The sequence below is a fragment of the Ochotona princeps genome, chromosome X (genome assembly GCF_030435755.1).
Source record: "Ochotona princeps isolate mOchPri1 chromosome X, mOchPri1.hap1, whole genome shotgun sequence".
In the NCBI taxonomy this organism is placed as follows: Eukaryota; Metazoa; Chordata; class Mammalia; order Lagomorpha; family Ochotonidae; genus Ochotona; species Ochotona princeps.
Genome location: NC_080865.1, coordinates 106,952,121 through 107,023,391, shown reverse-complemented (window position 1 = coordinate 107,023,391; position 71,271 = coordinate 106,952,121). Strand labels below are relative to the sequence as shown.

At 50.5% G+C, this 71,271-nt stretch overlaps 2 protein-coding genes and 2 pseudogenes across 2 annotated transcripts in view; 1 reads left to right on the top strand and 3 right to left on the bottom strand.

The window, feature by feature from the left end:
- Positions 1-13, bottom strand: part of LOC131478507 (EKC/KEOPS complex subunit LAGE3-like) — a 1,495-nt gene extending 1,482 nt beyond the window's left edge. The window contains exon 1 of the mRNA XM_058658509.1: positions 1-13. This exon is cut by the window's left edge and continues 336 nt beyond it. The gene's annotated coding sequence lies outside the window, so the exon portion shown is untranslated.
- A 25,320-nt stretch (positions 14-25,333) lies between these two features.
- Positions 25,334-26,116, bottom strand: LOC101536718 (olfactory receptor 1F1-like; annotated as a pseudogene).
- A 25,022-nt stretch (positions 26,117-51,138) lies between these two features.
- LOC101516152 (olfactory receptor 13H1-like) lies at positions 51,139-52,355 on the bottom strand (annotated as a pseudogene).
- A 14,956-nt stretch (positions 52,356-67,311) lies between these two features.
- Positions 67,312-68,250, top strand: LOC101516395 (olfactory receptor 10Q1-like). Its single transcript, XM_004598911.2, has one exon. The coding sequence runs from the start codon at positions 67,312-67,314 to the stop codon at positions 68,248-68,250; it is 939 nt and encodes a 312-aa protein (XP_004598968.2).
- The last annotated feature ends 3,021 nt before the right edge of the window (positions 68,251-71,271 follow it).

The window sequence follows — 71,271 nt, the reverse complement described above, 5'->3', positions numbered from 1 at the left end:
CCCACAATGCCAAAGGGGTGCTCCCCGCGCTTGCGCACACTGGTTCCCAGCAGATACACACCGTGTGCTGAGCACGCGCTGCCACCCAGACGCCCCAAGAAATCGCATCAGCCCTGTGGTGCACCTGGCTCCTCGCAAAGTCCTGCCACTGGGAACTGAGTCATTTTCCGCCAAATCTGCCACAAGGGTATGCTGCTGCCAGCATCACCTGTCACTGACGGCTACCGCAGCTATGGAGCTGGCCGGAGTTTGCGTCAGAACCCACGCCTCACTCCTACTTCCTGGAGGACAGGAAGAGGGGTTGTAGATCCGATACGTCATCAGGGCCCTGGAGCCCTGGCGGACCAATGCTGCGCTTGGGCCGACATTTCCTCTCCTAAAAAGCACGGGAGCACCACCCACTCCGGTGTCCGCGTCAGCAGGGGTATAAAAGCCTTCAGCACGCTTTGTGTGGGTTTTCGTCTCCGTGGTTCCCCACGTCTCTCTGCCTTTTGGTTGCGTGGAGAAAAGACCTGGGAACGGACTTTCCCCCAATAAAGGACTCTTGTCAACACCTGGCTTTTTTCTTTCCCTGGTGCTCAGCGAGCCTTAGTCACCTGCTTTCCCACCTCTTGCGTGTCCTGGTCCCCAGGCCTGAGGTTCATGTGCTCACAGGATCTGTCAGTGCTGACACAGAAACTCACATTGCTGAGCCTTTCAGAGACCAGGAAGGTAGCACGTCTCACCTCAACCGGCTGTCCAAATCATGTGCTAGTACATGGAACTGGCCACATCTACACCACCCCCAGAATGGCTGGGGCCCTCGTCTGTGCAACTGGGCACGCAGAGGGATCTGTTCTGAGTCTCTAACCTGCTAGCCAGCCCCGCTCCCTTTTGTCCTCAGCCAGCATCCCAGCGGACTAGGTGAAGGGGACGCAAGCACGTTCATTCTGGAGCCCTTCCTGATCCCATCTGTAAGGGATTGCTGTCGATTTCCACGGCCTCTTAGCTTCCCATGTGGCAGTACCAACAGATGCCGCATCTCCCCAGTTTTGAGGGCCTCAGACACACTGGGCGTTGCCACATTGTGTAGCAGCACCTCCTTCTGCTGTACGTGATCAGGACCCTCCAGCCCAGGTAATACAATTGAGACCCTTTGTGCTGGGGACCCAGCGGTACCAGCAGTCCCAACTACCCAGAGAAATGACTCAAACCCACCTCAGTAGGGAGGCTGTATGGTGACTTTAGGGCATCCATGCAGCGTATCGCTGGCACAGACCACGCAGGGTATTGCTGGCGTAGACCACAGCAGGCTGGGGGCAGCTGCACCTGTGGGAACAGCCTCTATTCTGGAGAGCTAAACGTGCCTCCCCCTGCATAAGAGAAACATCCAGTACACCCGGCACCGACTGGTCCCCCTGGAGTGATGGGGTTGCACATCAGTGGTCGTACCCGGGTCAGCCTTGGTGAGGTGAAGGCCACATTGCGTCGTGCTTCCCGGGGTGCTTCGCCACTGGGTTATGCTGCCCTTAAAGCTGCCCAGGATGGCAGGAGAGAGCTCAAGGGAAAGCAACAAGGGAGGGGTGTCTCCTGAGGCGGGAGGAGAGCACAGCAGGTACCACTGCCTTCTCCTTGAGTTGCTCCATCCCACTTGGGGCTGCTCGCAGTGTGGCAGAGTGCCAAGGAAGGCAGGGCAGAGACATTAGTTCCTGGGGTGCAGAGAGGGAGGAGGAAGCCCACAGGGTGCCCAGGGAGCCTAGGCAGCAGGAGGATCAGCCCTGTTGTAGAGAGAGATTGAGTGGGTGCTGGTCCACGGGCCGCCCATGTGGGCATTGGTAATGTGTCTCTGCATCCATGCACAGGCCTGTCCACTGGAGGAATCCAGGAAAACAAAGGTCAGCGCACCCCGTCTCCAAGGAGGGTACAAAAAAAGCAGGGCAGGGCCCCGTGGCTGGGAGGGCTCTTCCCCAAGGAAGCCTGTCACGGAGAAAAGTCACCCAAGAGGGCCCAGCCCTGGGGCTGAGACCCAACACGCCTCGTGCTCTGACTTGTCCCAGCATGTATTTCCATTGTGCAGGACGGGCCTGCAGGTAGCAGCCTGGAGCACATGCCACGCGGCCACCTTGATCTAGGCCTCGGCATGGGCTGAGGAGCCAGACCAGGCCTGTGTCCTTCGCTGGTAGCCTGCTTGAGTCCTTCCTTTCTGTTTTTTTTTTTTTTTTTTTTTTTTTAAGATTGATCTGTTTTTATTGGAAAGGCAGATGTACAGAGAGAAGGAGAGACAGAAAGATCTTCTGCCTGCTGGTTCACTCCCCAAGTGACCGTGACCGCCCGAACTGAGCGACCTGAAGCCAGGAGCTTCTCAAATCTACCATGGGTATAGGGTCCCAAGACTTTAGCCCATCCTCTACTGCTTTCCCAGACTGTAAGCATGGGACCAGCTGGATGGGAAGTGGAGCAGCTGGGACATGAACCAGCGTCCATATGGGATCACGGGCGTGTAAGGTGAGGATTTAGCCACTGAGCCATTGTGCCAGGTCTGAGTCCTTTCTATTGATTCTGTAGGCCAGCTTACCTCAAATAGCATCCTTGAAGCACTGCAGCAATGACTGAGACACGGTGTCAAAGGTACCACACCCACACACACTCACACATCCTGGAACACCAGCAACAACCTGAAGATGAGATGCATGGTACGTGCCTTCAGAATACTGGGAACAGTGGGGCTTCCCACAACCTCACAAATGGCATGCACAGCCATCCCACATAACTTCCTACTCAGACTTCAGATTTGAAGCTGGCTACAACACCACTGTCGCAGCAGCCATGGGACAGTTTACTCCTGCTGCCTTTCCTAGGTGCTAACGGTTAGATTGTCACTCTGGCACGCAGCAAATGCACTTTTCAACCAACACAACGTACCTCTGACCTCAGATTTATTTTTTTCTTTCCAATCCAGTCTTACTTTGGCTGCATGTTTTTAAACAAAAAAATTGTTTTTAAATTTATTTGAAAGGCAGAGTTGAGAGAGAGAGAGAGAGAGAGAGAGAGAGAGAGAGAGAGAGAGAGAAGAGGCTGAGACCTTTCATCTACTGTTTCACTCCCCATCTGGCCAATCTGAAGCTGAAAGCTAAGAGCCAGGAGCCTCCTCCAGGTCTCCCACATGAGTGCACATGGGTACACAGGCCCAGGCACTTGGGCCGTCCTCCCCTGCTTTTCCAGGCGCATTAGCAGGGAGCTGGATCAGAAGCGGTGCAGCCTGGAGGCTTGGCAGCTGCTGGGCCACAATGCCGGGCCCCTCTGACTGTATTTACACGTAAGCAAGGAGTGCGTGAGTTTCACTTTTATGGTTGGAAGTGGGTATATCAGAGTGCCGATCTAACATTTCTTCTTTTGACTGATCCATACAAATTGTGTTTATTCATGCATTAACATGTGATATTTTGATACTATACACATTGTGCAGTCAAGCTAAGCCTAAACATCCCACACTTGATCTTAGCCAAAAGGCCGAGAAGCGATAAGCCTAAACATCCTAATATCCTCAAACATTTATCATTTCTTTATGTTGAAAATAATCTACTGTAACTTTTCTCAGAGAAACATAAATGGCTTGTTAAAATTTTATGTGATCACGTTCCTGTCTATCAAGAAGCACATGTTAACCCGTCCTTCCTGGTCCCTCCTTTCCCCTGCTGACCCCAGCGTCTGGCAACAACCACTCTACTCTCCATTTCTGTGAGATTGCCTTTGTGAGACACCACACAGCTGTGAGATCAAGTACTGTTTGTCTTTCTGCACCTGGCCTCCTTCTCTTAACTTAATGAGATCCACTTGCATTCATGTTGTGGCAGATGGCAAGATGCCATCCTTTTGTTGTGGCTGGGTAGTATTCCACTGTGTGTTTGTACCATCATTTCTTTTTTACCCATCCATTGGTGGGTGGACACTTAGGTTGTCTTTCGTTATTTGACTGTTGAGTGAAGGACTGCCATAGACATGGGAGTGCAGATGTCGTTGGGGAGCCAATCAGAACTCGTTTCCCACACACTGGGGTTGCTCATCATATGGTGATCTCGTTTTAGGTGTCCTGAGGAATCCCTGTACTGTTTTCTATAATCAATGTTTCTGATTCTTGTGCAAGAGCTCTGGTTTTCCCATGGTCTTCCCAGCGCTTTGTTTCTTGCTAATGGCCTAATTGAAGTGAAGTGATACCACATCATCATTTTGTTGTGTGTTTCCCTGATGATCAATCATGTTCAACACTGTTCCCTGATGGCCATTTGCGTGTCATTTTGGAGAACTGTCTTTCTAGATGTACTGTCTTTTTTAGTTGGATGATTTGGAGTCTTTCTTTCTTTCTTTCTTTCTTTGCCATTGAGCTGTTTGAATTCCCTGTGTTCCAGATATTAATCCCTGTCAGATATGGCTTGTGAATATTGCCTCCTGTTTTGGAGGCTGTATCTTCACTTTATTGACTGTTTCTTTGTGCAGGAGCTTTTCAGTTTGAGAGAATCTCTTTTTGTCTGCTTTTGTTTTGCTGTTTCCTATGCTTGTTGGATCTGATTAAAAGAAAAGCCCTTGCCCAATGCAGCATCCTGAGATTATTTCCCTATGGTTTCTCCTAGTAGTCTCATCGCTTCAGGCCTTACAGTTAGATCTTTGATTCATTTTGAATTGACTTTTGCCCATGGTTTGGAATAGAGGTCTGTTTTCATTCTTCTACCCACGGACAGCCAATTTCCCCAGCATTTGTTAGCAAGACTGTCATCCTTTCTCCTACGCATGTTGCTAGCCCCTCTGTCAAAGATCAGTTGGCTGTAAAGTGTGGGCCTGTATTCTGCTCCATTGGTCTCTGTTTCTGTTTTCATGCCAATACGGTGCTGTCCTAATTGATGGCACTCCCAGTCTCAAGTCTGAAAGTATGGTGCCTTTTGCTTTATCCTTTCTTGCTGAGTATTGCTTTGGTCGTTGCACTCTTTTGCAATTTCATACAGATTTAAGTAATGGTCTGCCTGGTTTTGTGGAAAATGTCATTTGCTTTTTGAGAAACATTGCACCAATTTGCACATCACAGTATGTATGTACTAACAACACGGACTCTTGCCATTCTTGCAGACAGGCTTTGTTTCCACTTTTGGGGGTCATCTTCAATTTCTTTCATCTGTTTGTTGTAGTTTTCACGTAGATTTCTTCCATTCTTCCTTTGGAGAGATGTGTTTGTAGGGTATTTTTCGTCCTTGGAAATAGGATAGCCTCCTTGATTTTTTTTTTGGATGTTTTTTTTTTTTTGAAAGATTTATTTATTTTATTACAAAGTCAGATATGCAGAGAGGAGGAGAGACAGAGAGGAAGATCTTCCGTCTGATGATTCACTCCCCAAGTGAGCGCAATGGCCGGTGCTGCGCCGATCCGAAGCCGGGAACCAGGAACCTCTTCCGGGTCTCCCACGCGGGTGCAGGGTCCCAAAGCTTTGGGCCGTCCTCAACTGCTTTCCCAGGCCACAAGCAGGGAGCTGGATGGGAAGTGGAGCTGCCGGGACTAGAACCGGTGCCCATACGGGATCCCGGCGCGTTCAAGGTGAGGACTTTAGTCACTAGGCCACGCCGCTGGGCCCGGATGGTTTGCTTTTAGTGTATAAGCAATGCCACTACTAATGTTTGGATATTGACTTTGTGTCTTACCACTTTGCTGAATTTGCTTATTAATTCTGGGAGTTTCTATGTATATAAGATCATGTGCTGTTGGAGCAGTGACAGTGTAATGTGGGGGTTTTATTTTATTCTTGCTTTTCTTCTCTTGTTTTTGTTCTTCTTGTTCTTGTTCTTCTCCTCCTCCTCCTCCTCCTCCTTCCCCTTCTTCTTTTTAAAGATTTATGCACTTTATTCAAAGGACAGAGCCACAGAGAGGAAGAGGCAGAGAGGGTATGGGGTGGGGTGGGGAGGACCTTCCATCTACTGGTTTAATCCCTAAATGGCTGCAATAGCCAGGGCTGGGCCAGGCCGAAGCCAGGAGCCAAGAACTTCCTCAAGGTCTCCCCTGTTGGTGCAAGGTCCCAGGTTATTGGGCCATTTTCTGTTGCTTTCCCAGGCACATTATCAGGGAGGTGGGTGGGAAACGAAGCAGCCAGAACTCAAAATGTTATTCATCGGCCCAAAGCCTTGGGACCCTGCACCCTCATGGGAGACCCAGAAGAGCTCCTGGCTCCTGGCTTCTGGCTTCGGATCAGCACAGCACCGGCCATTATGGTCACTTGGGGAGTGAATCATTGGATGGAAGTTATTTCTCTCTGTCTCTCTTCCTCTCTATATATTGTCCAATAAAAAAATAAATGGATCTTTAAAAAAATGTTGACCATACGTGATGTGGGCACTGCACTCAGTGACTTAATGTGCTATGCTACAGAGCTCTTACTTACTATTCTAATTCCGTGAAGTATAGGTTGCTAATTTGAGATCACCCTGCTTCTAAAAATTGGTTGAGACCAGTTTTGTGTGGCCTAGTCTGTGATCTATCTTGAAGAATGCTGCCTTTGGTGTTAAATAGGATGCATATTTTGTGGATGTTGGATGCATTGGTTTCCAGGCATCCATTTGGCCTAGTGTGCAATTTGATTGCTATTTCTTTGTTGGTGTTCTGTCTGGATCGTCTATTCACTGCTGAAAGTGGAAGCTTAAAGTTCCTTACGCTTATTACCCTGGAGTCTATCTCTCTGTTTAGCTTTGCTAGTATGTTCATGATACAATTATGCCCAAATATTGGGTGCATGTATACCGACTTGTTAATTCTTTTTTTCCTTTTTAAAAAAATTATTATATTTTAAAGATTGATTTATTTTTATTGCAAAGTCAGATATACAGAGAGGAGGAGAGACAGATAGGAAGATCTTCTGTCCACTGATTCACTCCCCAAGTGACCGCAGTGGCCAGAGCTGAGCCGATCTGAAGCCAGGAGCCAGGAGCTTCTTCCAGGTCTCTCATGTGGGTGCAGGTTCCGAAGGCTTTGGGCCATCCTTGACTGCTTTCTCAGGCCAGAAGCAGGGAGCTGGATGGGAAGTAGGCCTGCGGTGCTCGTATGCGATCCTGGCATGTTCAAGGCAAGGACTTTAGCTGCTAGGCCACTGCGCCAGGCCCTGACTTGTTAATTTTTCTTGCCAAACTGAACCCTTATCATTGTATGATGCTCTTCTTTGTCTCCTTTGTGCTTCCTTTGCATTTTAAAAGCTATTATATCTAGTATGGCTACTCCTAATTCCTTTTGGATCTCATTGGCATTGAGTATCCTATCCCAGCCTTTCACTTTTAGAGAGTGTGAGCATGTGTGTGTGTGTGTGTGTGTGTGTGTGTGTGTGTGTGTGTCCTTACGGCTGAAGCGAGTTTCTTGTAAGCATCATATTGTGGGTTCTGCTTTTTTCTGCTTTTGAATCCAGGGTCAGGCATTGTGTTGCAGTGGGTAAAGCTGCCACCTGTGACAGTGGAATCCCACATAGCTGTCTGGCTTGTTCTACTTCCAATCCAGCTCCCTGCTTAATGGCCTGGAAAAAGCAACAGAGAATGGCTCAACTGCTTGGGCTGCTGTTACCTGTGTGGGAGATGCAGAATCTCCTGGCACCTCATTGCAGCCTAACTCAGCCCTAGCCTTTGTGGCCATTCGGGGAGTGGACCTGCAGATGGAAGATCTCTCTCTCTCTTTCTCCCTCTCCCTCTCTCTTCTTCAACTCTGACTTTCAAATAAATAAGTCTTTTAAAGTAAATTTAAAATGGAAAAATCCATTTGGTCTATCTACATGTTGAAATCGGAGAAGTTAATCCATCTGCACTGAAGGTAATTATTGACAGGTAAGATATACTGCTGGCATGGTGATACTCAATAACTAGAGTTACTGTAGATCCTTTCCTCCTGTCTCCCTCTCTCAGCACCTTCTGTGGTGGCTAAGTAATTTTTTATTTGTTTTTTATTGAAAAGGCAGAGTTATAAAGAAGAGACAAAGAGAGAAGGATCTTTCATCTGCTGGTTCACTCCCCAAATGGCTGCAACTTCTGAAGCCAGGAGTCAGGACTTCCTCCACGTCTCCCCTGTGGGTGCAGAGACCCAAGTACTTCTCCGCTGCCTTCCCAGGCCGTTATCAGGGAGTGGGATCAGAAGCAGAGCAGCTAGGACTCAAACGGGCACCCAACTGACACCACAGTTGAACTCCTAAACTGACCAGCCATGGTGCCAGCTCCACGTATTAAATTTTTTTGATGTCCTGCTTTACGTCTTTCCAGGTTGCCTCTCTTTGAACATATCAATGCAATTTATTATTTTAAAACTGTTTTGTGGAGTCAGTAGTGGCTCTCTGGTTATGCTTCCTATGCATTTGGCCCTCTCAAGCCTCTCTTAACTCTCCTAACACTGTCCCATGTCACTGCAATGTTTCTTTGCTCCTCTTGAGTCTGCTTTCCTTTTTTTTCTCCTGCCCAATTTTTTTATTTTTATGTTTTGTGTCTCTTATTTTTAAATAGCTCATCTTCAAGCCCACTAATTCTGTATGTTGTTTGAGTTATTCTGCTACCGATGCCTTCTATTATATTTTTTATGTCATTTGGTGTACTTTTCAGCTCAAGAATTTCTGCTGAGTCTTTTCCTCAAAGTACTTCTGTCCTTCCATCTGTCTAAGCCTCTCTGAAACACTACTAAATCACTTCTCTGTGCTCCATGATGTTTGTTGATTTTCCTTAAAATAGGTGTTTTGGATATTCATTTGGGCATTTGAAATTTTGAATCCCTAGTTGGTTGGCTTTTGGCACCTTCTTTGTGATGGTAACCATGGTTATAGAAAGTGGGTGGACACCACAGTGACCTCAGAGATTTGGCATGCCCCGAAGGCAGCCAAGGCCACATACGGGCCAATGAGGGACAAAGGCCAACATTCCCTGTCCTATCAGAGCCCAATCAGGGCTGGTGCCAGCACCCACATCATAGGGGGTATAAAACCTTTGTCTCGGCTACCCATCTTGTCTTCCCCACTTGCAGTCCTCTCCTCTCCTGTTCATTCCTCCACTGCATGGGAAAGGCCCAGGAACAGATTTCTGTTTGCATAATAAAGGTCTGGCTGGTATTTTCTTTCTCGGGTGGTCAAAAGATCTAACAGTTAGGTGCCGAAACCCGGGAGGTGCGTTGTAGATCCACTCCCACCTGTGGAGCCTGGGTCTCCCCCGTCCTTTCCTAGCCGCTGACCTCCTGGAATATTTGCTAGCCCCAGACTGATAGCCGTTAGCCAGGTAAGCCTATCTGCCTAGCCCCTTTTGTACTGAAAGTCCTCCTCGCTGTGTGGTTGTTTGGTCCAGGGAAATCGTGCACGTCGGACTGTGTTTTGAGCTCCTAGTGTCTAGGGAGACGTCTCATTCACTGACTATTTGCTCATTGGGCAAATCATTAGGGGCATGCTGACAGGGCCCCCAGTGTCTAGAAAGATGTTGCATTCATTGGCCTGCCCTTCATGGGGAACTGGGTTCCCTTCCTAGTTCGCCTCTCGAGGTAAGGACACTTTGCTTGAGACTGGACTAGCCACAGGAGGATTGAGACAGAATGGGCAACTCACAGTCTCAGACCTATATTCCCCAGACTGCAGTGGGATGTCTATTGGCTAATTTCAAAGGCATGGGACTAGGCCAAGACTTAGTCCAGAAACGTCTTGGTCCCCAGACAATGATTCTAAATGACCTGCGGAGGACATGTTTAATTTTAATATGCTCACGAAATTGGACAATTTCTGTCACTGCAATGGCAAGTGGTCCAGGATGTCTTACTGCAGACATTTTGGGACCTCTGTTCCTACCCTAAGCTTTGCTCTTTCTATTCTGTGTCCCAAGTTCTCCTGGCTCAGGCCAAGCCTCTCCCCACCCACTGTGTACTTCTCAGACCCAAGAATTTCAGTGTTAATCTCTCTGATTCTCTCCCCCTTCCTCAGCAACAGTCACTATCGCTTTTCCTGTCCTCCTCCTTCTTTCTGTGATAAACCAGTCTGCCCAATGCTGCAGTTTTCTTTTTCTCAAGGACATTATAACTTTTTGTTCCTTCTCTCTTTATATCAAACTCCCTCCCCCCACAGGTCAGAAGAAGAGGGGTAAAAAAATAACTAAACAGGACAATAGCATTTTAAGATACACATGTTATTGTAACATCTCCTTTTAAATGGATTTTAACTAATTTATGACTAAGTTTTCTAGTTACCTTCAGCAGAATCTAGATCTGATTCTATTAAGTATACTACGTCTTATCTGCAACTATTTTCATATTAAGATAATCTTGTGTTCTCTGCCTTTCATTAGACTCTCATTGCATAAGATCAGCAGTTATGTACTTATTTTAAAGGTGTTTGAGTAATCACTTTATGTCAATAATTAATCTGATTTACATTGTGTCATGTAAGAAGATTCTATTTCAACTGAATATTTTAAGGCTTATTGGCATCCCTGATAGGCATTCAAAAAAAAAAAAATCCAAAGGTTTCAAATTTTGGCATTTTGACATTCGCAGTAAGGCCTCCTGCAAATGTCAAAAGATTTCTCTCTCTTTTTGTAGAAACAACAATTAATTAGACTATTTGGACTATATTAAAAATACTGTCAAGGTGCCAAGTGATGCAAAATTTTATTATGTTGGAGTACTCTAGTTACACTGGTCTGATAATCTTTTATGTTGTCTGTCATGGTTGTTATCTCAATTTAAAAGGATTTAAAAGTTACATCTTTTTTGTACAATCCTATATGTGCTTCCTAAAAATGAACAAATGCCTCTTGCCAGTCATACATGTTATGTTTCCAGCCGTATCTGTTTAAATACTGTTTAAAATCTGTTTACTCTTATTGACAAAGTTATTCCTGTTTTTATCATTGTTTTCTCTAATGTGCAATGTAAGTTAATCATAAGCCTGTTCTCTTATCTCAACTTTATAGCAGGCATCCATGTCATCCTCAAATCCTCATTAACTTCTGAGGAATGGACTCGCATCCTACAGGTGGTCAGAGACCATACGGACCAGCAACGCCTGGCTGACCAATCTCACTTGCCAGGAGCAGATACAGTCCCACAGATATCCCCCAATTGAGACTATCAGGACAGCCAATGAGGCCATCACTATGTAACTCGCATGATCCAACAGGAATACAAATGGCGTCTAATAAGGTGGTTCATTATGACAGGTTACTTGATATTATACAGGAACCAGATGAGAATCCTGCCATGTTCCTGAGCAGCTGACGGGGGCATTAGTTAAATAAACTAAGGTGGACCCTGAGCCTCCCCTGGGCATCACGGTACTGGCAACTCATCTTATTTCCCAATCAGCCCCAGATATCCAGAAGAAACTTAGAAGGATAGAGGAGGGCCCCCACACCCCTATGTGAGATCTGGTAAAAATGGCCTTGAAGGTATACAACACCTGTGAAAATACTAAGATGCAAAAGAAGGCAGCCCTCCAATTTTAAGGTCTGGCAACTTCCCTGTGGCTGGCAGGTCAGGGGGGGGCCTTCACCGCAGGGCACCACTTGCTTTTGAGGTGGCAAAGAGGGCCACTGGTCTCATCAATGTCCAGAGTCTCACAGGCCTGGGAAACCATGCCCTGCATGTGGACAGAGAAGCCACTGGAAACGTAACTCCCTGATGGCTGGCCCAACTTCAGTGTCTCCATGTGGGAATTTGGCCAACCAGATGGCTCCCTCTCTTGATCTTCTAGGCCTAGCTGAGGAGGACTAGAGGTGCCATAGGAGGAGGACTCGAGGACCCCCATCACCCTTGCTGAGCCCAGGGTAATGCTCCAGGTAGCAAGAAAGTCTATCAATTTCTTGGTGAACACAGGGGTTGCTTATTCTGTTTTACCTGACCACTCTGATCAAACATTCCCTTCGCAGATCTCAATTATGGGTATTGATAGAGCCCCCTCTAGACCCCCACGGACTGGTTGCCTATCGTACTTGCTCAGGGGATACCTTTTACTTACTCATTTCTGATCGTACTGTCATGCCCTAATCCATTCCTGGGTCATGACATCTTATCCACTCTGGGTGCCTCCCTCACCCTGTTCAGATCACAACCATTACTGGCATCATTTCTTCTGGTACTAGACTCTGGTCAGCAGGCTGGACTATGGCCTGTTCCTCCCTCCAGTGTGGATCCTAAGGTATGGGATATTTCTACACCTGTGGTGGCTACTTACATGAACCTGTTTTAATACTCTTGAAGCCAGAAACTTCATATCCTTCAAGGCCTCAGTCCCCTATTTCAATAGCACACCATTGAGGCCTCAAGCCCATTATTGACCATCTCCTGGGTCAAGGACTTCTCATCCTCACCAACTCCCCCAGCAACACACCCATCCTTTCAGTGAGAAAGCCATCAGGGGCTTATCGCTTGGTCCAGCATCTTCACCTCATCAACACTTCAGTGTTTTCCCTCCATTCGGTATTCCCCAAGCCGTGTACTCTCCCCCAGGTGCCTCTGGATACTACTCATTTTGCCATATTAGATCTCAAGGATGCTTTCTTTACCATACCCCTTCATAAGGACGCATACCACCTGTTTGCCTTTACCTGGGAGGAGCCAGCATCCAGCCATTCGCAACAGCTTACATGGACTGTATAGACTGTCCTCCCACAGGGGTTTAGAGACAGTCATCTTTTTGGCCAGGCATTAGCCAAAGAGCTCTTAAAGTTTTACGAGGACAAGCCCACCTTATTACATTATGTAGATGATCTTTTCCTATGCAGCTCTTCTTTGGAGGCCTCACGCACCTCCACGGCAGCTTTGCTCAATTTCCTGGGCAGCAAGGGCTACAGGGCCTCTCTGACCAAGGTCCAACTCTTGTCCCCACGGGTAACTTACCTGGAGATTCTCCTTCAACCAGAACAAAAGTCACTTACAGGAGACAAAACCCAGACCCTTAAGGAACTCCAACCACCAACAGATGCAGACTGCATACTGTCGTTTTTAGGACTGGTGAGATTTTTTCAGACACTGAATGCCTAATTTTGCAGTTTTGGCCAGACCGTCTATCAGGCCACCAAAAACATTCCCAAAGGGCCTCTGACAGCACCAGAGGAGACAGAACAGGCCTTTATTCACCTACGAGACCTACTGATTTCATCCCCTGCTTTATCCCTCTCAGACCCCCGATGACCCTTCCACCTCTTTACAGATGAGAGATGGGGAGATGCCATCAGTCTACTGGCACAACCACTGGGTCCAACCCACCAGCGGGTAGCCTACCTGTCCAAACAACTGAACCTCAAGCTAAGGGGTGGCCAGCCTGTTTGCGTCCTAGTGGCTGCAGCCTTTCTCACAAAGAAAGCTCTGAAGTTGACCTTACAATCACCCATCACTGTGTTTTCAGCCCATAATCTCAAGGACCTTCTGAGAGCAAAAACTCTGCCATTGCTCAGCCCCTCTCGAATCCAGGAAATTCATTTGCTCTTCATTAAGAATCCAGACATCACAGAGTCCATCACCACCACTCAACCTGGCTTCCCTCCTCCCCACCCCAGCAGGATCTCAAACCTCGCACTCCTGCCCCCGGGTGATCGACTTTTACCTGTCTCCTGGAGATGGACTGCAAGATCAGCCTCTCCCCTCACCTGACCTCACTCTCTTCGTGGAAGACAGCTCAACATGTGGGGCTGACAGACACTGCCATGCAGCCTACGCAGTAGTGACCTCAGACGCAGTCCTTAGAGCACAAGGCCTCCCAAGGGTACTGCCTCTCAAAAGGCAGAACTCTGCACTTATCAGAGCATTGACACTGGCTCAGGGAAAATGGGTCAATATTTACACTGACTCCAAATATACTTTTTTTTTTTTTTATCACACATTCGCATTTTGCCAGCTGGCAGGAGAGAGGTTTCTTTTCTTTTTTTTAAAGATTTATTCATTTTATTACAGCCAGATATACACAGAGGAGGAGAGACAGAGAGGAAGATCTTCCGTCCGATGATTCACTCCCCAAGTGAGCCGCAACGGGCCAATGCTGCGCCGATCCGAAGCCGGGAACCAGGAACCTCTTCCGGGTCCCCCATGCGGGTGCAGTGTCCCAAAGCTTTGGGCCGTCCTCCACTGCTTTCCCAGGCCACAAGCAGGGAGCTGGATGGGAAGTGGAGCTGCTGGGATTAGAACCCGTGCCCATATGGGATCCCGGCGCTTTCAAGGCGAGGACTTTAGCCGCTAGGCCACGCCGCCGGGCCCTAGAGAGGTTTCTTTTCTACCAAAGGAAGCCCATTGTTAATGCCTCTGGTATAACTAAAATTCTCCAACCTTTTTCTCTCCCAAAACAGGTGACGGTCATTCATTGCAAGGGACACCAGTCCTCAACAGACCCAGTGGCGAGGGCTAACAACAAGGCAGATCACACTGCAAGATGATTGGCCACCCAGGCAGCTGCTGCCCTGTGATGTTCCTCTCCACCTCTCTTAAACCTCCCTATTCTCCACAGGAATGACAAGACCTGCTCACTGTAAGGGGTCAGCAACACCCAGATGGGTGGATCTTCATGGAGGACAAGATAGCCTTGTCTTCCCACACAGCAGTACCCTTACTTACAAATAGTCACAATTCTTTAAATGTGGGACCTAATTCATTACTCAGGTTCCTCACACCTCTGTTTTCCTGCCCCGATATAAGGAAACTGCTCCAGCAGATTCATGCTTCCTGTCCCACCTGCCCCATGGTTTCCTCACGGGGGCTCTCAAAACAAGAGTGCCTACTCATCAACTCAGAAGATACCAACCAGGAACAGACTGACAAATAGATTTTACTCACATGCCCACTCACAAAGAGTTCCATGGTTTACTCACCATGGTTGACATTTTTTCAGGTTGGGTAGAAGCGTTTCTCATGACTAAGGAAACCTCAGCACTAGTAACAGAGATCTTACTCAAACATATCATTCCTCGATTTAGTCTACCCTTGTCCCTCCAATTTGATAAGGGCCCGGCCTTTGTTTCACAGACCACTCAACAAGTGTGTGAGGCATTACACACTACCATCCTCAATCTTCAGGAAAGGTGGAGAGAGCTAATGGGATCATCAAGGACCACCTCACAAAGCTGTCCTTGCTCAAGACTCTCTGCCTGGACTCACTCCAGCCCCAGTGGACCAGACCTCATACAGTGATTGTCACCACACCCAGTGAGGTCAAATTTCTTGGCCACACCTCCCAATACCATCTCTCACATCTCAAACCTTTTTGATCTATCACTTCATCTCAGTGGGAGATTGAACAGACAGGGCTACGACATTAATTTTTAAATGCCAAGATGCCTCCCCTGACTCCAGTCCTACTGATAATCCCCACTCATATCATGGCTTATTCTGATATCCACTCTACTGATAATTATGGGTTCCTTACCTACTATTGCCCCTTGTTTCCTAAGGTTTATCTGAGAAAAAATTCGCAAAGCCTAATGGGTCACTTTCAACCTGATGTCACTGCACACCTACATTCCAGTACCCGAGGAGCCACTTCTGGACTTCACTTAGGGACAACACCCTTCTCCAGCAGGAAGCAGCCAGAATGACTTCATCACCCCTTTTCCTAATACGAAGAGGCACGAATGATGGTTACCGCAGTTATAGAAAGTGGGTGGACACCACAGTGACCTCAGAGATTTGGCATGCCCCGAAAGCAGCCAAGGCCACATACGGGCCAATGAGGGACAAAGGCCAACATTCCCTGTCCTATCAGAGCCCAATCAGGGCTGGTGCCAGCACCCAATCATAGGGGGTATAAAACCTTTGTCTCGGCTACCCATCTTGTCTTCCCCACTTGCAGTCCTCTCCTCTCCTGTTCATTCCTCCACTGCATGGGAAAGGCCCAGGAACAGATTTCTGTTTGCATAATAAAGGTCTGGCTGGTATTTTCTTTCTCCGGTCGACAGATCTAACACTTTAATTTCACCAGATTTTAGTGATAAATGCTGAATTAGATGTGTCCCATCATAACAGGTCTGCTCACCTGAGTGTGGATGTTCTGTGTCTGGCCACTAGCCTGAGAATAGAGGCCATTGGACTTCAATGAAGTGCTGAGCTCCAGGGAAATGTCCTGACCTCACATTCCTGCCCTAGTTCCCCAAACGGGACTCTTGCTTCCTGACTACCAAAGATTGGAGGAGCAGTATTTGAGTTGATCCCTTGGCCACCTGGCTAAGGAGAGCCCAAAGGATTGGTCTTGCGGGTACTGGCCTGGGAATATAGATCACAGGGCTCTGTCAGATACTGTGTTTCCCCATAGCAGGCTGAGTCTGAGTTTCAAATCTGCCGTCTTTACTTCATTGTCACTTCCACCTCTGAGGTGGGAGTGACTGTCTCTCTCCACAATGTGCTAAGAGTGATGGCACAACTTTTCCCTCCTGCTTTCTTCAATGTGTGTCTCTTCTTACTAAAATCAAACCAGACACTCTGGTCTCTCACCTGGCTTCCTCAGCTCCGTTAAAGATGATGACTTGGTACATGAATAGTTGTTTAATTGTGTGTCTCTGTGGGGACCTCGATCTTAACTTAGTTACCATTTTGTGCTGCCCACCCTCCCACCACATATGTCCCATCTTCTCACTTTCTTTATGGTGCTGTTTACACAGCAACTATTTTATATTTTTCCCTATCTAGTTTATAGTTTGTCATTTGTGCCTTCTGGGTGTTTCCTATAGAGAGCTTGGTGGGGGTGGGTGGTGTGGATATTAGCATTGTAGAACGTAGAGGCTCCCTCTGTGGTTTCTTTCCTGAAATGAGCTAGCTCACTAGGAAGCTTAAAAAATGCTTCTAATGCTGCCTGTGGCTCTGTCACCAAAAATGATTCTGATTGTCATTTTTATCACACCCTGTAGCACAGCCTAAGGATTAATTCCACTGCTACCCGAAGGAAGTTTTTAACACTGGTGGTACCAAAGTGAGGCTCTCTATAAGGGGGATCTTGTATATACATTAGCAGAGTTCAGAGCTCCTCTCCAAGTCTCTCTTATTCTCTCTCTCTGTTACACACACACACACACACACACACACACACACACACACCTTGAGGCTGCTTGATGACATACAAATAGTGAAAGGGCTTTAGGAACATTGCTGGGGAGAAGAGAGACAATGTAGATCTGCCCAGAAGCTTTGAAACAACCTCATCAGCTTGGAAGAGTTTTGGATAAGACACACCGTAACTAGGTAATGATGGAGGGTGGGAGAGATGAATGGACTGCTGTAAAATGTGGGCATGGGCAAAGGCTTTGGGGAGAACCCTGCTGCCTGAAATGTGACCCACCACAATTGAATCAGAGGCAACGATTCTTGAGAGCTCATTTGGAAGGCCCACAGGAAGAGTTGGGCAAGTGCTCCCCTCTTCTTCTAACTTGGGGAGTTAGGCCTCCCTTGTATATTCCTATCTCACCCATCAAACATGTCAGAGTGATACATTATGATGCCTGAGTCACCCAAGACTCTCACTGGTTCAGGGGGCATACCAATCAGAGTGGAGGGTGGGTGTTGGCTCTTCATTTTTCATAGGAGAGTACATATAGAGAGGTCAGAAGCCTAAGGACAGATCACTGTTGGTTTACAGGTGGCCACCCTGCAGGAGGATGAGGCCCTGCAGCCAGAAGCAACTCTCACAGAGGAAGAACCGTTGACCACAATTGCTGTCCCATCAACATTCAGCACCATGGAGGGCATGAGTCTGAGGATTCCTCTTGATCCCAGCATCAAAATCATCAAGATGGTCAGACAACACTTCCTGTGACCCCCTACATCACCTTGACTCCATCCCGCCCCCTTCCCTGAAACTGTCCTTTTGGTCTGTGCTTGGCAGAAAGCCCCTCCTCAGCCGTACCTCTTTTTATGAACACCGTGCTTGCTGGGTACCTCCATCTCCCTTGCACTGCCCACTGCCCCTAAATTAACATTGCTTTTGTTTTCCCTCTGCCTCTCAATGGTTGAATAAGATCATCAAGTTAAAAATTGTCCTGAGATACAGTCCAAGACCCAAAACAACCCGAAATTCTCAAATATTACTCTTCTACTGCCTGGAGCTAAAGAAGAAGCAGGGGGAGGGGACACTCTAGGTCCAAGAACTACAAGACCTGAGGGATTGCATCTCTCCAAGCAATTCCCTGTGTGTGCAAACCTTGCAGAAATGCAGCTGGCCTGTGTCTTGATGCACAGATCTGGAGATGTTGGCTCCATAGACTCCACCTAACACCCATGATGACAATAAAGAAAGCAGGCTCTAAAGAGATGTGTCTTTTTGTTTGTAAGCTCATGGCTGGTGGTGAGGAATAAGGGGAGATGGTGTGGGAAGAGGGAGGAAGGTGGATCTTGTAGGGCTGGGAATAAGTCTCCAAACCACAGTCAGGCAGACCTGGGCGAGATGGAGTGGGTCAGGCTAGACAAAGAGGCTGCATCTCTCTCCATGCTAATCTACCAGCAAGCAGGAAAAGGGTTGGGTGCTTCTGGGGGCATGTGGAGGGGGAGGCAAGGCTGGGAAAGGGATACCGTGGAGACACTGGGGTTGAGCTTGCTAGAACCCAGATGGGAGATGAGACACATGATGTTGAATGGCAGCATGTAGTAAAGCGGCTAACACCAGAATGACAAGGGAAGATACAAAGGATGGACAGGGCGTTGGGGAAGTGTCAGGAAAGACAGGAAAGAAGAAGAAGGAGGATGAAGATGAGGACGAAGAAGAAGAAAGAAGAAAGAAGAAGATGAAGAAGAAGAAGATGAAGAAGAAGAGGAAGAGGAGGAGGAGGAGGAAGAGGAGGAGGAGGAGGAGGAGGAGGAGGAACAAATAAGAGAGACAGGCAGGGAGGAAGGAAACATGCCACAGCACCTACCTGGGCTGCACCTTGGCTAGGGGGATGTCATTTGCCAGGAGAAGAAAGCAGAGTCCTCCATCTACCCCAATAGCTGTACAGACCTGCAGCCCCAACAACATGAGATTCCCATAGTGGGCCAAATGCTTGGGTCACTGCCACCCACTGGGGGAACCCAGATGGAGTCCCAGGCTAGTGGTTTCTCCCAGCCTGGGATGCCATGACCCTGTAAGGAGAGGGCCAGCAGATTGCAGATTACTCTCTCTGTGTGTCTCCCATCTCTCTTCTGTGGTAAAAGTAAAAATAAACTTAAAAAAGAAAAAGAAGGGTCTGAGTTAAATTACAGCAGTCAAGGAGGACTGGAATCCATTTGAAGACAGAACACACACACGGACAGTCACATTCCTGCAGATAAACATACATGCACACTGGTTTCCTAGGATACCTCACACGTTCAGAACCTGGGCTCCCAGTAGACAACACATGCATGAAACTTCTATCCCAAGGGGCAATACACCCATGAGTGCTGGTTTCCCAGGAGACAACACACACATAAAACCTGATCTCCCTGGACACAACACACACATAAAACCTGGTCTCCCTGGACACACCACACACATAAAACCTGGTCTCCATGGACACAACACACACATGGACCCTGGTCTCCCAGGGGATAACACACACATAAAACCCAGTTTCCCTGGACACAACACACACATAGAAGCTGATTGCCCCGGACACAACACACACATGCACTCTTGTCTGCTGGGAGAAAACACACACATAAAACCTGGTTTCCCTGGACACAACACACACATAGATCTCAGGGGTTCTGTCCTACAGGGCCCGAGACCACAAAGGGGTGAGGTGACAGTGCTCTTCTGCAGCAGAAACACCGGAGACAAACCAATGGTGCAGGATGTCCACTTATTTGAGAGAAGTCACAAGATTATATAGGAGAAGGCGGCAGGCAGAAGGGCGGTCCTGACAGTACTTCCAGCCAATGACATTGTGACTGGCTAACAGATATGTCTATCTCTCTGGACCCTCCAATGAAGTTAAAGGTCAGGAAGCAGAGAAAGCACAGGAAGCTGTGTCCCAGGACAAACTCGTTACCTGCTGAAAAGCAGGATAAATGTAACATTTGACTTCCCAGAGTTGTTTATAGAGGAAGTCCTAGCACAGCTCGTTAAAGGACCACAGAACAGAGACTGGGGTGCAGTCCATCCCTCTTGTTTCATGCCCAGTGAACAGACCATGTTGGAGCCTCAGCTAGCCAAGAGCACAGTGTACCATGTGCCTATGACCTCCCACATGGGCTAGGCACACAGAGATCCAGGGGTGATCTCTCATACATAGAATCCGGTCTCCCTGGACAAAACACGCACATGGATTCTGGTCTCCCTGGACAACGCAGATGACCCTTGTTCTCCCAGGAGAGAAAATGGAAGGAACCACATCTCTCAGGGTAAAACACGCTGATGGACCCTGGTCTCCCAGGAGTCCAACACACATGGACCCTGGTTGTCTAGGAGACAACAGGGATGAACTCTGGTCTCCCAGGAGACAATGCATGGAGGAATTCTGGTCTTTTAGCAGAAGGACACACATGGACTGTGATCTCTTAGGAGACAACACACGCATGGACCTTGGTCTCCCAGTAGTTACCACAAATGTATAACCTGATTGCCCAGGAAATAATATGCATCCACCATGACGTCCAGGGAGACAAGGCATGAAGGGGCTCAAGGTCCCCTAAAAAACAACACATACATTGACCTTGTTTCCCAGGAGTCAACACACACATGAACCATGGTTGCCCAGGAGACAGCACGCATGAATCTTGGTCTCCCAGGAGACAACATGCACATATACACCCTGCTCTTGCAGGGGACAACACATGCATGGACCCCTCCCCTCCAAAGAATAAACACGCACAGGGACCCTGAGAACAAACACAAGGACCCTGGAGTCCTAGGAGGCAACACATGTAGAAACATTGGCCTCCCAGGAAGCAACGCACACAGGAACCCTGCCTGCCTTCTCAGAGAAACACACATATATGAATCCTGGTCTTCCAGGAAACAGGACACACAGGAAGACAAGAGATGTATGATCCTGGTAATTCAGGAAACAATACAAATGGACTCTGGTCTCCCAGGACAAAACACATGATGAACCCTGATTTTCCAGATGAGGACAGGGTGCATGTGTGTTCTGTGTCCTGGAAGACAGGAGTCTATGTGTGGACCGTTACCTGGAAATGAATGGAATCTGCATGTGTGAATTCTCTAATGTTCTTCTAATGCTACATCCGTGTGTTGTCCCATGGTAGGACAGAGTGCATGTATGCATTGTATCCTGGGAGGCCAGTGTCCAAGCGTGTGCCTATGCCACTGTCTGGAGGACCACAGTCTCTGCCTGTGCTGTTTCCTGGGAGGCCCGTGCCTATGTGTCATTTGTTTCTTGGGGAAGCCAGCTCTATGTGTATGTGTTTCCTGGGAAACCAGGGTCTGCAGGTGTTTTTACACTGGAAAGCCTAGGTCCGTGTGTGCTGTTTCCTGAAAGGTCAGGGCCTATGGGTGTGCTATTCCCGGGAGGTCAGGGTCTGTATGTCACCTTGCTTGAGAGCTGCTACTTTCCCTGCTTCAACTTGGATGTCCCTGCTGAAGGAAGCAACCCAATGGTCAGCGCACCTGGCCAAACCTCGGGCAGGCCTCTTAGCGCTGTGTCTTGGCCAGCAACCGGCCCCATCTGTGCATCTGTACAGACAGCTCGGGCATTTCCTGTGGTCTGCTTGTCTTTTCTGGGCTGAGACTGCAGCAACTCCCCCTTCCAAGGAAGCTGCCACTAGGGGTAAAGAGCTCGGGAACCATTTGGGCTAAAGAACCAGGGCACCTATGCCTTTGTGGTACCCTAAATATGAGTCCAGGCCTGAGCTTCTGCACACGCAACAGGCAACAATCCATCAATACAACAATCCATCAGGACGCTCCTGTCTCCACCCGAGTCTCAGACAGCAGTGACTGTGCTCAAGGCACTAATTTTGCACTTCAGAATACAGTATTCATTGCTGGGCTCTTGATCCAGACAAGCAATGGAACATGACCCTGTGTAGCAGACCTCAGGCGGCCATCTCCAAAGAGCAGCATCACGTGTCCTGCAGCTTGAAATGCACTCAGATGAATCAAGACGCGTTTCAATGAAAGAAGACACACGAGCCAAAGGTCAGGGATGAATTGTAAGAGTCTAACCCTGTTTCTCATGTTAGGCTATGGGCGGCTCTTGGGCCCCACTCTTCCTGGCTCTGCTTCTTCCCCACATCTGGGAAAGCTGATAAGGAGCTCTGGCAGGAAGCGGAACGCATGAAAGCCGCAGCCCAGGAATGAGAAACTTCACCTCATCCCCACCACCTCACCACCCGACGACCCCTAAGGCACTCAGCTCCCCTGGCTCTCTGAGACCATTCTTGGGCCCTGCATGGGCACCAGCCCAGCTTCTCCCTGGAAAGTCTTAGCGTTGAGTAATAAACCTGTCCTTCCCTCTTGGACATCAGACTCGGGGTTTACACCGCCTGAGGTGGGAGAGGGCTCCTCCCACTTGTGTGGAGTGACTGCAGCAGCAAGCTCAGTCACTCCACGGAGGCCTAAGAAATGGAAAGAGGCTCAGGGGTGTGGTGCTGTACCAGGGCGACAGTGTCTTGGGAATTGAAGACAGGTCACCTGTGGGACCCACGTCATTGTAAGCCCTGGGCACAAGAAGCTGTCAGCCATGCCATTGGAGCTCACGTTCTCATGGCTATGGCAGGGGGTGAGTGTGAAAGTAGCGGCGAGGAAGCTGGCACAACCGGTGTTTGTGGAGAAATCTCTGAGGAGTTGGCATGTGGGCTAAGAGAACTGTGAGAGGCAATGAGTAGCGCAGAGATCCTGAGGGGAAGAACTTCAGGTAGAAGGAGCAGCAAGTAGCAAAGCCATGCACGAGGTGAGAAAGAGAACAGAACCTCCAGAAGCAGCAAGAATACCCATGTGGTTACAGGGACAGAGTAGGGAAGGATGGCTGAGTCTCAACAAGGTGGCATGGATGGGATCGTGTGGGATTGCCAAGAAATGCATGCTTGTATCATGGAGGTGGAAACCAGAGTTGCAAAGCAGGCAAAGGAACATTGGTGTGGATTCAAACCCAGCTCTGAGCAGCCTTCCCGCAGTCATAAGGAGGTCATAAGGAGGTCACTCCAGGGATGGGGCAGTGGTTAAGCCACCCCTGAGGACACCCACAGCCCATGTCAGAGTGTCCAGGTTCGAGCCCCAGCACTGCCCTGCACTTTAACTTCCAGGTAAATGTTCACCGTTGGAGACAGTAGCTTTGGCTCGCCTTCTTGGGTCCCTGCCACGGCAGTGGGAGACTTGGATTGGGTTTTTGGCTCCCAGATTCAGCCTGGCCTGGCCCCAGCTGTTGTGGGTATTTGGGGAACAAATCAACAGGGTAGGAGATCTCTCTCTGCCTTTCAAAGAAACTAGGTAAATAGATACAGAAGAAAAAAAATCATGTTTTTGTGTGAGCCTGTCAGTCCGTGGAGGCTGTGACAGTTCTCATGCACCACTCTGCTGGGTGCTTTTGTGCTGAACACACATGATAATGCTGCTAACGCACATGGTGCTTTGCGCCACAGCTCACTTTGGCCTTAGGTCTTTGCAAGTAGTCTGACAGTGCAAGGCCGGGCCAAGGCATCAAGTGCAAGTACTGGCAGCAGAAGTCTGAAGTGTTACCAAAAACAGAGCGATTCTGAGGTGACCACCAGGGGGCAGGCTAAAGTGGCTCAGAAGAAGCTAGGCAGATAACTGCTTTTGTTGCCTGGCAAGGGCACCCTCTAGCAGCTCTCATGTCTAACAGGCACCGCCAAGAGACGAGTGGATAAGAGGACACCATAATGCATGCTCTTAACCATGGCACTACAGAGGTTACTATTTAACACTGTCTTGGAATCTAAGCAGCTGCCACAACATCCTTACGTAGGCTAAATAAAACCAGGATTCAAAATGCTTTCTTTGTTGCTGGTGAATGATTTTCTCATTCTTTGAAAACAGCCAGCAAAAAAACAGGGCACCTGAAATGGTGCTCACCCAGGAACGCATGAGCTAGGACATGCTACAGAAGTCTGAGTGCGAACTTCATCTACCCAACACAAAACAGGTTCATCATACTAAAAAAACAATCTCCTTGTAAGGGAGACAGAGTCATCCGACACAACTGAGATTGCTGCGGGCCTGGGCATGCTTGCTCTCCACTGGAGCTTCATTTTCAGGAGAAAATGGGTGCTCCACCTGTTGCTTAACACACACACACACACACACACACACACACCCTGAGCAATTAAATATATTGAAGATTTTCTTACATTTTGTTAAGAGGGGATGGATTTATGCCCTGTGCTGTGCGCTGTGCGGGGAGCGAGGGTGGTGGGCTGGGCTGGGCTGGGCTGGGCTGGGCCGGGCTGGGCCAGCTGGGAAGTAGGGGTTCTGCTTGGCACGGAGAGCACCGTCCTCTCCCCGAGAGCCCAAGCCCAGGGGCCCCTCCTCCCGCAGATCCTCACCGCGCTGGACCGAGACGCCTTGTGTCGCAAGCACAGGCTGCGCCACAAGCTGGAGCACATCATCAGCCTCGTGTCTGGCGACAGCTAAGAACGACCGACGTGGTGCCGAGGGGGCTTGTCTCGGGGACCGTCCTGCAGGCATGTGGGGTGGGTGCTCCCTGCACCGTTCCCAGGCTGAGTCCCAGGTCAGGTGTCGTTGGGGAGGCCACCATGAGCTGTTAGTTGCCTCACAGTCAAGACAGGATTGTGGTAAAATTGAGTGACCTCAGAGGAAGACTGGCTCCCCGGTTCCCACAGGAGCCTTCTCCAGGGCTAGTCCCAATGGGAGGGAAAAGAGCTGGTCTGTTACTTCTGCGCCTCACAGATCCAGCTTGCGGCTGTTCTTGCAGGTAAAGCAGTTTCAGGAGCCTGAGAAAAAGTCCCAGGGTGTGAACTGTTAGAAGAGAATGTTAGAGCACTGCCCGTCAACCTGTTCTTCCTTCACCAACCTTGGCCGCAAAGCCTGTTTGCTGGCTCACCCAGGATAGTTGGTGGCGGGGAGGACAGACGGCAGCAGCACATGCCCCACAGGATTGTGTGGGTGTGGACAGAGCAGACAGCCATCAAGGCCCACGGGGCAGGCAGGATCCAGCAGGCAGGGCCTGGGGAAGGACAGAGTGAGCTGGAAGCTGGCTCTCCACAAAGGCACACAAGCCACTTCTCTCCCCGAGCCTTGGCCCCTAGAGTCACTCAGGGCATGTTGGCTGAAAGAGAGGAAGCAGGTGAGGCCAGCAGAGGCCAGGCTGTCCCAGACACCTGTGAGATATGCCTGGTGGCTGGTCCCTGCTCACATGAAGCAGGCAGCAGGCGGTTCATTCAGGTGGAGGCTGCTGTCACCAAGAGGAGCCCCATCCCCAGCCAAGGAGCCTTGTGAGGGCCCCCTTCACGTACTTGTTCCTTAGTGCCCTAGGCTGTAGATGAAGGGATTGAGCATGGGGGCCACCACTGAGTACAACACCGTGGCCACAGCATCCTCAGTGGTGTAGCAGGAGGAAGGGCACAGGTAGACCCCAAATAGGGTCCTGTAGAACAGGGACACCACTGTGAGGTGGGAACTGCTTGTGCAGCAGGCTTTCCACTTACCCTGGGGACAGTGCAGTCTCAGAATGGCAGAGAAAATGTGCATGTGCGAGAGAGAAATGGAGAGGAAGGGTGGGACAAAAGGGACGCTTCTTCAGGTGTGAACAACCTCCTCGCTGGTGTGGATGTCTGAGCAGGACAGCCTCAACAAGGCATAGAGCTCGCAGAAGAGGTGGTGAATTCTGACACTTGCACTGAAGGACAGCGTGTCCATGAGGAGGGCGTGGACCAAGGGATAGATGTTCATGCTAAGCAGAGCCACAGACACTGAGGAGATGCGCAGTTGCAGGTTTATGTTGGTGGCATAGTGCAGAGGGTGACACATAGCTACAAATCAATTATAGGCCATGATGGCCAGTAGCACACTGCCCAGTTCTAGAAACAAAATGAGAAAATACATCTGAGCTAGGCACCTGGCATAGGAGATGGACTGGCTGTGGGTCTGGGTGTTCAGCAGCATCTTGGGTATCGTGACAGAAGTGGAGCAGATGCCAACACAAGATAGAATGGCTGTGAAGAGGTATATGGGCATGTGGAAGAAGAGAGATGAGCTGAAGGCCATGATGATGAGCAGATTCCCCAGCACAGCGACCAGGTACATGGAAAGGGAACAAGCTGAAGAGGATGGGCTGCTGCCCAGGCACCCCTGATAGTCCCAGCAGGAGGAATTTGGAGGTGCCGGTCACGTTGCCTCTCACCTTGGCTTCTGACATCTACAAAATACACATTGCAAAGACCTCTATCAACCAGACGTGAGGCAATGTTGGGGAACATGCCTGGCCCCTCCTCATTGTGTGAAAGGATACTTTATGATGTTGATGGAAGGACCTCCAACAAGACAGTAGGGATGGTTGTTGGAAGTGGGTAGCACTCCCACCTGCATGGCTGGGCTCTGTCGCAGCTCTCCTATGGCTGACCTCGGTTAAGCGCTCCTCTTGCTTCCCCAAGAGAAGAAAAAAAAAAACAGGCAGAGAAGGCACATACGGCTGAAAGGGAAGGCTGGGGCATGGGGAGTGCATGGAAGCAGTTACATCTTGCCCTCAGTGAGGAACATGTTGGGTCTTTTCTATGTCATTCATACAGAGGTCTAGGTGGTGATCATCAGGTGTGTGTGTGTGTGTGTGTATGTGTGTGTGTATGTGTTCACTCTTAGCTGAGTGTGTGTGTGTTCACTCTTGTTTAAATCTCTTTTTCTACTATTTTAGTTGATGTTTACATAGTCAATCAAGGTGGGAAGGATCTAGGGTTAGGGAGCAGTGGGTGTGATCATTGTTTCCAAGCTTTCTATTTCTTCTTCCCATTTCTGGGGGTAGGGGAGAGATAAGGGGATAGGCCATACCCAACCTCCCAACCACCCCAGTACCCAAGGATGTTCCCCCAAAATCAACCCAGGGTCATTCACAACAGCACATGTTCTGAAGGTTCTGCCCAGGCGGATGCGACAGCTTGAAATGCTGTCAATCTTGCCAATCTATGGATGAGGACTTCCTTCCAATGTCCACTGGCTGAAGCCATAGACCTTATAGTCTCCAATGGCCCAGATATTTGCTGTCATCGTTTGGCTGGGGTAGTTGTCCATATGTTCTGTTCTTCATTCTCTGCTGTGGTACCAGATGTCCTCTGCAGGCCCCGATGGGTGTCCTCTATGAGCACCATGGTCTGCCGCCCCAGCACTCCATCTTCTACACTGAGGAGGACCAGTTCTCACAGGTGGGCTCATGGACCTGGGCAAGGCGACGAGGGTCAAGCCAGACTCCCAACCCTGGGGCTCACAAACTGGACACCCTGCCCCTGCAGGTGGGCCCAAGGACGTGGGCCAGGTGACCCAGGCCCCACTGGACACCCCCACCCCTGGGGCTCTCAGAGCCAGCACCTACTGTGTAGGCAGGCCTAAGGCCCTGGGCCAGAAGACCCAGACCCTTCTGAACCCTCCACCCCTTGGTCTCACAGATGCAGCACCCACCACACAGGGAGACCAAGGGCCTGGGCCAGGCAGTCCAGGCTCCACCAGACCCCCAGCCCCGTGGCTCATGGACCCGACACCTTGCACCATGCAGGTAGGCCCTAGGACCTGGGCCAGCTGATCCCGGCCACACCAGGCCACCCACCCCTGGGGCTCACGGATTCAGCACCCATCTTTTAAAATTTTATATATATATATATATATATTTCTATATATTATATATATATATGTTTATATATATTATATATATGTATATATATATATTATATATATATATATATATATATATATATATATATATATATATATATATAATTAATTACATTGCATTATGTGACACAGTTTCATAGGCTCTGGGATTTCCCCCAACCCCTCCCTGTGCCCTCCCGCCATGGTGGATTCCTCCACCTTGTTGCTGTATTACATTTCAATTCAGTCAAGATTCTTTCATTGCAAGTGTATACCAAGTATAGCATCCAGCATCTTATTGTCCAGATACATTCAACAGTTTCTTGGGGAGACCATCTCTGGTCTGAAGGCAGAGCTGGCAGGATATCATCCCGATCAATTTAAAGCCACAACATAGCATCAACAACAATTTACAACATTATGGAATCAATTGACATGGTATTGAGTAATCAATATGTTAAAAAAATGCAAGTTCTTAACCACATCCTGTGACTACTTCATTGACATTTCAATTTCATACACCTTAAAATGGCTATAAGGTACTATTCAGCTGTCTTGTGTCTATTTTCATTTTAGCATTTAGCAGTTTATAGTGTTGAAACGTAATATTGCTGAACTTGACAGATTTTAGGAAAGTCAAAACTGGCTTATAACTCTAACAAGGCATATGTCAGCAGTTGAGGTGCAGAACAGTTTTAGGAGGGGTGTGCAGAGAAATCTTCAGTACCTTAATGAGGAGTAACTAATCTTTGTGTTCTACCTAGTAAGGTATGTGTGAGTTCACACTGACCGTTTCCTGTCTGGTTCTAAGCTTTCCTTATTGTTCTCTGTCTATCTATTCTAATGTGTGTGTGTTTAGGGGTGGGGACTCTGGAGCTACTCTGATGGTCATTGCAAGAGAGGGTGGGGACCCAAAGTTAGAACTAAGTAAGGACCAGAGAAAGCTCCTCTCCCTAGTCCCGAAGGAAGTTTACTGTTCTTCTGTTTCTGCGGACCGCTCAGGGTTCCTGGCTGTTGTTCCGATGACCTTGGATCTTGCAAGGAAGGATTTGGGCTTCTTCCATCCCATGTGGTAGATCCAAATGGGGGTGGGTGACCTCAGAGTTCTCGGCCTCTGAAGGCACTTTGATTCCCCATAGTCTCCTTGGCAAGTTGGGATGTAGTCCTTGGCGCCTGTACTGATAGTCCTTGGTGAGGATCTGCGAGTCTCCAGGGTTGGAATACAAGCCTCCTCCTGTCCCCCTGCTCCACTCTGGGGTGCCCCATGCTCTGTCAGCACCCATCTTGCAGGCAGGTCAAAGGGCCCCTCCATATCTGGGGCTCACAGACCCAGCACCCACTGCCCCCATACTGGCATGGCTCATCTCACTTCAGCATCACCAGCAGGTACTTCAGAATCACCAGCAGGTACTTCAGCCTAGTTTCATTCAATCTGCACCCAGTTTCAGCTTGTGCTAGTTGGTGCTTCAGCCTAGCTTTGCCCAGTCAGCCCCACATCCCTGCTCCAGTGTGAACCGGCTGGTGTTGCGGCCTGATCTGGCCCCTTCTGCACCCCATCCTGGTTCTTGAATCTGCCAGTGGATGTTATGAACCGGCCTGGCCTATCCCAGACCTGAGCCACATGTATACCAGCAGGTACTGTGTGATCTGGCCTGGTTTGGGCTGCTCCTTGCATTGGTTCTTGCACTTACCTCCAAGGACTGCAACCTGACAAAGGAGTTTCCCAAGCTCCTCTATCTGGTCTCCTCCCAGTGGCAGATTTTGTGCACACTGGTGGGTCCTTGGCCCAGATTGACTTTGTCCACCTTTTGACCTGGCAGGAATGGTGTCCCTGCCCAATTAGCCCATACTCTTTATGGTTACTATTGGGTATTACAGCCCAGCCACACCTGGTCCATGCCCAGACATAGCTCTCATCCAGTTCAGTGGGAGCCAAAACCTAACCCAGCCTATCCCATACCCACCCTGGCTCTCACAAGCACCAGTGGGTGCTAGAGTCTAGCCCAGTCTGGCACACCCCAGACTCAGTCCATACCCATGCCAAAGGAGATTGCAGCCATGTCCAGCCTAGCCCAATGCTCCGGTTCTGGCTCTCGCACTCAGCAGTGGGAGCCACCACCCAGCTGTGGTGTCCCCTTAGATCCCCAGTCAGGCCTGTTCCCAGCCATACATCTTATGGGTGCTAATGAAGATTGCTGTTCCACATGGGTGAGCCCACATACTCCCCCACAGCTTCTGTCCCCAGACCTGATTCACTCATGTATTTGTTGGTTTCATGGCCCAGCCTCATAGCACCCATTCCTTTTTCTGACACTAGCTGGTGGGTTCGATGTTGTAGCCCTCCAAGTAGAGTGGCCTTGTCCATGAATGTCCCAAAGAAGTCATTCCTCACCTGGACACGAACCTCAGGTCCCACCTGTGTTATCCTCCAGACACCCTGTAACCCCACGCCCCCAAGTCCCCAGAGTGCACCGCTAGGTGGCCTGAGGGCTTCACCAGGCACAGTTGGCACCCAGGCCACCCAGCCCGAGTTCCCCCAGCTGCAGCCATACAGCCGGGGGAGTAAAGCACTCTTGCTTCCAGCTCAGATTTGGGGTCTGCCCTCAGCATGGTCATGGTGGACAGAGCCAAGATCCTGGGTCTGGAGCTTGGACCCCCACTTGAGATCTGCCCACAGCATGGCAGCCATGGCCAGAGAAAATTCTCCAGCCTCAAGCCTAGACTAGCTCAAGATCTGCCCACCGCATGACAGCAGTGGGTGAAGCTAGTATCTCAAGCCTCAAGTCTGACTTTGAGTTCCCCTGACTACAGCCACAAAGCTGGGGGAGTAACACACCCATACCTCCAGCTCAGACTTACTTGAGATTCGCCCACCTGTGTTCAGTCTCAGAGACATACTCATTCCCATCCATGTGTATTCACAGAAACACATCTGGAAGAATGTTCACCACAAGGGGGAACTAATGTGCTTATTTCTGCAGTGTGAGACCTTAATTTGCACATCTTTTTGGTACTAAACATGCATTGTATTTCTAATCTTGCTACATGGACGCTGATAGGTCTATCAAAGGATTTCTGTGCTGGACAAGTCTGAGACACTAGCACACCCAAAGCCTTGTCATATCCAAATCATTGTCTATTGTCTACGTCTTTGTCTCACCATCCCCAGTTCACAACATGAGGTCCACAAAGGCTACATGATCATGAGGTGTGATTGCACTACCTGGAGAGATGCACGCTCACAAATGTGAGACTCAGGTGAAATGGAAACCTCAGTAAGATCTGGCTTAAAAACAAAAACAAAAACAAAAAAACAGTGACCTGAGGGCCCAGTGTGGTAGCCTAGCGGCCAAAGTCCTCGCCTTGCACACGCTGGAATCCCATATGGGCGCCAGTTCTAATCCCGGCAGCTCCACTTCCCATCCAGCTCCCTGCTTGTGGCCTGGGAAAGCAGTGGAGGACGGCCCAAAGCCTTGGGACACTGCACCCACGTGGGAGACCCGGAAGAGGTTCCTGGCTCCTAGAATTAGATCGGCTCAGTTCCGGCCGTTGCAGCCATTTGAGGAGTGAATCATTGGACGGAAGATCTTCCTCTCTGTCTCTCCTCCTCCCTGTATATCTGGCTTTCCTATAAATAAGTAAACAAACAAACAGTGCCCTGAAAGGGATAGCAAATGAAAGAGTAAAAGACTAGTGTTCCTGGAAGAAATTTTACCAGAGGCCACGGATCTCCACTCAATGTTAAATCACATTCATCCTTCACTACAGGGGCTATTAAGATTCTTTCTTTTTTTTAATTACAAAGTCAGATATACTGAGAGGAGGAGAGATAGAGAGGAAGTGGAGCTGCCGGGATTAGAACCAGCGGCCATATGGGATCTAGGCGAGGACCTTAGCCACTAGGCCACGCTGCCGAGCCCCAGAAAGATGCTCTCAATCCAGTAGACTGAAGTATGAAAAAGTGCCCTCAGATGTCCACAAGGGAAGGAAGAGCATCTGGCCGGGTCACCATTGAGCCGCACAGCCTCACCGAGCCAGCAGATGCTGAAACTAAAACCAGGTGGCAATGGCACACAGGTAATCGAGTAATGAAGCAAAAACTCTGGAATTCAGGTCAATCTAGTCCCTCAGTATCTTAAAGGCACAATGTATCACACAGCAGTATGAGAAGGGCTAAAATAATTATTCCTACAGGAGTAGTGAAGCTTACTGAATAGTGGGAGGAGAAAAACATGGATGCTAATGTGCAGCTTGTAAAATCTGGCATCCTTTCCTAATTTTTAAAGTTCTTGATGAGACTGGAACTGCATCCTCATCTCAAAGCACCAGTGTCGGGAAGCCTTTTCCCAAGTGAGGTTCCCCTGCCCTGATCCATCTCGCCCCATTCCAACTCTGTGTGTCCTCAGTAGCTCATGATGCAAGTCAGATCCCTTCTCAAAGCATCCTCCACCCTCTGCCTTAATGGCGGTCTTGTCTGTGGCCCCGAGGACACTGGCTTCTCACAGCTGTTTCCAGGGAAAATTCATCTGTCCTTCCAGAATGGAAGGCGGGGTCTGTGGCCTGTCCTTCCTGCTGCTGCTACTTGCCAACCCAACGTCTCATGTTCTCTTTACACCAATTATTTATTTTTATTAACTTGAAAAGCAAACACACAGAGAGACTTTATCTTTTTAGTGTATTTTTAATTGGAAAGGCAGATTTACAGAGACAGAGAGGAAGATCTTCTGTCCGATGGTTCACTCCCCAAGTGACCACAACGGCCGGTGCTGCGCCGACCAGGAGCCAGGAGCCTCTTCCAGGTCTCCCACACGGGTGCAGCATCCCAAGGCTTTGGTCCATGCCCTACTGTTTTCCCAGGCCACAAGCAGGGAGCTGGATGGGAAGTGGAGCAGCCAGGATTAAAACCAGTGCCCATATGGGATCCTGGCAGATGCAAGGTGAGGACTTAGCCAATTGAGTCATTGCACTGGGCCCAAAATCTTTCATGTGGTGTTTCATTCCCCAAATGCCCAGAACTGCCATGGCTGGACCTGGCCAAGGCCAGGAGCTAGGAACTTAAGGCAGGTCTCCCAGAAGAGTAGCATGGACGCACATCCTTGTGCCATGACTTGCAGACTATGCATGAGCCAGAAGCTGCAATGGAAAGTGGAGCCATATCTCAAACCCAGGCATTCTGATAAGGGAGGTGGGTGTCTCAAGAGACATATTACCTTCTGTGTAAAGTACCCACCTCTTGCCCACCCTTTACAAAGCCTTAGGAATTTAAAAATAATAGAAAACAAAGCTCCAAGGGTCCTTCTCTCCACAGAAATGCACAAAAGCGAAGAAAAACTGTCCAGATAAACTTGATCAGGATTCGCAAGAACAAAGATTGTCAGCACCGAATCAAGAGGAGGGTGACTGAAACACGGCAAGTGAACTCGCTGGGGTTTGACTCAGCCTTGCCCCGCAGCCTGCCGTCCCCAGCAAACTGGAAGTCGGCAGCCCACAATTCAAGTGTGGTTCTAGGTTCAGCAGGGAGGAGAAAGACTTTGCTCTCAAGATATTGTATTGGTGAGTTCGTACCTGTCTCAGATTCCCTGAGAACTGACACGAGGCCTCAACCTTTGCTTCACCCAATCCAGAACTGCCAAGGGGCCAGAAAGCAGCCCAGCGGAGGACCCTCTTTGCAAGCAGTGGAACAGTAACTCAAACAGTGGAGAAGTAGCTGCAATTTGAGGCAAAAGATAACAGCTAGGGAAAATAATAGACATGCTAGAAGGTAGGGGAGAAGATCTGGAAGAGAGTTACTTTTGAGAAAAGGGACTTTAAAAGCTCCTGCTAAATTGAAGTGTCTCAGAAGCTGCTCACATGCCCAGGAAATATTTGAGAATGCTTCTAGCTTTCCCCTCAAACTGCACTGTAGGCTGAGCAAAAGGAGAACAGTGGAAGCTGAGAGCTGGGCCCGGCGGCGTGGCCTAGCGGCTGAAGTCCTCGCCTTGAATGCGCCAGGATCCCATGTGGGCGCCGGTTCTAATCCCGGTGACCTTGCTTCTTATCCAGCTCCCTGCTTGTGGCCTGGGAAAGCAGCTGAGGACGGCCCAAAGTTTTGGGACCCTGCACCTGCATGGGAGACCTGGAAAAAGTTCCTGGCTCCTGGCTTCAGATTGGAGCAGCTCTGGCCATTGTGGTCACTTGGGGAGTGAACCATCAGACGGAAGATCTTCCTCTCTGTCTGTCCTCCTCTCTGTATATCTGACTTTGCAATAAAAATAAATAAGTCTTTAAAAAAAAACAAAAAGAAAACTGAGACTTGAGGCATGCCAAGAGGCCCCCAGCATACAGTGAATTTGCCAAGATGATCATTTGCTCCCCATTTGGGAGGCGCAGGGGAGAGGGAGGGGTCAAGACCCTTATTTCTGTTTGCCTTATTTTTTAAAATTATTTTTTATTATATTTTGGACAATCTTTACATAGTTATTTAGGGTAAAAAAGGTTCAAGGGCTATAGGAAAGTGGGTAAGACTATTATTTCCATATTGTGTCCTTCATGTATCTGAGGTAAAGGGGGATATTGAGGGAGAAGCCCCACCCAGCCTCCCACCCACCCCAGGTCCCTGATGTGGGGCATGCTCCGAGGGTCTTGCTCAAGTGGTTTTGATAGTTCACCAGTTATGAATCACTGCCAGTCTTGCCACTCCAAGCACAATGAGGTGGCTGCAGAATCCACTTATTGACATAGTCCTTTGTAGAGTCTCCATTTGGCCAGTATTTCGCTGCCAACATATAGCTGAAATGGTTGATTGACCTGTTCTGTCTTCTGTCTTTTCTTGGTTAGGATTCTGAGTCCAGCATTTCGATTGGGGAGATCTCCAAAGAAGCTTTTTTTTTTTTAAAGTAGTCAACTATATTTTATTGCATTTTATTTACTAAGTGATTGTACTTACTCAAAAAATTAATAATGTTACTATTTCCTCATGTATAATCTAGGTTATTGATAAGATGAAGATACTAGTGAGAGCTATGCCATGCTAATAAACACATAAATGCAAGAAAAACTCTTTTTTATGTTCTGTTTCACTCTTTTTTTTAATTATTGATCACATTGCATTATGTGACAGTTTTATAGGTACTGGGATTCCCCCCCACCCCTCCCCAAACCGCCCCAATGGTGGACTCCTCCACCTTGTTGCATTACCACAGTCCAAATTCAGTTGAGATTCTTTCATTGCAAGCATCTACCAAGCATTAAGTCCAGCATCTTATTGTCCAGATAAGTTCAACGGTTTCTTGGGAAGACCATCTCTGGTCTGAAGGCAGAGCTGGCAGAGTGTCATCCCGATCAATTAAAAGCCCCGACATAACATCAGTAACAATTTATAACGTTATGGAATTAGTTGACATGGTATTGAGTAACCAATATGTTAAAAGAGAAAATAAAAAGAATGCAAGTTCTGAACCACATCCTGTGACTTCTACATTGACATTTCAATTATTAGTTTAGATACAACCGGGTGCTAGACACCTTAAAATGGCTATAGACTACTATTCAGCTGTCTCGTGTCTATTTTCATTTTAATATTTAGCAGTTTATAGCATTGAAGCATGATTTTGCTGAACCTGGCTGTTTTTCGGGTGGTCTAACTCTATAACTCTAACAAGACATATGTCAACAGTTTAGGTGAACAGTTTTAGGAGGAGTGTGCAGAGAAATCTTCAATACCCCAGTGAGGAGTGACTAATCTTCGCATACCACTCAGTGAGTTTTAAGTACATCTCCACTGACCGTTTCCTGTCTGGTTCTAAGCTTTCCTTGTTGTTCTCTATCTATTTTCGTTTTTTTGTTTGTTTGTTTTGAGGGGTTTCCGGAGCGATCCTGATGGTCATTACCAGAGAGGGTGGGGATCCAAAGTCGGAACCAGGCAAGGACCAGAGAAAGCTCCTCTCCCTAGTCCCGAAGGAAGTTTACTGTTCTTCTGTTTCTGCGGACCGCTCAGGGTTCCTGGCTGTTGTTCCGATGACCTTGGATCTTGCAAGGAAGGATTTGGGCTTCTTCCATCCCATGTGGTAGATCCAAATGGGGGTGGGTGACCTCAGAGTTCTCGGCCTCTGAAGGCACTCCATTTCCCCGTGGTCTCCTTGGCAAGTTGGGATGTAGTCCTCGGTGCTCATATTGATAGTCCTTGGTGAGGAACTGGGAGTCTTCAGGGTTGGAATACAAGCCTCCTCCTGTCTTCCTGCTCCACTCTGGGGTCCCCCCTTGCTCTATGCATATGACCACCGGTTAAGAGGTTGTTAGGATTGCTCCTGATTCCCCCCATATGCCTTTGTAGTTTTGCTATTGTCTAATTCCGATTCGAGTCTGTTGTCTATGAGTTACCAGTTATGATTCTAATAGGTTATACTTCCCGTCTTCCTCACACCTTCTAGGGTGAAGTAAGATTTCTCTGCTCTCCCTCCCCATTGCCGAGTAGCATAGGGCCTTACAAGTATATTAAGTTTTACAATTCTTTGATGTAGATCATAAGCAATCTGACTCATATCGATTGTTGGTTCAATGGTTACTTACTTCACAATATCTTATTGCGTGAGATACAGGCTGTCCCTCCCAGTCTGCTCCCATTCCTGGCTCATGCAAACCAGTAGGTGTAATAGCCTAGCCCCGTGTGACCTGCACTCCAGCCTGACTCCTGCACATGCCAGTAGGCTAAGTTTGGCCTGGACCTGCGCAGTCCAGCCCCCTCCAGAACCAACTCACACAATTGCCAACGGGTGGAGTTGCCTTCCCAGCCCAAGCAACACCCAGGCCTGAATCACATGCTCACCAGCAGGAGCTATGGCCCACCAGGGGAGTTTCCCAAGTTCCCCCACCAGTCTCACTCCCAGATCCAGATCTCACATGTCCCAACAGGTACTAGGCCCTTACCCGGCATAGTCTGCCCCCTCCTTCCCAGTCTTTGTATGAGCTGGTAAATGTTGGAGCCTGGCCCACCTCACACCCTATCCTTGGGTGTACCTGTGGGTGCTGCAGCCTGGAACAGCCCAGCCTGTCCCCAACCCCAGTACCCATGAGTGTTGGATGGTTCCATGGTCAAGCCTAGCTCAGCCTGTCACCACCTCCAGTTCTTGAGCAAACCAACAGATGTTGTAATCCAACAGGGGTGAGCCTACTTATCCCCCCACAGACTCCGCCCCCAGACCTAGTTCTCTCATGTGCTGCTCAGTGTCATGGCCCAGCTTAACATTACCCATCTTTGGGCCCAGTGGCATGGCCTAGAGGCTAAAGTCCTCGCCTTGAACGCACCGGGATCCCATATGGGCGCCGGTTCTAATCCCGGCAGCTCCACTTTCCATCCAGCTCCCTGCTTGTGGCCTGGGAAAGCAGTTGAGGACGGCCCAAAGCTTTGGGACCCTGCACCCATGTAGGAGACCTGGAAGAGGTTCCTGGTTCCCGGCATCGGATCGGTGCAGCACCGGCCCGTTGCGGCTCACTTGGGGAGTGAATCATCGGACGGAAGATCTTCCTCTCTGTCTCTCCTCCTCTCTGTATATCCGGCTTTCCAATAATAATAATAATAATAAAAAGTGTGCCTGGTAATTCCACTGTTTATACCTCTTCAGCTACTGCTGATTTTCTTTTCTTGGAGTGGATGGTCCACCTTGACTTGCTGCTTCACGTGCCTCATATCTTTTCACTGGAAACTGGGAATTTTGAGTCTCATAAATGGTAGTTCTGGAACTTAGATTCTTTCCCCTCTTCAAGGTTCCTTTGTTGCTTGCTGTGGGTTGCAGTTGCTGCTTGATTTGGTGCCTTTTCTAAGCTGTTCTTTTTTTTTTTATTAAGTTTATTCATAAATTACATTGTGTTGTAATTTCGTAGGAACTGGGATTCTCCCCACACCTCCCCGCACCCTCCCCACATGGTGGGTTCCTCCACCTTGTTGCTTAATCATAGTTCATTCTAAGCTGTTCTTAAACACCATGTTCTACGTGTGTCCTCCATGTAGTCTCTTGTCTTGCAGCTAAAAGTTTGGCAGGAATTTCCTGAAACACTCAAGGCCAAGGAAGAGTAAGTAAAGAAAAATAAGGCAGGGTCTCAGGACGGGGCGTCTCATGCCTGGATCCCAGATGCCAGCCACCACGTGCACATGGTGAGCTGTCCCCGGGCCTGCCTGGGCTCCAGGGGCCACTCCCTTCGGGGTGAGTACACCAAGGGGGGAGGTCTCCGTGACTGGGCAGGTCCGGGGCCCACCCGCTGCCCTCATTGGGCAGTGAATGGGATTGAGGAGGGGCACGACCTTGGGCCTGGGAGTTTAAACTTCCAGCAGCCAGGAGGTTACTGGTGGGTCTCAGGACGGGGCGTCTCATGCGTGGATCCCAGACGCCAGCCACCACGTGCACATGGTGAGCTGTCCCTGGGCAGCCAGTGTGCCATTTGTGCCAGGCTTTGCCTGTTGGCTGCCCAGCCAGGCAGCCATGGGGTTTTGGTTCATTGAATCGCTGCTTAGGTAGCTCCAGGTTTAACCCACTGAGCTTCTAGGACATGAATCAATCGTAAAGATTCCCAATGACAGTAACTCTTCCTTTGAAAAACTTGTAATCACTGAACAATGCTGACCACCAAATACCAGTCCATTCAAAAGCTAAGGCTCGGGGCTTGTCCAGCAGAATCATATCCTATTACCCGACATGATGATGGATCAGGAGAAGGGTCACGTTAAGCAAGGCCATGACATTAACTAGCACTCGAGAACCATACCCGAGGGTAGATTCTGTGAGGGATGTATGGGCCAAACCCTGTGGAAATTCTAGCCCCACTGGTTAGTTCGAGGGTTGGGGTGGTGATGGACTAAGCTAGGTGGTACCAGGGAGCCTGCCATCACTCACAGGTAAAGGAACCTGCAACAGTCTGGACTGGTCAAGGCAGCAGCACCCAAATGTGCATCCTGAATAGGGTGTGGGGTAGACTGGGCTGCAATGTTCATCACCAGCTCATACAAGGCCAAATGGAAGGCCAGCCTTCTCCAGAACCTGGTCTAAACCCAATGGCATGTATAAAAACTGTGTCCAGGAGTGGATTAAGTGGAGCATCTTGGGAAACTCCTTTGGTGAGTCATAGCTCCCGCTGGTGAATATGTGGTCCAGACTTGGGGGTCCGACAAGCTGGGTAAAGTAGCTCCAACAGCTGGGTAATGTGCCAGTTGGTAATGGAACAGGGTGGACCGGGCAGGATTGAGCAAACCTTAGCCCACAAGCAAAACTAGAGACCAGGATGGAGCACAGCTCATGCAGAGCTAGGCTCTTGCACCTACTGGTGTACATGAGCCAGGAACGCTAAGCCACAGTGTCTAAGGCAGAGGTCGGGACAGGTGAGGGGTTGTGCCAAGCTGAGTCAGAGCAACCACTGGCATGCGCGTGATCTACAGCTGGGAACAGGCCCAGCTGGGGAGCTAAGGAAACACCCTAACTGGGTTGAGGTTCCCACCAAGGGGTGCGTAGCCTGGAATGGAGGCTGCGTTCTGATCAGGAAACAGTTGTAGCCTCCCTTGGCATAAGTGTGGACTGGGATTGGATGCACTGAGCCGGGTTAGACTCCAACACCCTCTGGTGTCCTGGAGGACCAGGGTAGATGTGGGATGGACTAGGCAAGGTCTCAATCCCTACTGAGCCATATGTGAGCTGTATGTGGATGTGGACGAGCCATGGCTGGGCTGCAACATCCAACAGCAAGGACCAGTTTGGGTTGAAGGCCAGTCAGGAAAAGCCACTGTTCCTGTTAGGACAGGAGGTGAACTGAGTAGGGCTGGCCCATGGACCCACTGGTATGTGCAAAATCTGGCATTGGGAGAGGTTCTGATGGAGGAGCCTGGGCAACTCCTCTGGTAGGACACAGACCCAGCAGGTAAGCACAAGAAACATGATAGGAAACAGCCCAGAACAGGCCATGGAAAGTTACTCACTGGCATACATTTGGCATGGGTCGGGGGCAGACCAGGCTGAATCAGTTCTCGTCATCCACTGGCTAATCCAAGCACCAGAACAGTGTGGGTCGAGCCGGGTTCAGTAACAACAAAAACTAGTGCACAATATGGGATGCCAAGGTGAATTTGCCTGTACCGGATGTGACCACAGCGCCCAACCAGCATGTGAGAACCAGGAAGGGAGGGGGTGGAGCTGGCAGCAGAATAAGGGGTGATTCCCTTGCTGGACAGCTACTCCCACTGGAGAGTGTGAGCTGGGATGGGAGCAGAGCAGACTGGGCAGGGCTACAACACTTGTGCGCCTCATGTGGACCAGATCAGGGAAAAGCCAGGCTGGGCTGATTATTCCTATTGGTGCAAACAAAATTAGAGTGGGTGAGGGTTGTTTGGTCTTAGCCACAGTATCAGCTGGCAGAAGCTGGCACTGGGGTCTAATTCTGTCAAGTTAAACCACAGAACTACCTGGAGAATGCATAATCCGGGAGTGGGAGAGGTCTGGGAGGGAAATAGTGGGCTCCTCCCTCTTGGGTTACCAGTTTCACTGGAGGGCACGAAAACTAGGACAGGGGCTGGGGTGGCTAGACAGACACCCAACAGCATCTGTGTGGGCTGCATAGTGGAGCTGGTTAGATGGAACTAAGCTTTAATACCCACTGACATGTACGAGAGCAGAATGGGGTGTGGGACAGACTGGACTACTGCTACACATACTGGCAAACCAGAGTAGGGGACGGGCCTGGTGGGGGTTATTGTGGGTCTCTCCAACTAGGCTGCAGCTCCCACTGGTTGATGTGAGGGCCGAGTGTGTGCTGGGCAGAACCAGGCTGGACTGCAACACACATTGGTTCCAGTGGAAGTCCGGGCTGAAAACAGAACCAACCCAGCAATTGCAACCACCAGCTGATCAGGGTGATGGACAGTGCCGGGCCCTGTACTTACTAGTACATACAAGAATCTGGTCTTGGAACACCTCAGACAAAGTGTCTTTGGAGATCTCCCCAATCGAAATGCTGGACTCAGAATCCTAACCAAGAAAAGACAGAAGACAGAACAGGTCAATCAACCATCTCAGCTATATGTTGGCAGCGAAATACTGGCCAAATGGAGACTCTACAAAGGACTATGTCAATAAGTGGATTCTGTAGCCACCTCATTGTGCTTGGAGTGGCAAGACTGGCAGTGATTCATAACTGGTGAACTATCAAAACCACTTGAGCAAGAACCTCGGAGCATGCCCTACATCCAGGACCTGGGGTGGGTGGAAAACTGGGTGGGGCTTCTCCCTTAATACCCCTCTTTAAACATGAAGGACGCAATACGGAAATAATAGTCTTACCCACTTTCCTATAGCCCTTGAAATTTTTTAGCCCTAAATAACTATGTAAAGATTGTCCAAAATATAATAATAAAAAAAGACAACAAAAGAAAAAAGATAATGGAACAGGGCCTGAGAGACGTGAGACCTGTGGGACATTGTTGAGGATACCAACATACATGTTGTGAGAGTCTCAGAAGACAAAGGGAGAGCCAAAGCACCGCAGAGACTGGGGTGGAACCCTTGGCACAGTGGTTTAGGTGCTACTTGAGGTGCCACATGTGTATTCAAGCACCTAGGTTCCTTCATGGAATACCTAGATTGAGTTCTCAGTTCCTGGATGCCTGAAGATGGACAGCCATCATGAATGACACACCGGCTATCTTGGTCAGGAAACTTGTAACCAGCCACATGCTTCCACTCATGCAGATGGACATGGGTGTCCTTCATCCTGGGAAGGCAGCAGTTCTAGGGCAGAAGCTAGAGGAGACCTGCCACAGTGTGCACGACTTCAGTGGATGACGTCTGCTGTTTGGATTCTCCACCCTTTTGGAGATGACAACCAGCACTGGCATAAGATATGGTTCTCTGGACGATACCACAGAAAAGGAAGTCAGATGCAGACTGGTGAGGCATGGCCTGTGCGGGAAGGAAGGGATCCCAAGGAAGGAGGGGATGGAAGGCAAGGACAGAACCAAGAAAGGCAGGGGCTTGTGGAGGTCACTGCTGGTGCTGGCCAAACCCAAGCTGCAGGTTGGGGGAGATAAGTGGGAGGAAGGCTTCTGTCATGACTTCCTCTGTGGTGGCCAGATGGATTTTCCATGGGTTGGGGGTGGAGTGGATACTGAGGAATGAGAGCACTTTGCAAAGAATTTTTGTGGCAAAGAGCAAGGACGGTGCCCTGATGGAGGAGAGGTGAGAAAGCTTCCGCACAGCAGTAGTAGCAGCAGCAGAGGCAGCATGGCTAAAGGAGGGATCTGGTGTGTAGTGTGTATGTCCTGTACAGTAGGTCAGACAGACACAAGACTCTCAGACAAGATGGTTGTGTTACCAGGGCCAGTCTGCTCCATCATGTCTGTCCATCCTCACACCCACTCTGAATCCCTGACATCCAGGCTTCAGCCCACGCCTTCTGGAGTCAGCACACCTAGGAACATCGGGTCTGGGTGCCATGGTGCAGTCAAGACTTGTGACCTGGCCAACTGGAGCACCAGACCATGGGATCCGGGGTAGGAGGATGGTCCTGGTTGTGGCCCCTTCAACCATCCTGTCTGGGCACCTCCCAGATTCACAGCCAGCTGTGGCTGTCCTCTACCCCTCCATGTGTATTTTATATAACTGGTCCCCAAGTCTTGTTGCTGTCATGGGTGCTAGATACCAAGTGCTGGCACACCTGCCTGGCCAGGGTTCCCTCTCCAGGATTATTTGAAGGTACAGCTTGACGGGCTGCCTGTAAGTGGACCCCCAAAACACCCAGATGTTACTGACATTGACCCAGCCTGCTCAGCAGCTCATGACGTGCACTGGGTTTCACTGCTTGGTGCCAAGCTGGCCCTGTCTCCCAGTGCCAGGCAAGTGGTTTTGCTCATCTCCTGTTCCTGGTGCAGATTAAAGCCCCTGCTTGAGCTCATGCCCAGGTCCAGGCCATGAATCTCCTATCCTTGTCGCCTTTGACCTAACTGTAAGTCTCACTCCTGCACCATCTCGGGGATGGTGCTCTTGTCATCCTCAGACACACCATGTCCCTCTCTAACTTGTTGACCCCCTGTTAGGATGCACAGCAGCCCACTTCCCTGTATCTTGTCCAAGGACAGGGGTTTCTGTACATTTGAAGATGCCCTGTGAGCTGCTGGCATGTGGTGTTCTGCACGGTCCAGGGTTACCAAGACCATGAACTTTTGCCCCAACCACTCAGACAACCACGACACTACATTTGTGTGTGCCAAATGTCGAGTATCAAGTCACCCTCATCAACCCACCTTCATGCTTACTGTACAACTGGAGGTCACAGCTTTGACCATGGTCAAGCTGTGTCTGCCTGCTCTCACATGCCTCCAGGTTCTGCCCCTTTCTGGGCCAGTTGACCTGCTACCTGCACATGTCTCATCTGGACTCCTGTCCCTGCCCCTAGCTCCCTGGCACCCTCCCTCCCAGCCAGCTCCTGCCCAAGGTGTGGCAGAGTTCTTTCAGTGGCCCAATGGGCAAAGGCAAAAGAATCGGGGAAGGCAATCTGCCTGGATCCAGATCTTGCTGATCAGGTCTGCACGCAGCCTACACATCTGGCTTCAGCTCTACCTGTAAGAACCAGCTGACAATACACCCACCTCTCTCCGCACGGTGCACTCAGGGACCTCCCTGGAAGTCATGATGCAGGAGAGCAGAACCTGAGGCTGTGAGGCAGTGACAGTTGTGAGAAGTGGCCAGGACAGAGGTTGGAAGGATGAAAACAGATGCTTCAGTGGCCCCTAGGGCCCTGGGAGGAGAATTCCCAGAGATGTCTGCTAGAAGTGGTGTCACCCCAGGGAGGTAGGCAGGTTTTCCTATTCTCCATGGTTCAGCTGTCCCCCTGGCAAACCAGGCTTTATAATCCGCACTTATGAAAACAAGTGCCCATCAGGGGCACTTGATGACAAAGAAACCTGAGAGATCCCATGGACTAGGCCCACTTTGAATGCCTAACATGCCCCCTTGGGCAAGCATTTGGCACACACTTAAGATACCCCATGTGGTTGCCCACATCGCTTACTGGAGTGCCAAGAGTAGAGGCTTGGCTCTGCTCCCAGTTACATCTTCCTGATTCTGTGCACTTTGGGAGGCAAAAGCTGATGGCCCGAGTACTTGGGTCCCTGCCATCCACCTGAGAGACCTGGATGGAATTCTGGGTTCCCAGGTGTCTGTGGACTGTCTGCCTGCCTTTGTCTCTCCCTATGCCTCCCCAGCCCTCTAATGAAGAAATAAAAAAGACAAATAAATCAGCAGATTCTGAAACATAGGAAAGGTTCCCCTTTTCTGATTGGAATAGGCACAGCTTTTCAAAAAATTTTGTAGTTTATAAAAGAGGGTGAGAGGGTTTGGCATAAGAAGCACGTCAGGTTAAACCACATGTTGGGAGCTTGTGACACATCAGAGAGCTGGTTTGATCCTGGCTGGCCCACTTCTGATCCAGCTCTCTGCCAGTGCACCTGGGAAGGCAGTGGAAGGTAACCCAATCCCTTGGGCCCCATCACATGGCGTTCCTTGCTCCCGGCTTTAACCTGGTTCAGCACTGGTGTTGCAGTAGCTTATGGGAAAGACCTCCCTGCCTGCCTTCTCTCTCCCTCTCTTCATCACTCTGCCTTTGAAATAAATAAATGCATCTGGAAAAAAGGGAGGGAGAGGCCAACTAACTTAGTGAAGCTGTACCTTATTCGCCGTTGCCATAATCTCATCTGCAACCAGTGGATTCCCAGAGTGTGGTTCACCAGCCAGCACAGCTGAGACCATAGATGCAGGTAGCCGCCATTCGTCAAGGTGGTCTGCAGCCAGCTCGCAGAGAGAATGCCACTGACTGCCAGGTCTGACCAAACAGTGAGGACCAGGTAAGAGCTGTCATCTTCCCATACAGCCCACTGCTTGGCAGAGCCTCCGCATGGCTGCCACGCACTGTCAGAGAGCGGCTGAGGCCAGCAAGGAAAGAAAAAGCAAGCAGATGAGAGAGGTCAAGGGTAAAAACCAGGTGAAAAGTAGTAGCAATCTGTACAAGTGCCTGGAGCTAAGCAGTCTTCAGCAGGAACATTGCCACAGACACTAGGAGGTAAGCCCACCAGACTAGCCTTAACTTGTGGCAACCCCATAAGCAGTTCCTACACCTGCACCATGTGACCTCCCTACTGCTCACTTCAGGGGTGCTGTGGGGGAGGGGACACACTGGCAAAGGTAGAGCCATCCACCCACCCGCCCTGCTTCGCTGGCAAAGCCAGAGGCTAAGGTCTTGGTATGAGGAGATGAGAGTCGTCCCCAAGGGCAGATCCAGGGGATCCCTGAAGCCCCACTGCTGGGGATGATGCTTTTGCCTGGCCTGCACAAAGGGACTCTCTGTTGCTGGGGACCAGCAACTGCAGTGTTTTCTCCATGCTTCCCTCTGGTCAACATGGAATTGTACTCTGGAAGCTAGCCTCTGCTTCTCTCTTCCAAATACAACTCCTTCAAGTTGTGTCTTTTACCATGCCACTGGAGACCTACCCCAACCTTGACATGGCATGCCCTTAGGTACCTTTGGGGCCAGTGTCCTGGGCGTGAGACCTCTGCATGGGTCCCTGCTCTCAAAAGGCCCTCACATTTAGTACAGTGCTGTGCTGTCGCCATTGAAATGCAACCCGTGTGCGTCCAATGGAGCCACGCATGGGCAGGCCTATGGAGCAGTGGCAAGTGCATGCACCAGACCTGGGGCAGGTGCAGTGAGCCAGATAGACCTGAGCACAGGTCCTATCTGCCTGCATTTTACTCAAACTGAGGGAGGGCGAGCAAGTGACATAGGGGCCAGAGTGGAAAGGACAACAGCACGCAGCTTCTAGCTGAGCTGTGCACATCCAAGGAAAGACCTCCTAGGTGCCACCAGTGCGAGCTGAGCCTAGGAGAAGCAACGAGCAGAGAGGAAAGCAGAGCTCAAGTGTGTTGGGGAGAGGCAGGCTGCCATAGAGCCAGGGCAGATTGGGGGGTGCAGGGGAGAATCCGGATGAAGATGACTGAGCAGAGCTCTGCAAGGGGTGATGTGTAGGGGCAGGGGCAGTGGTTAGCAGTGTGTGGGGAGGAGATGGCAGCAACTGTGAGAAAACAGAAAGAGGAGGCGAGGGGAGAACAGCCCAGTGCATGGGAAGGCAGGACGACAGGGTCCCCAGACCAAGGATTTTGTTGCAGCTGGCTGCAGGTTCCCTGGTATGCAAGAAGCCAGACACAGAATGTGAGAAGCACTTTAATCACAAATGCTGCGAGTTTCTAGAAAAGCCAAGTTGTCACTCGGGAAAGAGATGAAGCCTGGCAGAACCTCATGGCAGAGCCCTGCTGTTAGGCACGGGGACGAAGGGGAACCTGTGTGGTGCAGCTTCTCGGCTCAAGAGGTACCAGCAGCTCTGTGGATGAGGCAGCTGCTTTCAACCCTCCGAGGAGAGCAGAGCCAGACAGTGACCTCCAATCAGAGGGCAGCCCGTGGGCCTCCCAGAAGACTCTGACCATGAGAGAGCACAGAACAGACGCCATTCACCTCCATCCATCTGAGACTTGCCATCAAAGCACTCTACTGCCTTATGGGGGGAGTGTGGGGAGGGAGGACACGACTAGGCTCTCCACGTGCAGGGAGGAAGGAACCTCACTCTCACTCTCACCCAGCCACCCCAAAACTCTACTCCCATCTGGCAGTACCCAACCCTGGGAATGACCCTCCCACTCAAGTCAAAGGGAAACTAAGTTTTCAAATTGGAGCACAATGGCTGAGTTGTTCTCAAATGTTGGTGAGCAAGAGAATTGTTCTGAATCTGTTACAACATGCACACGGCCTGGCAAGCAGCTCTGGAGAGGAAATACGTGCAGTCTCCAAATGGGCTAAAGCATTTGGAGAGGACTCACTGGTGAGACGTGCACGTGCTCAATGTGTTTTACACTGGTGTGCACGGGAGGAGGGACGCACAGCCAGCCAGGCAGCTCCAGGGCCTGGCTTGCCAGAGGCTTTGTCCTGCAAGACCATCATCCTCAGCCCTGCACTCTATTGCACTGCCTGGGGTGGTGCCAAAGCCACCTGGTCACCCCTCATTCCAGACTACCAAGTTGATCCTGCAGGTGGTTGATTTGTCTCTGCAGCACGCGACATTAGCCAGGAGACAGGAGCAGAAAGCCACATGGTCCGCGTGTCCCTAGCCCTTGCTCCTCCGCCTCCTCTGCTTACTCCTTCTGGCCCTTACCGCTTTCCCACCCCATCCCCATGCCCAGTGCTAAAGTGGAAACGGGCCAGCAGGGAGGAGGAGGTGCTCTCTGTTTGGGAGAGCTGGGGAAGGGTGGGGGAGGGCCGTGAGTCACTCTAAGCAGGACACAGATTCCACAACTTAGCCCAGGGAGCCTTACTCAAGGACAAGACAGCAATCTGGGTGGTAACTACCTCCTTCCCTGTTGCTGACAGTGCTGCGGTGGCCTGTGGGCAGCTGGGAGAGGACACAACATGTAGCCCCTGGGGAACAGGAGGGAAGCAGTGAGGGCTCTCCGGCCCTCCTCGCCAACCACGGGCAGCCTCAGCCTGCTGCTTCAGGTCTCCCAGAGGTAGCTGAGGAAGCAGAGCAGTCTGGGTATAGGGCGAGCACTTGGGAGTCCCAGAGCCAGTTTTCTGCCCCCAAACACACACACACACACACACACACAGTGTGCCCCTCTGTTTCGGTCATGTCTTCTAGCTTCACCTGAGAGCAGGGGTGCCTGGCCTGCATGTCTCCCTGGGCCATAGCAAAGACTGTGTGCTTCCTGGTTGTTGAGGGTTCCTGGTCTTGGGGTCCTCCTTGTAGCCTGCTCCATGGCACACAGCCAGGTGAGATGGTCTTGTTCTGATGTCTGGAAACTAAATCAGAAATGGTTGTCTCTTGTGGGCTAAGGAGTTGGTTAGCACTCGCTAAGCTGAGCACTACAGGCAATGGGCTTGGGGCTGAAAGCACCTGGTCTAATGGAACTCAGCTGTATCCAATATTGAGAGTGTGGGCTAAAGCGTAAACAAGAACTAGGTGAGAGGTCAACAGTGGGGCAATAAAAGCAGGCCTCGAGAGAGGCCAGGGGGAGACATTTCCACCATCTCTGGTCTCCGTGCCGGTGTCTTATCTCCAGATCCTTTGCCGTGCCCGCGTTACTGACCCAGCCGGCTGCAACCAGTGGCGCCCAACTGGGGCACGACATGAAGGACATCTGAGGGACCCCTGGACCTACAAAAGCAAGGTTAGAATTTAGGAATTTTGCAGGCGCAAACCAGGGTAAAAAAGAAGGAACCCCAAACCAGACAAAGTTGGGAGAAAGTGCGCAAAGAAGATTCGCAGTCCTCTTCTGAGGAGGATGAAGAGGAAAAGGATGCAAAGGACGAACATGGTCCCAGGTGGATTCCTGAGAGGCTTGTCCTGCAAGCTCCTGCTGCGGAGTGTTGTGAAAGCTCGGGTACTGGCCAAGATGATGGCATTTCAATCGGAAGATCGACGGGACAAGCAAACAACGCCTCTGAAGTGAATGACACCGAGTTCCAGTACACCCTGACAGCATGCTGGAATGGCAAGTGCGATTCTGCTGTTATCCTGCAGCTGCCCTGAATCCTACCTGTGACTGTTGGGACTGATTGCCCTGAATCCCACCAGCTCCTGTTGGGACTGACGGAGAGACCTTTGTTAGCCTGATAAAGAATAAGAGACTTTGGCATAACGGTGACCATCGTAGCCAGTACATCAGCAGCTGCCGCCACCAGCTACCGTGGTGACAGTGAACAAGGTCGCGGAACAGACTGCCAGAGTTGCAGACAACAGGACTTTACTGATGAACATGAGCGGGTGGGCATGCTTGCATTGTAACTGCGGGTTGATTTGTTGTCAGAGGAACAGCAGATGCTGTGAGATTTGGCCTAGACCTCTTGTACCCCATTGTATGCCTTTTTGTGTATATCACCTATGCAAGTGCAAAATGTTTCCCAAGCCCTGGAACTGCTGTCTGCTCGTTGCTACCGAGCTAAAGATACTCCTATGGTCAGGGCCTCTTGTTCCCCATCATATGCTTTATGTATGTTTCACCTGTGTAGTGCTATGTTTCCCCAAGCCCAGGAACTGCTGTTTGCTCATTGCTACCGAGCTAAAGACACTCCTAGCCATGGAACAGGGTTACCAGCCTCCCCAAGTATGATTTGTGCATCTGCAGCAGGCAACGCGACCCACACGGAAGGAGCAGGCAGCCAACGCTGTGTGTGTTCACACTGGTGTTCAGGGACAGTTGGAACGGGGCATGATGGTGGTCTGCTCACGTGGCCCTTTGTGGTATGCTGCTTGTTCCGAGTGGCATCTTTCGGGGTCAGCAGGTCATGTTCCCTTGTGCTGCTTGCCATAGCTTCTTCCCAGGATGGCATCTGGGCAGTCTGGGACCCCAGGGGACCAGGGTGCCTCGCTGAGCTCCGCCAAGTGCTGGAAGGTCGGCCAGGAGTGGGGAAGGACCAGGGCCCAGGGGGAAGTTCCGAGAGGAGGCCCTGGTGCCTCGCCCCCACGGAGGCTTTTGGGGGAGCTGGTCACTTCTTGTCCTGAGCCCCCTCTCCTCCTCCGGGCTGGGCCCGCCGCCGCCTTCCTGGCCATCAGCTTGCACACAGGCGGGGAAGTCGCGCAGCACTTCCGTGGTGGGGTCCCCAGGGTCCTCAGGACCGTTACACGTGGCCGGCCTCCCTTCGCTGGGGAACTGCTCCGCAGCAGCCGGCGCAGCTATGGAGCTCTCAGCGGAGGCCAGGTCACCGGGCTCCATGTCTGAGGGCCGCTGGCTGGGCGGCTGGGGACCCGCCGGGCAGGGTCAAGCACCTCAGTGATCCCTGCCTTTCCCTACCCCACGGAGGGTCACGGGACTGGCCGCCACCTCTCTGCCCAGCCCCCTCTCTGAACCTCCCAGGAGAACCCAGCCCAGGCCGCCACGCCCGGCCCCAGTCCTCTCCCGCCAGGGATGCCCTCACCTCGGGCAGCTCCTTGGCCAGGCCGCCTCCGACGCCCAAATAGAATGCCTTGCCCACCTCCATGCCTGTCGGAATCCCGCAGCCGGCCACTCTCCTCCCGCCACCGCCCTCCCGGAACCCCGACTCAGGGTCCTGCTCCGCGGAACCCACCTCCTCGCCATCCGCCATCCGCCATCCGCCATCCGCCATCCGCCATCCGCCATCCGCCATCCGCCATCCGAAGAGCTCCTGTCGCAGAACCACAAGCAGCTAGGCGGGGCATGCCGCTGCCCTCAGGGACGCGGGGCGTCTTCAAAAACCTCCTGGGGGAGTGACCGGTAGGTAGCGGACAGCAGTGAGCACGCACCCCGCGGCCCGCCAATCAGCGCGGGGCACATCAGCCGCCCTCCGTGCAGGTGGCTAGTGAGGAAGGGGGAGCGTGTGGATCCGACGGGGTGCAGGCGGGGTGGCGGTGTCGGGGACAGAAGGGGCACGCGGGGACCGGGCAGCGGGGCGGCTGAGCGCTGCCCTCTGAGCTTCCCGAGAGGGCGATGGTTGCCCAGACGAAGTGCAGGCCAGTGCACCAGGCACCAGGCACTGACGGCCCAGGCCAAAGAGCACAGTGTGTGCCTTCGGCTGGGGCGAGCACCGCGCTTATGTGCCATGGGCGTGTTGGATTCCGCTGGGCCATGCAGGCGGGAAGGCGGGCGCCTGGTGCCCGCCGCACCGGGACCACAGGTTACGCCTTGCGTGTGTGCCCACTCCGAGGGGTCCCTGAGCAGGGAGTATGCCAGTGCCTGCTTGCAAACACAAATACGTTTTCATGCAAAAAGCTGTGAATGCACGCAAATATAGTTCGGGTAATTGGAAGGGTGCAGGGGCAAGTGAGGCAACCATTTAGTCCATGCTGCAGGCTGGGCCTCTACAGAGCCACCGCCAGGCTTGCACATCCACCCAGGGTCCTCAGGGCAGCAAAGGAGGAGGGCAAGGCCACGGCCAGCTGACAGTCACCTCCTCTCCACCTGGACAGGTCATCCAGACATTTGCTTTACACAGACAGCCCAGACACTGCTCCCCCACAGGCTGCGCCCACTTCCAACCTCCTGCCTCCCCCCACCCCGTGTCTTTGCAAATCCTCTCCCCAGCACGATGGACTGTAAACGTTGTTTATGCTTGTGACTGTGATACACCAAAGACGGTTGCTCCCGCCGAGGGCTGCTTTCTCCTTTATCCGATTGCATGGCCCCGTCTCTTGGCCATTGTCTTGCTGGCAGGATTTCTTCTGTCTGAATGATTTACAAGAGGTGGATGAGTCATCTGTTACAGCTGCTACAAACCTCACACCCTGTATTCAGTTTGCACTTCTCTTTAAGATGCAGTGATCTACAGTGGCTTTTATGTCACTGAGTCCTCGCTCTTGCGTGGTTTCTTACGTTCCCCACATGCTTTGAGAGCCCTCTTCTTTCCCTCAAGTGCCACTTGACACCCAGCTCCCTTGCGCTTGTGTGTGTTTGTGTGCCGGTACCTCAGGACTTTGTGCCACAAGTCACTCTCCTGAGGGCAGCATTCACTTCCTTGTTTTCTCAGGCTGTAGATGGGGGAGTTGAGCACTGGGGTCACTGCTGCATAAAATATGGAGACAATCTTGTTCCTGTCCTGGGCAGTTTTGGTCTGGGGTCTGACGTAAATAGATGTCAGCATCCCAAAATAGATGGTGACCAGCAGCAGGTGACAGCCACATGAGGAAAAGGCCTTGAGCCGGGCTTCGGCTGGGTGGATTCTTGAGACAGCCCTGAGGATGCGAAGGTAGGAGATGACCACGAAAGTGAGTGGTACTGGCATGGAAAGGACAGTGCAGACCATCATTGTGGCCTCCAGGGAAACGGTGTTGGAGCAGAGCAGCTGAAAGATGGCTTGGACTTCGCAAGAGAAGTGGTTGACAGCATTGTGGCCACAGAAGCTGATGGGAAAGAGCATTACAGGTTTGAGCATGAGGGGGAGGGTTGTCGTCGATGTGGCTAATGCCAGTAGAGCACATGTACGAGGAGACATGAGTAGGCTATAGCGGAGTGGAGCTGAGATGGCCACCAACCGGTCATAAGCTGTGACAGTGAGGAGGAAGCTCTCAGCCAGCACCAGGAAGGCCTGCACAGTGAGCTGGGCAAAGCTGCAGGCATAGGAGACAGTGTGGAAGTCCTGCAGAGCATTCACCATGATCCCAGGGACAGTGCTGGTGGAGAACAGGAGGTCGAGCAGAGACAGGTTACCGAGGAAGAAGTACATCGGGGTGTGCAGCTGAGGGCTGGCCACCTACCAGGAAGAGGATCATGCTGTTTCCTGCCAAAGTGGCTATATAGAGGAATGTCAGGGACCAGATGAGAGCCATGTGGGATGTGGGATGCGTTGACAGCCCCACAAGAATGAGTTCGGTCACCTTGGTATAGTTTCCCATCTCCTGCTATTTCATTTCTACCAGCGTGGTTACAAGTGGGGAGAAAAAGTGGGGTGGGGGTGTGGGGTGGGTTGCATATTGCTGACAAGATGTGCGGCCGCCACGGTACAAGCTCACACCTGACACGGGCACCCCTAACTGCCAGCCGCTCCAGCAGCCCAACCCCATCTTGGTGCTGGAAACTCCAAAGGCAATCCCCTGGTGAGAAGGGATGGGATTCCTAGAGCAGCTGAACACAATCTTGGAAGAAGAGAACACAGAGCCGCCAAAGAGCCTTCCGGCCAGGAACATTGTCCTTCTTCTCCCTCCCTAGGCCCCTTAGATGTGAGCTTGGATGCAGCCAGGTCACTTTTTCATCTAGGTAAGGAGGATGGCAGCCCTGTGGCCCAGGGCAAGGTTTTCAGGCCGGCAGTGCAGCTGCTCAGCGGCACTCACGGCTCAAGCTCCTGTGTGCTTCCCCACACTGGGACTGACACAGAAAGAGCCACAGCGCTCTCCTCTGCCCTCCACCTAGCTGGCTCACCTGTCTTCACAGCAGAGAGAAAGGAGAGAGGGCATAGGGGAGTTCAGGATATTTGGGACAGGCCACTACTGTGGAGCAGCTAGGGGCGGCCCTGCTCAAGGCCCTGTTGCCTTCTGTCTCTTGAGTGCCTGTCGGCGGCAAGGGTGGGGGAGGGGCCAACCAGCTCTAGGCAGCTCTGGGCTCGGTAGCCAGTGTTTGGTCTGCTTGCATGGTCTGGTCTGCCTGCCATCACGTCAGAAGGCTTATATAGGAGGCCTTGGTGGGAGCTTGCCTGATGACACAAGGCTGGCTTGGATCCCAGGCCCATTCCCGTGATGAGATGCCTGACTACTGAGCTACATGCACTCAACATATCTCCTGCCCTGCCCTGCCCTCATGTGCATCTTTGCTACCACCTTCATTCCAGCTCTTAGCCCCTCGATTCCTCAGGTCAAAGCCATTTTCCAACTCTGTGGCCTCACTCAAGGTCAAGCACGTGTGAGGGGTCTCCAAAAGTCAGCACCCTTCTCTGTCTCCCTCTGCACGTCCATCAGCAAGCAGGCTCAGAGAATGTGCCTGCTGCATTTGGGTGAGCATTACGGACATACCCAGCAGGCTGGGCACTGGGAAACATCCTCCTCCTGTTGTGTTGTGTCTCTCACAGCCATGCTTTCTTCCCAGCGCCCACGTTCTGGCAGACTCACAACTCAGGGCTCACACCCTGAAACCTCATGGACATATCACCCCTGCCCACAAGGAGCGTGCACATGGATGGGGTGGGAAAATGAGGGTTTGAGGTGTAGCATTTCTAGGTGGGTACAGGGTCCTTCGAAACCCCCCAGCAAGGGGCACCCACCATGTTCTACCAGGGAGGAGATGGCCTCTCTATCCAGACATGGGAAAGAGACAAAGATGGAAAATATGGAAAAGAGACAAAGGGAAACACCCTGGCTCCTGTTCCCCAGCAGTGGGGTCCGAGGGCTGACCCCACCTACAAGATGAGGGGGAGTAGACAGAGGAGAGGAGTAACTTCATTCCGGATGGGCTTGCCCCAGTGACTTCAGGCCAGTGCTGTGTGTCCATACAAGGGTTTCCCAGTGAGAGGTGAGTGGGCCAGCATCAGTGGCAGTGGTAGCAGCAGCGGCGGCAGTCCCTGGGACTTGACAGAGATGAAGCTCCTCCGGTCCCTCCTCAGACCTGTTTTATCACAAGCTCTCAGGCTGCAGCTCAGAAACTTCTGTCAACAGGCCCTGTTGGGAGCCACCAGTATGAACACAACTCAGTCATTTCTGGAAGGTTGCCAGCTTAGGTCTCACAGCAGGACGGAGAGTAGAATCAGGCAGCGTCTTCACACGCTCACTACTCGAGGGGTCTCCTTTCAGACTGAGTGAGAGAAACCCCCACCGTGGCCCTGGAGAATCCAGCCTGCCCCTTCCCCACCTGTGCCCTCAAACTTTCTTAGCACTGGGGCTGGTCAGGGGACAGGGCCCTCCTTGCTATTTCCCAGAGCCATTTGACCACATCGCTGCCTCTTTGCATGTCTAGATGTGGCAGCGGTAGCCAGCCATGCCTGGGGCACCAGTGTAGGCCTGCACAAAGCAAGGTCTCCCGCTGTAGGTGGGGGAGCGAAGGCAACCTTGCCAACAGGCACCTGGGAAGAGGCAGTCCCAAGTCACAGAGCTGACAGAGGGCCAGTCCAAATTCTGACCACCAGTCCAATGTTCCTCACATATGTTTGCTCTCCTTCTTCCAGAATCTTGTAAAAACTATGCATACACTTGTACACACACACACACACACCTCACACATTTAAACCAGCATGTGACAGTTGTCATATGTTTAAGTAGTTCACAAAGTCACGGTATGTCACCCACGGTGAACACTTGCAACTTCCACCCCCACCTCAATGCTCTTTGGAAGGGTTTTGTCGGCCCTTGGCGATGGACAGACCTACCTATGTTCAGAGAGCAAGTTCCGAGACCACACAGACTTTCAAAGACCTCTGACAGGGTCTGCTTGCCCTGTAAGTTCCGGTTCCAAAGGTTGCTACTGTTCTGTTGTAAGTTGACCACTTCCTGTCACCACCAGTGCCAACTCTGATCCCTCTTAGATGTACTTGAATGGCTAGGCTGACCTCTCTGTTCTGGGTATTCTGGCCGAAGGCCGGAGATGTTGTCCACATCATTCCCAAAGGAAAGCTCCCAACAGGCTCTTCGCCCAGAACTCCATAGGAGGCACATATTCCAAAAACAACATCCAAGCCCATCACCCCATGCAAGATGGGTTGTCACCAGTTTGCATCTGTGAGGTGCTCTGAGTAGCTGACTTCAAAAGACCCACACACTCAATGGGGGAGGGGCAGATGGTTAAGTCAAATTCTGTTTCTCAGAATCCCAGATTAAATTGGCTGAATCCTTGTCTTGTCAAGCCGGGAGGTGTTCGCCCAAATTCAGCAATACTTTGGACCACCAAGAGCACTTTTCTGACCTAAAGTGCTGGTGTCTGATTCACCAGGTGGCAGGATGGGGAGACGGAAGGGTGGTTTCTTTCCAGAAAAAGTTTTCCTGCTCAGAGGCCAATGAGCCCAGCCTTAGTGGCTTGCAGAGCTGTTAACAGTAGGAGATCCAAGTAGACCCAAGGGGCTTCAAGCCCATTAGCATTACTAATGGGTCATTGCCCAATTGCTTCTCAAGACACTGGGTGCTTAACAGGCAATTCTCTTTTTGGAAAGCAGTGTAGTAGAAAATGAACCTGTGGATGGAGATGAGTATTTCTTGTCTCCCAGGGGAAGAGATTAAACGACACTCCTTTTCTGTGACTATCAGCATTTCCAAACTAGTTAGTCCCCGGAGTGTGAGGCCCATCTGGGACAGACAAAAGGGACAGCTCTCAAGACACAACCTTGCCGAGGACTTTAGAGGATTGGCTGTGCCAAGAACAACTATCTGAATTGAAGTTGCCCCACAGCCCTCCACCATTGCTCCAGTGCCCATGACAGAAGATATACTGTGAAAGTCCAGTCCTCTTGCTAGGGACACACAAGAGGCACTTATTCCCGGCACATCTTCATTCAGACTGACACTCTAGGAAAAGAGACTTCCCATTGTCACATGGCTCAAGGAAGGAACCTCAACTTTCTTGTCTGGTGCTCTGGTGCAGGAGGGGAAAGCTCACTTGGGGGTTAACTCTGCTTGCCTCAATTAACCAAAGAGAGCTGGTTAGGAAGCCCTAAAGGATCTTGAAAAGAAAGTCTCAGGGGAAACAATCAGAGGTACGCCAAGCAGAGTCCTGAAATTGTGAGTAGCCTCTCTGGGCAGCCACGTTTGCAAATGCGGTTCCCGATGGAGCCCAAGGCTGACCCCTGGAGCCAATGACTTGCAGCAGACAAGATCAGGTTGCGACCTCACAGCTCAACACAGGGGACTTCTGGGCTCCCTCTCCAGGGTTTTGCTCCAGGAGCCTCTCGAGAGTCAGCCACTCTTGTCCGGACACACTGCCTTCATCAACCATGCAGCACATCTATGCAAGGGCCTGTGCTAATGGCTGGTGAAGGAAGCAAAGCTGGGCAAGGGCCCAGGGGTGGACTATAGGGCAAACGTGAACACAGGAAGCAAGCACCAGAGTCCAGTCTACTGAGAATGATGAAACTTAGAATTGGTCCACCCAGGGTGGAAAACTAAGAATGAGGTGGGCATTTGGCTTGGTGGCTAACGTGCCTGCACCCCACATCCTGGTGTCTGGATTTGAGTCCTGGATTCCAGCTCCCACTTCAAGTTTACTGCAGATTCAGACGCTGGGATGCAGTATATGAGGGCTCAAATGAGTTGCATCCCTGCCACCCTCAGGGGAGACCTGGGTGTACTTTGCTCCTGCTCCTGGCTCCAGCCCAGTCCAACCCAGCCCCAACCGCAGCTGTTGCAGGCATTTGCAGAATGAACCAGTGGATGAGAGCTCTCTATCTGTCTCTCAAATATATAAATAATTTTATTATTATTATTATTATTATTTTATGATACAGTTCCATAGATTTTGGGATTTCCCTTCCTCCCTCCCCAAGAATCCTTGCCCCCACCACCAATTTTCCCTATATTAATACAGCAGTATAGTTCTTCATAAACAGTCATAAATTCATCATTGTGGGCATGGACAATGGCAGAGTCCCGCATCCTACTGTCAAGATACAGTTAACAATTTCATTGGCAGCCCATCTTTGGTCTGGAAGTAGAGATGCATACTGCATTGTGTCCTCACATCTGGATATGACAGTCTCCATTACACAGCTACTATACATCCGCTTAAATGAAGAGCCACAGTACAAAATCAACAAAGGAAGAAAAACAGAAATTTATAGTACAATGAAGTTAAATAACATGCTACTGAGTGACTAATACGTAATTGCAACAAGGAAGAAGAATATCAAGAACCTTCTTGAAGACATGGTAAGACTTATGAGTCAATGGAAGAAATTAATTGGGGGGGAACTGCTTTGAAGAAATGAAAATAAAAACAAAAACATTGATATCCATAAGATATGGTTTCTGTTGAACTCTGTTGGTGCAGTAAATCTCTTGTAGGCAACAGACGGGTTTTGTATTTTTAATCCAGTTATTAATTTATGCCATTGGATTGATGAGTTTAAGCCATTTACATTCAGGGCCAATTTGGATAGGTGGTACTTTTGCCCTGTCTTTTTAGGGTTGTTCATTGCTTGGTTTAGTCTTCTGTTGTTATTTTACTGGAATGATCTTCAACCAAATAAATAACTTTTTAAGAGTTGCTCTTTTTAAAGAATGAAAGAAGAACTGTGGGCAAATCTTGACTGGTAATTGCATCTGAGGTTCCCAGAGTTTTGAGCTCAACTGCAGTGTGTTCTTGCATGTGGGATTTGGGGTGAGCTGTGACACCTTACTTCTCTCAGGTTTAGTTTTTCTCGTTGGCATGGAGTGAACAATAGCAGCTACTCACTTTATCACCGAGAAAGTCAAATACTGTCCCACGCTCCACTCCCACAAGTGAGGTCACACCCAAGATGTTTACATCATAATGCAATGACCCTGATTTTACACAAATCAGCCATTCACAGTAAGCGTGGGCAGGCCAGGCCAGCAGGATGCCTCAGTCTTGACTGTAGTGCACATGGGTAAACAGGCCTTAGATGGTTCCACTGCATGGCCCATGGACACGGAATGTGATGAGGTTATGGCAAATCCAGAGAAGGATGAAGTCAGTATAAGTAAACGTGAGAGTGGAAACAGTTCAGTTTTAAAGAAGGAATGAAACGCCTGACCCATGACACGGAACTAAGAGTCTAGAAATGACTTTTTAAAATCCATGTGGAAATGTAGTGGCATGATAAATGAAGTTCAACAAATGATAACAGCAACATGCCTTGAGTGGCACTTTGGACAACTCGTTCTCCATTTTGGTTTAAAATTTTTTTCTTTTGATGTTGTTTTACATAGCTGAGAGGGGTGAATGCCAAGTAGGCCTCTGATTTGGGTGAAGAGGGTTAAGGTGAGGAGGAAGGTGGGTGTGATAAATGTTTTTCTCCTCTTCCTCCCCTTCCTCCTTCTTCCTTCTCCTCCTCCTCTTCCTCCTTCTTCCTCCTCCTCCTCCTCCTCTTCCTCCTTCTTCCTTCTCCTCCTCCTCTTCCTCCTTCTTCCTCCTCCTCCTCCTCCTCTTCTTCTTCTCCTTCTTCTCCTCTTACTCCCCTTCCTCCTTCTTCCTTCTTCTGCTCCTCTTTCTCCTCCTCCTTCTTCTTTCTTCTCCCCTCCTTCTCCTTCTTCTTTCTTCCTGTGTCCATTGCAGGGAGAGGAAACAGGGAAGGGGACCACTCCTTGTTGTCAAATTTCATCAGCATCCAGGGATGGGAGACAGTGATTTGATGACACCTTAGGGAGACTCATGTGGGGAAGAATGTTCCAAGGGCATTACTTGAGTGGATCTGATATTTCTGAGACATTGTCAACTTTGTTGTACCAGGGTTGAGAAAATCTTTCCAAGGTCTATTGGCTGACCAAGTCCACCTAAGTGTATCCACGGACCCAGGCAGTTGCTGCAAGACTTGGTCAGGAGAGTTGTCCAAACAGTTCTGCTTTCTACCATCTGATGAAGCACTTGACATCCTCTGTTAGCCTCAGTGTTGGCTTTCCATTTTGAACACACATACACATGCACATGTACTAGAAAAACAGACATGGGAGTGTTGGTGCAATACTGAGTTCAGAACCCGCAGAGGGAAAATGAGAAAGTGGCCACATGAAATTAAAAATGCATATGTAGCAATAAAACAAATGGAAAAAGCACATCAATGTGATGTGGCTGGTTTTGCCAACAATTTTAGAACAAAACAAATAGCCCCATAAAATTGGGCTATGTGTATAAACTAAGGAGGTCACAAAAGAAAAGAAATGCACAGGCAAGTAAACAGACATGTGAGAGGATTCTCAGCCCCACTAGCAGAGTGTTAGCATTGGGGCAACCTTCACTACTGAGATACCACCAGGGGAAAGGTAGGTAAAGGAGGCAGACAGACCAGCATCTTCATCAGCTACTGCATTTGGCATGGCCAGCATGTTCACATGCTTATACTTCATGTGAGCTGCTGATACCTGCATTCCCAGCATCTGCTCTGAAGTCTCATTGGACACCTCTCTGTGAAGATGTTGGGCAGGAGGGGCCTCTGACTACATCCTAGTGGCTGCTAGAACCAAAGAGAGAGGAAGATGAAGGACTTCAAGTCGTTCCACACCAGCACCATTGCTGGTGCATTTGGGACCTATTGACCATGTTGGCCATCATTCCATGAGAAGAAGCAGGGGAAACTCATCTCCTGGGCAAATGAAGGGTGAAGCCAATCTACAAGCCAAGATCTAGGGAAGGAGGTCTTGTGTGAGTTTGAGGTCCAGCTGTATTCCTGCCCTAGGTTTCTGGGAGACCACTCCCTCAGGGCAGGTCTTGGTATAAGAAATTTCTGGGTCCCCTGCAGTGATGTAGCAAATAAAGCTACCTCCTGCAATGCAGGCATCTCGTACTGGCACCTGTTCATGTCCCGGGTGCTGCACTTCTGATCCAGCTTCCTGCTTATGCTGTGGGATACAGTGGAATACTGCTCAAGTGCTTGGATTTCTGCCACCTACATGGGAGACATAGAAAAAGGTCTTGGCTTCTGGTCCAGTTCTGGACATTGTGGCCATTTGGGGAGTGAACCAGTGAATGGTTGATTCTCCATCCCTCTCTTGCTTGTTTCTGAAACTCTACATTTCTTTTCTTTTTTAAAAAAAGATTTATTTTATTTTTATTGCAAAGTCAGACATTCAGAGGAGGAGAGACAAAGAGGAAGATCTCCCGTCCAATGATTCACTCCCCAAGTGGCTGCAATAGCTGGTGCTGCGCCAATCTGAAGCCAGGAGCCAGGAACTTTCTCCAGGTCTCTCACATGAGTGCAGGGTTCTAAGGCTTTCGACTGTCTTCGACTGCTTTCCCAGGCCAGAAGCAGGGAGCTGGATGGGAAGCGGGACTGCCAGGATCGGAACTGGCGCCCATAAGGGATCCCAACGGCCTAGGCTACCACGCTGGGCCCCTGAGACTCTACATTTCAGACAAACAAATAAATCTTTTTTTAGAACAATGAAAAATGAAGAATTTGATGTGTTTTCCTGGCTAGTTGGAACTGATCTTGGCTACCTTCAACTGATGGACTTTCAGGTGGTATGTCTGCTTGTTCACCCTCACATAGCAGTACTGGGAGTCAAGAGGTCTCGCCAGTCACTGTGTGTCCCAATCTTTCAAGCAGCATGCAGAGGCATGCAAAACATTGACTCTCTGTGGTCCTGCCTCGCCAGCTGAAACATCTCATTAAATGCAAAGAGCTTTAGGTGGTGGCTGCATTTCTGCTTACTGCCTTGTTGTCACAGCCAGAATCTAGGTTGGGCAGTGGCCCTTGACCCCTGGCGGGCACACCTTGCCTAAGGAAAGCAGTCCACGGCACTGCCTGGCTCTTTTCCTGACACCGCCAAATGCAGCCAAAGGTAGGAACAGAGACTCCCAGGTTATCTCCAAAGGCTGGGCTTGCACAGGTGCTATGAGGCCAGTTGTGTGCCTCTTTAGCTGCTGCTTAGCCCAGCCTCACCTTAAGCTCAGACCATGTCAGGCAGGAGCTGTGATTTCCCTGAGCAGCTGTGCCTTTGAATGCAGGGAGCTAGAGGCCAACTCTGCTTTCCAATTAGCCTTATATCCTCTCCGCGAGGGCTAGGGAGAGTCAGCAGTGCAAGGTAATGACGGTCCCTGGAGGGGCTTTACCAGTATTCCCCTCCCCCCAATTGATGGCCACTTGTGCACTGATGTGCAGGTCAGCTGATTAAGTTGGGCCCTAATCCAGAAGGCTTGGAGACAGACATAAGGAATCTGTGATTCATCTCAACACCTAAAAGCCAAGGGACACCAAGGATTACAGCCACCTGCAGGACTGACTTGGATCAATGATCTCCAGAGCCTGGAAGAGAACACATTTCTGCTCTTGCAAACCACACTGTTCCCGGTCTTTTCATCTGATATCCCTAGGAAATAAACCCAGTCTGAAGATTGATGATGGGCCTCAAAATGCATGTGGCCTGTGATATGTGCAGATATTGCATGTACGGGTGGCCAAGGTGAGCTGATGTCTGCTGAGTCTAATAACAAAAATATGGAGTTTTGTTTTGAATATATTCATTCTGTTAACCTTACTACCAATTTTGTTGTCTGTTACAGCAGTGTGAACTCACGATAACTGGAAACACACCAGGGGGAAAGGGAGGAAAGAGACCAAAGTCACTTGAGCCCAGAACTTCATTTTGGCATCAGTATCGTTATCATCAATGTTTATTTTTTAAAAAAAAAATATTTACTGTGCCCTGCACGGTGGCTTAACGGCTAAAAAGTCCTCGCCTTGAACGCCCCAGGATCCCATATGGGCGCTGGTTCTAATCCCGGCAGCTCCACTTCCCATCCAGCTCCCTGCTTGTGGCCTGGGAGGGCAGTCGAGGACGGCCCAAAGCTTTGGGACCCTGCACCCTTGTGGGAGACCTGGAAGAGGTTCCTGGTTCCCGGCTTTGGATCGGCGCGCACCGGCCCGTTGCGGCTCACTTGGGGAGTGAATCATCGGATGGAAGATCTTCCTCTCTGTCTCTCCTCCTCTCTGTATATCTGACTTTGTAATAAAATAAATCTTAAAAAAAAAATTACTTACTTTTATGGGAAAGTCAGATTTACAGAGAGAAGGAGAGACAGGGTGAAAGATCTTCCATTCACTGGTTCACTCCCAAAATGGCCACAACGGCCGGAGCTAAGCCTGAAGGCAGGAACCAGGAACTTCTTCTGGGTCTCCCGCGTGGGTGCAGGGTCCCAAAGCTTTGGGCCGTCCTTGACTGCTTTCCAAGGCCACAAGCAGGGCACTGGATAGGCAGTGGAACAGCCAGGACACAAACCGGCGCCCATATGGCATCCTGGTGTTTGCAAGGTGAGAATTAATCTAATTGAGCCATCACACAGGGCTCTTCATCAACGTTTACTTTTTAGAAAGAGGGTATCTTGTGCCTTCCATTGATGCGGTTCCAAGAAGAGAACCACACACTCCTCACTACCCCCCAGCACCTGCACCACACCCTCCTCCTCCGTGCTATCTTCATTAGTTTTTGCATGTATAATTTAATCCACCCTATATTCACAGACTAAACTGACCAGTAGCCATAATGGTAAAAAGTAAAAAGAACAAAGTTCCATCAGAATGTAAATAAGGACTAAAAATGACAAATTGTCCATTTCTCTCTTTTTAATTATTTTTACTTTTTTAATTTTAAACTAATTTATTTTATGATACAGTTCCATAGTTTTGGGGATTTCCCCCTCCCTCTCCCCAACTTCCCTCCCTCCACTGATTTCCCCTAAGTTATTACAGTAATATAGTCATCCATTTCACTCTTATACACTTTTGTAAAATATAAGATACTGGTTCTTTGAGGCTGGCCTTTCTCACTAAGTATAATGCTTTCCAGTTTCATCCATTTTGTTGTAAAGATAGGAGTTCATTCTTTCTTACGGCTGAGTAGCATTCCACAATATACACATACCACATTTTCTTTGTTTACCATCAGTTGATGGACATATGGGTTGATTTCATATCTTAACTTTTGTGAATTGGAGCTCAGAACTTTTGATGAAATTCACCAGTTAATCAAAAAGTGCTATACAGCCAACACTGTGTCATATATCACATCAGAGAGCCTACAACAAGAGCCAATGGCAACCCTGTGATGTTCTAAATTGTAGAAGTCCAACACAGCGGTGACCCAAATGTAAACCATCTCTCATGAAGAGTTCCCTGGGAGATGGTAAAAGTAAAAAAGGCATGTTCAGCGACATTGCAGAAAAACCCACAATGAAAGTCTTTTGATGTGCTGAGACAATGTTGAAAGGAATTGTCGTGTCCTCTCCAACCCATCCTCTACTCAGAGTTCTGCTCAATTTTTGTTTAAATGTCCAGTCTCTGTATCTTTCTCTTTTACAGAGTCATATAAGAACTGACTCCCAACCCTACAGTCACCCAATTTTTAAGGGAAAAAACATATATGTATATAATATATATATTAAAAATGTGTCTATCTCTTTGAAAGTCAGGGTTACAAAAAGAGAGAGAGGAGACTTCCGTCTGCTGGTTCAGTCCCCAAAATGGCCACACCAGCCAGGGTTGGGCCAGGCAGAAATCAGGTACCTGAACTGGGTCCTCTTCTCTCACTTGGGTGCAGGGTCCCAAGGACTTGGGCCACCCTCTGCTGCCTTCTCAGACGCATTAGGGAGCTGGATCAGAAGTGGAACAATACGGAGTGGAACCACAGCGCCATGATGCTGGCCCAAGGCAATGTCTTATAATGTCCCAGAGGAACTGTACTCTCAGAACTCGGCACTGCATTACTCCACTCCCTACCACAATTCATGACGTCTCAGTGGAGGGAGATGCAGACAGCACAGGTCACTTGCCAGCTGCAGTGCCTGAGCTGTGGGTGCTTTCAAAGGCCAGGAGATTCACAAGGCAGCTGCCCCAAATGTTGTGCATCCTCTCTGAGGTGGCTTTCGCCCAAATTGTGCAGTCTGGATGGGGAAGCTCTTCCAGTCCACTCCTGCCTGGGAGCCCCATGTCGACGTAAGCTTGGCATCCATGTCACCTGCTGCAAGAGTCCCATGTACTCCGTATGTTGGGCTCCAGGCCAGGCCAGTTCCTCAGGCTCATGAGACTTTCTGGGATCAGCTGTCAACCCCTGGAAGATTCAATGAGCCCATGCAGTTCACAACCCCTAAGCAAGGCAAGGCCGCCTCATCAGGCTTCCATCTAAGCCTGCTCCGGGGGTACTGAGGACAGTAAGCTCTGCATGCCCTTTCAACAAGCTGTGGCCTCGAAGAGAGGAGGCACGTGAGAGCTGGGGGAGGGAAGTGGCCAGGCTGGACAAGTACCACGGCCCCTCATCCTGCTTGTGGTGTTAGGAGCGCTTCTCAGGTAGGGGCAGACACTGCTGGAATGACAGTAGGGGCCTTATGGTGACTCCAAGGTGACACCAGGATGTTTGGGGAGGTGGTCCTGTTTTCTGTTTGCAGGTGGAAGCTGAGGCCTTGTGGCGCCCTGGGGCTGCCCCTCTGAGTGAATGCTAAGAACCACAGGCTCTCAGTAGGGCGCGGGGGAGCTCCAAAGCGCCTCCCTTCTTCCCCCACCTTAGCCCACCTGCCACCACTCCTTGGCAGTGCTCACTGAGATCCACCTGGGGCCAAATCTGGAAGCTTCTTCCTGCCAGGCCCCTTTACACTCTGCTGATCCCGTCATGGGGGCTGCAGCTGCAGCTAGTGGGACTCAGACACCGCCCATCTCTGCAGGGCCCTCAGGGTTCATGAGCCAGCCAGCAGTCCTTGGGGTCGGTTTTGGGTTGGGCTTGGCCTGGGCAACGTGGGGAAGGCAGTCCCCAGGTGAATGATTCTACCCAGGTGCTCCCTGACCTCTCCCAGGACTCGCTGGTCCTGCCCTCACTGCTATTTAGTGCAATGAGCAGGTCACGGTGGCTCCTCCAAGGATGCTGCCTCTCTTGAAGCTGACAGCAACCCTTCTGAGGCTGCTCCCTTTGGTCCTGCCAGGGCTGTCAGGTCACTGTCTGCTCTGCCAAACTGTGCTGCCGCTGCTCTCCCTGGGCTGCACCATCCATTGTTCTCAGCTTCTCTCTGACAGCAGATGGGAGCAGAAGAGCCTCAGTCCCACAGGTCGGCTTCCACCGTTTCTACTGCAGGCACCCTCTTGCACCTCCCAGGTAACCGGGGGTCTCCTCTCTAGGAGTGCGGGGCTTGCCCTCTGCCCGCAAAACCTAAGGGAGAAAAAGGAGAAAGCACTGCAATGTGGAAGGCATCATACGGTGATGGCATCATCTTGTCTTTACTCTGGTTCACTTACTGCTGCTTGTGTATTTCAATATTGGCATCTGCGTTTAGTATTTGGTCACACTCACTTAAGCCACAGTGTACGCACAAGGCAGTAAACCAGAGGGATGCAGTCAGCCTTGGTGCACTGATGGAAAACTTGGGCCTCACAGGTCATGACACTCAGGACAAGAAGCTCCCAGACCAGGACTTCACCTGGGTTTTTGAGAATGTGTGGTGATTGCTTATGCATGTGCACGTCCAAGTGTGTGCCTCCATGCATTCCATGCATGTGTGTGCACATGTGTGCATACGCAAACATGCGGATGAGTGTGTGTGTACAAGAGGACTTCAAAACGCCCACAGAAAATAGAAGGCAAGTAGCAGCATACTTTGCCACAGATTTTCTTTCACAGCACGTAGAAAATGCACATTCTAAAAACGAAAGTTATGCATAGGGATGAAAGCATGTGCACCAGAAGAAACTTGTATTTTCATTTCATTGTTCCTACAAACTCTTGAATGTGCCCTTGTGTGTGTGTGTTTGTGTGTGTGTGCGTGTGTGTGTGCAGGCAGGACGGAAGAGTCAAAGTCTGTCGCACTGACTTTTCACACAGCTTTCTGTTCGGTTTCTGAATCCAGCGTAGCTTATGCTTGTGTTCTCATTGTGTTTTACAGGATTTTCAAGGGTTACCATCCAAGTAAAAAAAAAGTAACTGCCACATTTCGGCAGTGCTGTCTTGGGGGAAGAGGCTACAAGTGATTTGTTGTAGCAAACCCAAAGCCAAGGGTACAATCCAAAGAAGAGAGGCAGGAACCAGGAAGCGTTCTCGCTCATTGCTAGAGAGCTGCAGAGGAAGGGCTGGGGCTTGGAGGAATGCTGAGCCCACAGAGGCGGGAAGACCAAGCAGGACCATGAGCCAGGACTGAGCTCAACTGGTAGGTAGTTCCTGTCTGGAAGGAGGGTACTCACTGGGCCCTCTGGCAGTCCTTGTAGCGGGGCTCCTGTGACCACCGTGGAGGTTCCTGATAGAGGGCCAGTCCTGGCTGGGCTGGGCTGGGCTTGGCCAGGGCAGGGAGCTCTGGGCAGAAGTTTGCTGTGATTTCCAGGCAGAGCCATAGGCTCTGACAGGCATATTGTGGAGCTGGGAGCAGGGGAGTCATCCAGGGAAGGGAGGAGGGGCCATGTTTCCCTCCAGGGACTTGTCCACCTCAAAGCTTCCAGGTACAACAGTGTTGCACGCATGTGACTGAGCCACTGGTGTGTCACCCCACCACCTAAGCAATGACTCACAATGGAATGAAATGTCCACACTCTATGAGCTGTTCCTCTTCCCCATTTGGCTTGTAACTTGTATCTGGATATAGTTCCCTTCCTGACTATGCAACTCTGTCCTGGTGATCCCTTAAGGCAACTTGGCCCACCCCTTCCCCCCACCCCTGCTCTTCTCACTCTACACCCAACCCAGGACTAACAAAGAAAAGCATCGAAAGATCAAGGAGGCATTTATTCAGTAAACGTTTATTCAGATTCCTCGTAAGCCCTGGTCAGTATGTGACAGGCGGTGCAGCGCTCCACTCTTGCCATGACGGAGCTCACGGGCCGTTTGAGGTAACTGGATACTTCATGAGACGAATGCATGCTTAGGGGATCCCAGAGCGCCGTGGAAACACAGGCATTGGGGGGCGGCTGGAAGGGAGCGATACAGAAACCAGTGGCTGCATGTGATGAGGAGCATGGCAGCCACCACTGCCACCGTTGTCCTTCTCCTCTAGTAGCCGGCTGGCAGCCTGTCAGCAGCAGAAGTCCTAGGGTTCGCTGGCATGAGGCCAAAGCTGTGTAAAATTACCCGACCAACCCTTCATCGTACAGGCACTTCCTGCAGAGTCAACGGCCCTGCAGGCCCAGTCTCCACCTGAAGCCAAGCAGCACAAAAGGCTCAACCCTTCTCTCCAGCCCTGGCAACTTGTCCAGACACAGAGCAGCCAGGGAAGAAAGCTTGGGTTTGGGGTCTCTGGAAAGCAATCGCAAGTTTTGCATTCACTCATGTCGCTCCATCTTTGGGACAGCTCCACAGGTGTAGCAAAGTGACATCACAGGAGTGGCCCTTTGTGCTCACAAAACACGGAGCAGGATTTGTGTGCCTGACACAATGAGTGCTAGGGCTAAGCGTGGAAAAGAGGACCACAGGGCCTGGAGAGCTGGCAACACTCTTATCCATGCAAAGGACTGCACGGTTTCTCACGCCCGGGAGACCTGCAGCACTAGCGGGCTTTCCAAAGAGCCGGCAGTTGCACAGAGCACAACGCGGGATGGATCCCTTGCGCCAGAACCACACCTTCAGCTCCGAGTTTGTCATCCTGGGCTTTGGTGAAATGGCTGAACTGCAGATGCTCTTTTTTGGACTCTTCCTAATCATGCATCTTGTGACCCTGGTGGGGCATGCCACGATTGTCCTCATCACCCTCCTTGACTCTTACCTCCAGACCCCCATGTATTTCTTCCTTCGAAGCCTATCTGCCATTGAAATTTGCTATATCCTGGTTATTGTTCCCAACATGCTGGCCAATTTCCTGTCCCAGAGCCAGCGGATGCCCTTCCTGGGCTGTGCACTGCAGATGCACCTTTTCATCGCCCTGGGTGGCGCAGAATGCTTCCTGCTGGCCGTGATGGCCTATGATCGATTTGTGGCCATCTGCAACCCCCTGCACTACACCCTCATCATCACCAGGAGCCTCTGCCTGCAGATGCTGGCTGTGGCGTGCATCAGCGGTTTTGCCCTCTCCCTCACCCTCACCACACTGATATTCCTGCTGCCCTTCTGTCAGTCCCATGAGATCAACCATTTCTTCTGTGACATCCCCGCTGTGCTCTTCCTGGCCTGCTCAGACACACAAGCCAATGAGGTTGCGGTGTTCATTGTCTGCATGCTCATCCTCTTGATTCCTTTCTTGCTGATCCTGCTCTCCTATGCATTCATTATTGCTGCCGTTCTCAAAATCCACTCAGCTGAGGGCAGGAGCAAAGCCTTCTCCACCTGCGCTGGCCACCTCCTGGTCTCTCTTCTACACTACGGCTGTGCAATTTTCATCTACATTCGTCCCAAGTCGTGGTACACCCCAAAGCAGGACAAAATCGTGTCCTTAATCTACACCAATGTGACGCCCATGCTCTACCCCATGCTCTATAGTCTGAGGAACAAGGAAGTCAAGGGTGCCCTCAGGAGACTCCTGCGCAGCCACAAACACTGAAGCACGGCCGTTGAGGACTAGCCCGGTGCAAGCTGGAAGGGCAGGCCAGGACCCCAGGACCCATTTGGCTTCCTTTTCAAGAAAGCACTCTGCCTCCTGCCCGCAAACCTGCTAGCCTGGCACTTCATTTGTGAGGGTTTCTCCGTGGTTCTGTACCCATGTTGAACTCACTGCCCCCTTTCCTGAGGTCAGGAAAGTGAACTGAGTGCTAAGGTCTTCTTAGACATGATAGCTCCGGGCATTTGTGGATGTCCCACAGATGGGCAATCCCATCCATCTCTAGGGCACTGCAGGAGATGTGATTTGGGCACCGGCAAGTGCAAGGGTCATGAGGCAACCCAAAGAGAGACTTGAACTGGCCACTTTTCTGGCCAGAGAGGCAGCAGGGAGAGAAACACAAAGCATTTCCAGACTCAAACCAGGTAGAGTGAAGCGGTAGAGAGGCAGACCAGCCCAGAAACTGAGCTCCTACCTCTCTAGACAACAGTCTCCTCTGGCTCATTGAGCCACTCCACTGCAAAGGCGGCAGCAGCATTAGTCACCAGGCTCTGTGCCACTGCCCCTACTCCATCCTCCACCCGCTCACCACCTCCACTAAGGCAGTCTGCAATCTGTCTCCCTTCTGCCTCCAGGCCAGCTGACCCCTCCTTATCCTTCCAGTGACACTCAGAGGACCACTTACTCCCCAAAAGCTCTGTACCCTGCTCCTCCCAGGCCCGGTACAATAGGGAACCAGGTTACAGAAGAGTAACCCATGTGGCTTGTGACAAGATTGAAATGGCTGTGACTATAAAGTAAATTAAAGTATGTTCTTGCAAAAGTTTCATAAGGACAATGAAGAAGAAGCGGAGGAAGAAGGGACTTGTCTTTATGTTCACAGAATTGTATCTGTGAGCTACATGGACTCTCTTCTCTTTATACTAATGATAAACAAAAGAAGGAATGAAATCTGTGTAGCTCTGGGGAAGAGAAGGTGGTTAAGAGTGACAACAAGGAAATATATCATGTTGAAGAAAAAGTGTCATATATTTACTATGTGAGTGCAAGTATAAAACTAAAAACAACAACAAGAAATTAAGAACACAGTTGGGGCTGGTGTTGTGGCTCAACAGGATAATCCTCCACCTGCTGGCACCAGCATCCCATACGGGCACTGGTTTGTGTCCTGGCTGCTCCACTTCCCATCCAGCTCCCTGCTCGTGGTCTGGGAAAGCAGCAGAAGAGGGCCCAAGTCTTTGGGACCCTGCACCCCTGTGGGAGACCCGGAAGAAGTTCCCAGCTTGTGGCTTCAGATCAGCTCGGCTGCAGCCGTTGGCAGCCGTTTGGGCAGTGAACCAGTGGATGGAAGACCAGCCCTCTGCCTCTCTCTCTTTCTCTGTAGATCGGCCTTTCCATTGAAAATAAATAAATATTCCTTTAAAAAGAACTAGTTCTATTTAAAAAAAAAAACAAAATAAAGCTGAGAACACAGTGCAAAATATTGACAGTAGTTAATGTTGAAGGATGGGACACAACTGATAGTCTCTCCAATCTCCGGTGTAGTTTGCAATTGCCTCTCACTAGTGGAAGATGTGAGTCTAGAACCTCCCCATCAATCCAAGGCGAAAGGCAAGCCAAAGAAGAGGAATTGTCGCTGCAAAGAAACTGATGTAGACCAGTAGCTCAATTTATTTTCTGCAGAAACATTCTCCCCAACCCCCCACCCCAGCTCCAGCATCAACAGGGAACAGGAGGGCAAGAGTGGCCAGCTACAGGGAGACAATCAGACCTCAGAAGGGATACCAAATTAGGCTTAGGCCCCTTTTGCAAGAGGATTAACAAACAGCAGGGGCACAAAGCAGTGCAGGGTCTGTACCAACACGGAAGGCTGGTCCAGGTAGGAGGAGATGGCAATTTGCAGCAGGCCAGGGTCTCCGGAGGTCAGTCGGCTAAAAGTAAGGGGAAAAGAAAACCACGTTAAGGTGGCGATTCTGCTCCCATCTCCTTAGGTGGCAAGAGGCCCAGCCCACCAGGTCTCTCTAACCCGCAGTGTGTGGTGATGCTGTTTCTCTCTTGGGAACCACCTTTAGTCGGAGATTGACCCCAGCCACCCTGCAGCTCAGCCCACCCAGGATCCTGCACAACTGGTGGAGATCCTGTTAAGGCACCATCTGCTACGATTCTCCACCCCACTCCCATCCCCGCCTCCGGCCTCCTCATTGCTCCCAAAGCCCGCTTTTCCGCAGGACGCCCCCTCACATCACCTTGGCCGTCTCATCCCTCCACTGCAATTCAAGGCTGTTTTCCCTCTCCCCTGCCCCCTGCCACTGACCCACCCCCGCTGAGGCCCAGTTCCCTTCCACAGCTCCACACAGTGGTAAGCTTCCTCCCCACCATAGTCTGTCACATTACCCTCCTCAGCCCCGCGCGCCCCCACACGCACACCCTCAGGGACCCACTGGGACCTCCTCAGCTAGGATACGAACGAAGCACCAGGCTTCTTGGCATTGTAGGCACAGGCCACGGTTGTCCTGGTGGGCCTGGTGCCTGTGGCCCCGCTTCGGGCTGTGGAGTTTGGCTGGCGGCGGCAGCAGCAACATCAGTGTTGGCCGCATTCACATCTCTGGCACCATCGGGGCAGCCAGGGCCGTTGGGGCTGCCCTGGCCATCAGCACTGTCAGGCACACCCCTTGCACCTTGATCACTGGTCTGCATGGTGCCTCTGTCTCAGCCCTCTATGAGAAGGTGGCAACTGACAGGCTGACCTGCGACGGGACTGGAGGCCCGTGCGGCGCTGCTGTCTGTGATTGGTGCGTCCGTACCTAGCCCCGCCCCAAGCGTAGCCTCACAAATCTTGGCGCCATGGAGCCCACGCCACCCCGGTGCGGCTGCGCATACAGACCTTGAGTCCTCCTCTAAGGGCCCTACCTGGGTCCTAGAGACCCGGTGCGGGTGAGCTCACCGGGTGCTTGACTGGCTCCCACCAAGCAGACCCACGGGCCGGGCCGGGCTGGGAAGCCAGCACCCCGTCTGCAGGGCCGA

What these genes read in the sequence shown, in the direction of transcription:
- LOC101516395 (XM_004598911.2), top strand. Translation starts at nt 67,312, where the DNA reads ATGGATCCCTTGCGCCAGAACCACACCTTCAGCTCCGAGTTTGTCATC.